Below are 72,089 nucleotides of genomic sequence, written 5' to 3'. Positions count from 1 at the left end.
GAAAAGCTAATCATCTGTGAATATTCTGTTAAAGCTCAGCTGAGAAGTGGTTAACTCCAGATGTTAATTACTACCCCACACCTGAGATATGGACATGTGGTAGCTGCCCATATATGTAATTTCTGGTCTGCTCTGATGCATAGCAAAATAGCATCCAGTAAAACCCTCACTCTTTGTTCCTTTTCTGGCTTATGGATGGTCTGTCTGAATGCATCTCTACATGACGTGGGAATCCACTGATGAACATAAGGCATCATTTGAATTCAGGCTAAACAAATCACAATTGTCTTGAGGAAGATCTGCTACAGACTTTGAGGGATTCTAAAATATTGCAATCATGACAACCACCTCATTATTATATCCATGGCTATCAATCTTTCTACAATGTATGTTACATTAACATCAACCTTTAAAGAAATCCAAAGTACTAACTCTTAAAATTAGGAAACTAAGTTCATTCCTAGAACTCTGTGATAGTTTAACAGTGAGCCTGATGTGTCATGTCAACTGACGTAGTCATATTGGCAAACAGTGCCTGAGAACTGCTGGTTTCAAGCTGGAGACTGACAAACGAATAGCTTTTCTTTCTGAAGAGAGCCAGGTGCATGGAGTTAGATGTAAAGGGATTAGGTATTGCCTTGAAGCTAAGCTGTTTCATCCTCTCTTTGATAGTAATAAATGGAAAAAATTCACGAGTCATACAGAAGTACTCAGACTCCAAAGATGACACCTGCCACAGCCTGTCTGCCGCCTTTTTTTTTTTTTTTGGAAGTTTTTGTCTTTTTTTATGGTATTAGTAATTTCCATAACCTTGTCACTACTTTCATCTACCAGAGTTATTTTAACTCAGATTTAGAATAAATTCTTCAGATATTTCACAGCAGTTGATACGTCTTTAATGGTACAGTTAAGGTTCCCATGTTAACACTAATCCTTTTCCACTTGTACATCTGGCACTACAGAGAAAGCATGAGTGCTTAGCTAAGTAATTTTCCTACCTGTAAGAATTCAGGCACAACTATGCACAGCCAGCTGCTTGTATTTGCCAGGTCAGTTGCACACATTAATGACCTTGCAGTTGCAATTTAGTTGTAGGAACAGCTAAAACTTACATGTTAGATATAAAGATATTATTCAATAGTATAGTGGTAATGATTTGTAGTAATTTTAGCACAGTTATTAACATAGCAAAACAAGCATTGTGTAGCTGTACTGAACTTTCTTGTAGTAAGATGCTGTGTACATTCAATACAAGGTTGTTTTCAAGAGAAGCGAAAGATAAAGTGATTCTACACAAAGACTATTAGTATATAATTGGAGATTATGATATTCCATATGTAGTCAAAAGTACCTATTTGTTTACTAGAGTTCAATGCATAAAAAGTAACTACTGATGATGGTGATTGACAGAGCAGGGACAAAAAGAAGAGGAACTATCGGGGAGCATACTAACACACAGCCAGGTCAACTGTAGATCAACTCATGTTCCTAAAGCATGATACGCTGTAGGGAGGACAAGAATGCATACACTTGCACATATTTTAAAGTCATTTCTCCAAATTTTTTCAAGTTGTAGATGAAATACTTTGCTACTGCTCATAATTTCTGAAAAGCAATGAATCTAAGTCAAAGCTGATGAAGTAAATCTGTTCATTCTCTTTTATAATACAAGAGCAAAGAAACCCGAAAGACAACATGTATGAAGTTAAAACAGAATATTTTGTAAAACACTTATTTAATACATTGAACTCTCCACCACAAGATAATAATTATGTGTTAGGAACAGACAGAAAAAGTGAAAATCTAATGAAGCTACTGTATTTTAATATTTTGTCTAGTGTAACATTTTCATAGATGTAATCAATTATAGTATTGCCATATAGAAAAGATGTTATGACAAAATGATAAAAGGAAGTGAAAGCAGAATAATACTATATATTCCCTTATTCAAACTGCACTGTTATCACAACTCTTATACAAAACAAATCATGCATCATAACTTAAATTCTGATGGCTTCAGCTTTTAGCATGCATCTTAGTCAAGATCTCCCCCTTCTTTCATCCTTATTCCTTTTTTCTAAGGCAAATGTGTACGGCTGTTTTGTTTGTTTGTTTGTTCGTTTGGTTCTGCTGTCTATACTAGTCTGTTGAAGATTTATTAACACAGAATGGATAAGAGAAGGTGGTGTATTTGACAGGCAAAGTTAATATTGTGGTGCATGATCTGTAATACACAACTGTTCTAATACCAAAATAGTATTTTCTTCAAACATTGCTTAAATTGGAGGAAACGGTATCATAGTGATTAAATATTTTGTCCATCAACATCTCCATATGAACTTCTTCCTTTTGTTTTATGAAAATACGTAGTTCCTTATGAAGAAGGTTAAGAGCATATATGCATATGCCCAGCCCTCATGCAGCAGATTGGCACAGCCCAAGCACCACTGGACAAGAGAATATGCCTTACAGGCTTTACTGTAAAGCATCTCCTTTGCCCATGAGGTGTGTATAGAAAACTGTAGTAGAAAACTTCAAAATGTAGTAGTACTGTAGTAGTACTTTAAAATGACCTAAAGGTAAAGTGAAGTCAAATTCACAATCATCAAAATAAATAACTAAATCCCATATATTAAAGGCAGGAATTTTCTAGCATTGATACTTGTAAAGAGGTGTCAGGCAATGTTAAAAGGTAATTTCAGCCTTAGTCTAACTGAAAATCATTTCTTTGATTTTATTTATTTATTTATTTTAAAGGATGCCCCCATTGCAGAATCTGTTTCAACTTTACTTCAGTATTTGATGTTGGCCATTGTCAGTAACTTTAAAATAACAGATAAATAGACCATTAATTTGGCTTAGGACAGTAATTCGTATGAAAGGCTAGCTACTTTTGTAGCTCTATCCTCTAAGATTAGTGAAGATGTGATTATCAGGTTCTAAATAGATGCTCGCTATGAAACTTGTCTTTTCTATGTTTAGTATAAAGTAAAGGGAATACATATAATGGTACAACTACTGATAGACCAACACAGTACAGGACATAGCTACTTCTGCATTTCCAAAGTAACTAGGTCTTATTCTTAAAACAGAACTACATGTGTAGCTCACAGTATAGGAATATGCTATGGAAAAGCACTATGTTATTTTATCTTATACATTGTTTCAACTTCTAACAAGAAGTTGAAATTAAAATACTTGTTATTAGTTTGCACTGAGAATACAGAAAAGACCGGTAGTATAAAACATATTATGATGTTTTTTAGAGATGGCAATAATGAAAACATTGCTAAGGCAATGCCATTCGCCAACTACTGATGAGACTCAGGAGAAATTCCTTAACAGATGTTTCCTACATCAAAAAGATACTTTGTCTTCTCTGATTATGATGATCTTGAGAATTCATGATTTGATTCAATGATCAACACCTCTTCAGTAGTCCCATAAAAAACAAATTCTTGCAATAGATTTTCCTTCCACACAGCAGCTGGTAAAATATATTTAAGGCCTTGAGTCCATTATGGTGAAGTTGTATTACAGCATTCTTGTGTTCATGACACAATTAGGGTTGTGTCAGCACATCAGTCATACACTGATGAATGCACATCCTATTTTCTTTACCATTTTATAAGCTACTATCCTCACACTGACCAGTGACTACCATACTACAAGCTGACCTGACAACTGACATACTGAAATTAGAAAATTAGAAACTGCTGTGTTCTAAGATGATTTATTACTATTTACTGCAAACTTACTTCAACAAGCTTCCTTTGACAGCTGTTATTCATTATTTTCAGATGCCCTCCAACCTGCGATGCACTGAGTACTACTCCTAGATAACTTTTTTTTTCTTTTCTTCAAGTTTTGTCATTAAACATTATTGAGGTGTCTTTCCAGAAGAGATATTGAGCTCATTCTAGAATAAGAAGTCATCACCAAAAGTGAGAGCATCAGCGGCTTATACCTATGACTGCAAGTAGCTCCATCAGAGCAAAAAAATAATAACAGTTTGAGATACTCAGTAAGCCTGGAAATATGGACGGTCAAATGAACATTGCTTTAACACAATATCCAGCATCTACTAATTTTACATTTTTAAATTTATTTTTAGGAATCTTCAAATCTAGGATCATACTAATAACCGTACCTATAACATACATTTCTTCCCAACAATAGTTGCTAAGCTCACAAAATATACATTGCACATATAACAGCAATGAAGTACATCCATTTAAAAAAAAAAAACAAACAACAAAACCTCGAAACAGCAGCAAACACTGAAAATAAATTCTTGCCATTGAAATGTAACGAATCCCTTGATTTTTCAGACTATTAAGAGATTTTGAGAGTTATATTGTATCTTTTTGTCAAAAAGTTTTGTCAAAAGTATCCCTTCTATTTTCACTGATTTTCATAAAGAAAATACTACAGCTCAATTTAAGTTTTCCCCTATATTTCAATTTCTTGGGCCAGGACAAAGGTCTTCTCTTAAAAAAAAACACGTATCTTTATAATAACTATCTGTAACTGAGTTAATCTTTTTCAGTTTTAATACGTTAAGTTAGAAGTAACTGCTATTGAAATTTATGAATCTTTTTTGGCATATAACTGACATAAGAAAAACAACCCTTTGATTCTCAATAAATACTTCTAAATAGCAAGTCATCCCATTTGGACTGGATCACAAGAGATAGCGAGTCACTGAATAACTGGGTAAGTCCAACAACATGTTTTTTTGTAATTATAGTGTTCATCCTGAACAACACTGAAATTGAACATCTGAACTCAGCTTAGCAGCTTAAAACATACACTTCAAAAATATCACCTTGCCTACTTCTTGCACATAAATCATGGAATACCACCTTGCCTTTGCAGCCCTTACCTTCTCAACTGCTAAAAATTGCTGGCATCATTAACTCACTTCATATTATGCTATTTCTCTTTCTGTCCAACCTGTCAGCTCCTCATTTTCTCCTGCATCCCCCCGTTTGACAGATGCACTTCTAGTAATACTTTTCTGTTTCTTGACTTATTCAGATTCTACTATATTGCCAGCTTCCTCCTGAGAGCGCTGCTGTATCATGAGCCTGCTTCCTGTGCTTGTAAGTAGAACTACAGTAGACTTCCAAGCACCACAAGAACTGCAATATTGTGTCCTACAGATACAATACTTATTTCAAACTTAATCTTTGCTGTGCACATTTACTCCTGATTTATAAAAACTTGTCCAAGGGAAAAGCATACAGCCCACATTATTGTGATGTGGGCACAGGCACACAAGCAGGGAACACACTCTCTATATATACAGCTTATACACATTATTATACACAAACTACATCCACAAATTCTGAAAAATCAAGCAGATTTGTTTTGTATTGTTTGATTTTATGTACCTGATTTTTAGAGCTGCTGATCATAACTACTCTTTTGTGTACCTTACATGGTCTTGTATAAAAATTGACACATAGCAAAGCAAATAAGTTTTGTTTTCCTTTTAAAAATCAAATTTAAAAGGGAAATTAAACAATAGGAGTGATTGCAGCATGGACAGACTGATATGGAACCCATTTCATGGAATTGTTGATACAACATTAATTCAGGAAGGAATTAAAGGGGAATTAATTCCCTTCAAAGAAACATGAACTCTAGCAAATCTTATAATCAAACAAGTTTGGTGATGAAGCAAGAAAACAAAACATACAGCTTCTCATACCTTATCCTCTTATCCCTGCTAAAAACAAGGAAACCCTATCTTGTGCAACTGGTTACTTCTCTCAAGGTGATGAGTGTTTACTTGAAAAGCAGTGTTTAAAGGTACTGGTGATACAAATGGACACACAGTCACAATCTGCAAAATGGTTCAGATGTGGCTGCAGGCAAAGAAAAACTGGTTTTCCCCATATTCATCTTACTTTCTTCATTCCAGTCTTTGCTTTTAGTCTGCCTTTTCTTCTAGTCCAGCTAGGACCTTAGAATTATTTTTGTGTAATATCTGCCAGTTTAATTAATGGCCTGCTTACTCCCTCTTCCAGATCATTAATGAAGATGTTAAATAAGACCAGGCCTAACACTAATCCCATGGTGCCTTGGCAGACACCTCTCCACACAACATAATTCATCATACCTTTTGTTTGGAGGAGAGTGTTTGGAAGATATAGCTGATGTAAAAGGAGGCTGCCCACCTGCTTCACTGTGTTAACCACAGGGAGCACATTACACCAATTACTAAAAAACTTCACTGACTTTATTTGCTTCTTGTTGCAAGTCAGAAAATGAAGAGTGTTGACAAGGTTTAAAAGAAGATCTCTAAACCTTTAGGTTCCTGACACCTGAGACAGTCAAGCAATCAGCTCACTATAAATGGTCTGGATGAAAATACACAGAACCAGATCCCTACTTTCTGAAAAGATGCACTGCTGAATTACCTGAGATGCAAACTCTGAGTTAAAAAGACTCAAAAATTTCAACTTCTAGAAGAGAGCAAGCTATTTTTCTTAAAGTGCTCCCAAACCAGCATATTAGACTGAAAGTGATGTATGAGAAGTCAGCATCCTCTACATCTTTAAGGGCAAGACCTATTTAGCAGTAGCTGAATTACTTTGGACAGAGACTTCTACAGATGGAGGATTCTCAAGATCTCCCCCCCTCCTCAGTTAATGACACAGGTAATGTTGTTCTTACCTATATGGTATAATTGACTTTTTTTCATTAGTGGTTTGCAACTTTTCCTATAATCTTCTGTCATAGCTTGTTGGTGTAGTTTTCCTTTCTGGTAAATCAGCCTCCAGATGGACAAAGCAATATCTGGGGAAAAAAAAAAAGTATAAAATAAGATATTTAGTCTATTTATGTAAATATTCTATAAAATCTCTTGTGAGCCACAGTGGAACCTTCCCACAATTACAAAAAGAGTATTTTCAAGAGAGAATCTGCTCAACCCCAGAACTACTACAGCATGTTATTTTTGGGGCAACTTCTTACTATGTACTTTCATGATTCAGATATTATGTTGTTTGTAGATACAAATGTCATGAATCCTCATCCAGTGTGCTTCTGAAGTACAATTATAGGCCTTCTTCGGTTTATTTTATGTAGTTCTGTATTTTTTTTTCTCACCAGATTCTATTTAGTAACAAACGCTAATCTTTTCCTAGTTATTCAAGTGTCAAAAGCCTTTTACAGTGCTGACCCTGTTATTCACTGTTTTATGTAGTTTCTCTTTTCCTTAGATCTGACTTGCAGTCATGCTACTAGAACAGGCACAGTTCACTACTACTTTCTCAACAATCCTCCTTAGCCTGTGATGGGCCACACTCTACTAATAAAAAATTCTAACCATTTATGAAGCCTGCATGAGGGAACTCAAAACAAAGGTTGAAATACAGTAAAGAGAGTTCAAAATATCCAAAAGCAAAAAGAATATACCATTTCTAATATTGCAGTATTGCCAACCCTTAAATTGAGGAAAACAATATATATATATCCAAAAGCAGGGTTTTGGTTTTGTTGTTTTTGAAATTTCTAGTACTTCTGTCAAATGTCTTCCCTATCAGCTTCTATTAGGTTACACAATGCCAAGCTGCCTTGCTGCTAGAGCAACATTCTCTCCACAAATCATGAGGAACTTTATTGCACAGAAGCTCACCTCTTACTACCATAGCAGTTAAAACAGCAACTCTTTATTAATAGTCCTCTGCCAACACTTCTTAAAAATAGCATTTCAATACAAAAAAAAGGGGGGGGGGGGGAAGGGGGAAGGGAGGAGCTGCAGCATGTACAAAGCAGAGTTTGAAATTCAGCTAAGTAACATGAAGTATCTCACATAAAATTCAGAAACAGCTAGAGCAATCTGTCTGATAAGCAGTATGGATCTCAGACTCATAGAAATGCACAGATTAGAAGAGACCTCTAGTATTCAGCTAGTACAATCTCCTGCCCAAAGCAATGCCAAATTCAAAGTGAGATCTGGTTCCCCAGGAATATTCTCTAATGATGGATATTTTGTATATACCCTGGAAAAGTTGCTTCTGTGCTTGGATCTTCTTTCTGAATTTCTGTTTTTCTTATATTCAGTCAAAAGTTCCCTTGCTGTGTGTGCTGCATGGCCTCTTCTCCTTTTGCTGTGTACCTCTCAGGAGAGCCTTATACTTAAGGATAAGGATACTTAAGAGTATCCTTAATAACTTCCCCTTTCGTTAAGAAGGCGAAGACAGCAATTGGAGAAGCGTAGAAAGCCTTACGCGTCCCTTCTGCTAAGCAAACCTTTCTCTCTCAGACACAGTTCACCATGTGTTCCAGCCCCCTGAACAAACTGATGGAGCCAGATACGGTTTCTCGTGTGCCACCGAAAAGAGAAATAACCGTTTTGCTCGACCTGCTGGCTGCCTGTATCCCTCCCAAGGCAGCAGTGGATGCAGTTAGCTGCCATGGCCACAAGGGTGCACTGCTGACTCATTTTCTACGTGACCAACAGCCCTGCTGAGGATCCCGTCCTGCAGAGCTGCTCCTCCCAGCTGCTGGCCTGACTTTGAAAAAAGAGGCTTCTGCATCAGGCTCCACGTGTCTGTTTCCGAGTTTCCTCGAGTCTACAAAATACAGAGCAAAAACTCACCCCACCCATACTCTCTGAACACCCAGCAAGTCATCTGGTGTTTGAGTGATGTTTGTTTTCTTTCCTTCTGCATCCTACCACATCTTACCCCTCTGGGGTGGGGGACACAGAACTCTTGGCTGGTCCTTCTCCCCTTTCCAGAGCCTGGAACAAAATGAAAACCTCAGCTGTGGTGCTGATAGGCTGCTTTCCAGACAGAAGCAAAAACCTCTTTTTGCTTTCCACATGGAAAGACAGAAAATCATATAGAGCTAAAGCTTTTTGTCCTATTTCAAAACCATCCCTAGCTTTTACCAGACTTAGTAAGGTCTATCCTCTCCTGTTACCCTTGACAAGAATAGTTCAAGAATAAAGTAGTGACTGTGAGCTTTTGGGGCCATGGTTTGTATGGATGGCTTCGTCATGAATCCTGACACCGCTTTTGGACACAATGAAGTAAGTATTTTAGAAAATGAAAGTAGAAATAAAGTTCCCAGGAAAGGACATTCACATTACTTTCATGAGCCAGTGTGAGTTCTGTTATTGTATTCTTACCTAATCGCTGACAGGGGTGCAAGTAAAGGTAATAAATAAATATATGTATGGAAGGCATCCAGTTTTGTTTTATTTATAGGCATTGTTTGAGAAGCTATGCATCATGTCAGAGATTTAAAAGGATTATTGATAGAGAAGAGTAAAACCTTTCTTCCAATGCAACAGCTGTTCTGAGAAATTTCCATAATAACAGTTGCTTTTAATTATATAAAGAACTGCAAAGCCTTTTTAGCTTCATATCAGTAAGGCAGCTTTGATTCAAAAGTTGCTAAAAAGATAATCCTCAGCCTTTTTCTTTTTCTTTTTTTTTTTTTTTTTTTTTTTTTCTGATGAGGACAGTTTGTGAATAGCAATGATTTTAATCCCAATGTCATATATATATATATATATATATATATATATATATATAATTTTTTTTTTTGAAGGAAGGAAAGAACAGTGTGGTCTTTTTCCCCCTGAATTTGAACTGAAAAATTAGTAATAACACTTGGAAAACGTTCGCACAAGAGTCCTTCAAGAAATGCTACTGATGCCTAAACAAATAGAGTTAAAACAAAAATATCCAAAATACTGCACAGGTATAAGAAAAAGAAATTGTCCTAGAGAATCTAGTCCAACACTATTTATAAGGATTAAAAAAACAAACAACAACAACAAAAAAACCTCTATATCTACAATTGGCGTGTTTTGTTAAAGAAGGATATCTTGTTAGTAATTTTGAAGGCCCTGAAAAGTCAGTGAAAATTACACTTCTTTATCTTCCACTCTTCCTGCCTCTCTCTGTGATTGAATACTGGCTTCTGACTGCTTAATGCTTATTCATTCCTCATTTTCTGGGCAGATCACTAGTTTGTGAAGATAATTAGAGACCCCTGCTATTCCTTCTAAGCCTTGAATCTTGAGGCTAATTAAAATGGAGTGCTGCATGTAGATAGGCAGCTGATAAAGGCTTGCAGCAAGGTACAAGGAATTATACTGTTTGTGTAACAGAGAAGTAAAACCAAGGTGCATGTGCTAGGTCAGTTTTTGCTATGGCCCTCATTGCACTTTGCACTGCAAATCTCACTTAGTTCTGTTATTAGAGCTTCACGGACTTTATAATAATATCTAAGTTTTTAAACAAATATTATTCTAATGTTTTTCAGGATAGCATTAAAGTACAACATCTAAACCTGAAGTAAAGATGGCAAGTTCTTCAACCCATGATCACTTTCTTCTACCTCATCTTTCTTTGAGGTGTTACTCTTAAAAGTAACCCACAGTAAAAGAATACACCTCAGAGTACTGTATGTATAAATACAATGCAGAAAGGCTGTAAAGGATGTTTCTGCCTCTCTCCAGGTACCAATTTTCTCCTTTTTGTCTGTTTTAGCATGTAGATAGCCTAGGGCTATTGCTGGACACTTTCTAAAATATCTTCAAGGTTTTACCCTTTGAATAAACTACTGCAAGTTTTAAATATTCTCTTTTCTCCTCCAGACAAACAAGTAAATTTTACTTCATTTGGGAGGAGACAATATGCATTAACAAAACAAACAAACAAACAACTCCTGGCACTGAACTGTGTCTCAAGATGCAGTAGCTACAGTGCTGTTCTTAAACTGCTCGGTAAGTTGTCTGTACTTATTCCATGAATATCCAGCTTCAGTAAGATCTGCTTACACCCTGAGGCAGTTCCACAGTGCTGTCAAACTTCTCCAAACATTTCTCCAAATGAAGGTAAACTATGACTATAGATTAGATTACGCTATTGTGAATGGGCAGAGGCACTTATGCTGGTGGACCTGGCTACCTTAAAGCAAGCAGAGGATTTAATAAGGAATGGAATGAGATATTCCATTTTCAAACAAACATATAAAATATTTTTTTTCATGCTTTGGAATTTCTAAACATTTAATTTGTGAATTTAGGATGTGTCTTACTCAATTCTTCTCCAATATTTCTGTCATTTAATAGCTGAAAAAGGTGTTTTGCCCCTTTGGACAAAGAAACATTTAGGAAAGAAACTGGACGTTGCTTGGTATGGTTATAGAACTTTGAAATGTCATAACTCATATGTACTACACAGAACATTTCTGAAGGAATCCATATATTTTCTGATCTTTCTTGTCCTCCAAAAAAAAATGTAATACTTAGTCTGTAATAGTTTGATCTCTGAGGTCTGATACCTAGACATAACGTGTCCAAAACTAGGCCTTCCTGCATTCAACTTTGATGAAACCTAACCCTGCAGATAGATACCTGTGTTCCTGGGAAGCTATGTTTCTGCTGTGGCCAATTTTCTCCCTTAGGACATGCTCAAGCATCAAGACTTGAAGACACCAGTTTCTTTATATATCATGTGTGGATGGAATTGACTAGGTAATCTCTACATGTCTTACTTTTGGAGTCTGCTCCAAGAGATGTAGTTTCTTATGTTTACCAGGCCAACTCTTGAACAGAAATGTAACAAGAATTGTTGTGGGCTCTGCAGCTCTCCTGCTGGCTTAAAATACTTGCACAAGAAACAGTATACCTAGGTTCAAAGCACTCAATCTGAAGTGGAGCAGCATATGGATCGTTGGTCTCCTGCCACCAAAGGAACTGCCACTATCACTGGGTTACTAGGCACTTCGATTGAGAAAGAAAGAGGAATCTCTTTAGTAGTAAAACATTTCCCTTCAATAAATATATATATAAATATATATATATATATATATATATATAAAGATGTAGATGAATACTGAATACTTAATAACATAATAACTACATCATTAAGACTCAGATTCACTCCCAACATGACAAAATTATATTCATACTCTCATAAGCTCCTGTTAGAGTTAACGGTAAGATCACAGCCTAAGATGAGAATATCCTTCCAGAGACAGTTATATTACAAATATGAAGTCTGAGGCTGCTACGTTCCGCAGTCAGATGCTGAAAATTAGGCTTGATAATGCCAGGCTAATCTAAATGACCTTGGTTCCTGTCATTGCTCTGGTTAAAGACTAAGTATGTTATGCAAAATAAAAGCACTTTGACAAGAGAGACGAAGTTAGCTGCAGAACATTGTATATCCTATTTCCTGCATACTTTCTCAGGAGTTTGAAACTCTAGGAACATTTTTTCTCTAATTCCCAGGGAAGGATGTGCCAATAAGTTATCCAAGTATCAACAGATTGCTGCAACGGCTTAGATAAAGCTGCCACGATCTGTTTTTTGTTTTTGTTTTTTAATTTTGCTATGCTTAGGTATCTAACTAAAGGGAATGGTTCACTGATATGAACCCAGAGGGCTCATAGGCACCTAGCCAACTTCATGGCACTTCCAGACAGTTCCCAGCTCAGCAAACATGTGAATCATATTCTTAGACACAGCTCTTCTTACACTGCATAAGGAAAATAGGTGACTGCTTAAAGTAACGCAGCAGGGTGTACAATAGCAGGAACTTATTCCCAGGGCATTATTCCCTGTGTGGCTAATAGAGAGAAAGATGCTATGAGGCCTCTGCTCTCAACCACCGTCTGGTGAGGTGCCTACCTTTTGCCATTGATCAAATGGACCATAGTCCATAGTCGATGGACCTCTATGACTACTGAATTTTAGGCAGAGTGAATAGCTTGCCTCTCTGCTTGTTAGTCTAAGCCTTTCTTATGGGTGTAACCCTTTGGTCTACACAGAAGAAAAATTCAGTTTTAAGTTAGATTAGTTCGGCTTTTTCTTTCCTTTTTTTTTTTTTTTTTTTCTCCCCAGCAAAAAATAAAAGTTTCATACAGTACAAAGGTGTCTGAGGAAATATGAATGATTTTTGGTGTTTGAAATCAATACCGAGCTAATTTTCTATTCCTGGCTAAAAATAACAAAATTACTTTGCTGAAAACTAATGCGTCAAACTAGCCAAGATTTTCAAGGATTATTATTTGTTTATCTCTAGGGAAATCAAGAATTGATGCAGAGAGAAGATATTTTTACTAAGTGACTTGCAACAGTCATTTATTCATAATGCTCTAGTAAGCTCTAGTCAAGAAAATCTTTGTACTGTTGTGACAATATCAATATATATTTTTTTACATAGACAACTGTACAAATAATTTGCATCCTCTATCTGTCCAACTCATGTCCTGTTTTGGCTACCTGAAGTGCCAAGTGCCTGAAGTGAAGTTATTAAACTTATAAATAAGAAATTGACTTTCTTGTTTAGTATATGAATTGGTACACTAAGAAGATGGTTCTGCGTCCAACTTTCAGCTGGTGTAAATTAGGATGGTACTGTTAAGAATCAACTGTCTCTCTTACTTCCAATCCATTAATCAAAAGTATTTTCAACACATACTCCATGTTCAGTAAGAATAGTACATAAGCTGTAAGTAGCATTTTATTGTGACTGCAATAATGCAGAAAAATCCCATGCTAAAACTCTCACTCACAACTTAGTTAATCATGTTATTTTGATATTTTTACTGCAATTTCCAAAGTTCCTCTTTTAGTTTACAAGAACTGGAGCTTTAAAAAACTAAGTTACGATAACATTTTCTATAATGGAAAGTAAGGACTTTACAAAAACAAAAGGATCCCACCAATCAAGGCATTATTTATTTTGAGATAACTAACAAAAAATAATTTAATTATGCCTCTTTATCAACACTGTGTGACTTTCAAAATTTTCTGGCAGGCCAGGAATCCATAACCAGAACTCATTCCCTTAACAGCACAACTATTTGGATTAATTGTATTAAAAAACTTAATTTAGATGGATTTGGGAATGTTTTTACAAGGTTTAGGAAGAATTTCATTAGGATTACATGATCAGTAACTTTCAGTGTACTTAACTGTTTGCATTAACTCTCTAGGCAACCATGAAAGAGGTCAGTCATCCGCTGCTTATTAATTCTTATCCAAGATTTTGTCACCATAAAGGGAATGTCTTTGTAGTTCATTGTATACTTCAACCAGCCAGAATTAAAAAACTGTGCCTTAATGAGAATCTCAGTGCTGACATGGTTCTTCTGACTGTTGGATCTGTTGGATTTAGAAGAGCAGGGTGCACTTGTCTTCTGCATATTTCTGTTGTCTTGTGTATTCCATTCAGAGAAATTGAACATTAGTATGTGGCTTAACATGACATTTCAGTTAAGTTAGTCTGGTTTTGCCACATGATAATATTTCTTGCCAACATTTTTTTTTTTTTTTTTCAAAGCTCTGTTAATTGCAAACTTAACAAATGTATTTAAACTGTGTGCTAGTGTTTAGTGTTCTAAGGACAACACATTAATCCAAGGGAGAAAATGCACATAAAACAAAGAGTTTGAGCAATTAGATGTTGGTAGCTCTACTCTTGCAAATTGACCACATCGGTTTTATGTCGAATGTCCTCAGCCATGAACTGGTACAACAAAGCATGGAATCAGGGCTTTTGTGCGAGTTCTAGAAAATGGAAACAAACAAATAAAAAGGATGTGTACGCTTTTCATAATTCTGGGAAACCTGAAATTTTAAAAATAAACATACTTTTGATTTGATTGTCTAATGAGATCATAACTGCAGTACTGTGCCAACTATGTCAGTAACAATATGAGTGTCCGGTTGTGAGCACACTGTTCTACTGTATGCTAATATCTGAATGTAAATATTGCAAATGCACAAACAAATCAAGAAATGTCACCCGAGAATGCCCCTGGGAAACTTAAAAGAGGCAGCTCTGCACACAACTATAATAACAGGGGATAAATTTATAAGCGTATGTAGTTTACTCAATTTCTGTTGCAAAAATAGATTTTACCTTTCACCGCAGGTGACTTGCTGTTATTTGCTACATCTATTATCATAGTACAATAGAATGATTTCATTGATGGAACAGCAGACAGGAAGTATAAAATGGTCAAATATTAAACTTATACTCTCATGGGATTTATATGCTTGTTTGTTCTTGAAATTTGCACATTTAATTTCTTGTTGGAGATATTATTTCTCATGGCCATTGGATTTTTCAAAGTCAAAATAAAGTGTAAACAACTGTTGATGAAATTACCTGCCAAAAAATGTTATATTCTAGCAAAGAACCCTGACATAAATTAAACAAAAGCTTTTATTTTGTATGCAATCCATCAGCCTCCTTTTAAAACTTGACAAAATACGTTCCCCATAGTCTGAATATTTTGGAACTGCAAAGCTGAAACTGAATGGCAGCAATTGAGATTTCCTGTCTCAAGGAACTACTGTTATAAAGGCAGCTAAGATTATTCTGCCTAGAACTTTGTAAAACAGAAGCGTTTATGTATTTCTCTCTTGACTGCACTACTACATCATTTTAAAAAAAACTGTGTCAGCAATAATTTTCTTCAATTACTGTTGCTCTTTCAGCTGCTGTTATTGAGGTACTTGCACTTCACACTGTGGGACAAAACCAATGCTCAGCATTTAACATTTGTCTGAAACCATGAAACTGTCAGACTGGTATCTCCTCCTGTGCTGTTACTGCTCCTCTTTGTTTCAAATGCATTCTGAAATGCTTTTCTTAAAGTAAAGAAACTCCCAAATGTTTATCAACCATCACCAAACACTTTAACATAAAGCTCACCAACATTTTGTACAAAACTTGAGTTCAACTTTTTGTGAATTAAAGTGCATGCAATAGTTGAGTTACTGTAGAATCTCTAGTTAAAATTCTCTTGTGTACGTGAGTGGAAAAAGGGATAGAGAACCTTATTAAATGGTTAGTGTCAGAACTGCAGATGCACCTGCAAAATTAGATGTGGAATTGAAAACCTAACCTAACACGTTGCACCAGCCATCCACTGAAAAATATCCAGTTATAAACTCCCTTATCACAAAACATATTATATTTGATAACCAAATAACAGGAACTGTTAGTATATTTTTAAGGTGCTTAAATGTGACTACAGAAACCAGAGTTACTCAGTGATTTCTAGCTGCCTTGGAAGAACAGTAAGGCAGGACTCAAGGGCATGGAACGGGATTACATATAGTAGCATTTTCTAACTTTACTAGCACATCTGAAACCATACTTTTATTTCAGTGAACATAGTAACTTTAACCTCATTTAGTCACATCCTTCCAGGGGAGAAGAAAAACAAACAAACAAAAAAACCTTATCCTCTTAGGAATTAGACACATTTTATTCAAAGCCTGTGCCTTGATAACAAATTGGATGTGGACTGTTTATATAAGAAATCATAGTCACTGAAAAACAAATGTGAGTGTGCCTCATGAGGCACACTCATGAGGGGTGTGCCTCATGTTAGGAGGTGGCACCTAACAGCCTACCTTCTGGCACAAGTCCCCGCAGAATTTCCTAAAGCTTGTGGAGTTTATTACATCCATGCTTACGATTTCTTACAAACGCAGCAGAGAAAAGAACATTTTCTATGTGTAAACAGACACGGGCTGGCTGCAAATCCTATTAAATATTGACTCTCTTAGGGCCGAAATTAACTTCCAGTTGTGCACTGAGTCTTACGGTAAGATGTACTTGCAGGGCAGTGGCAGACAATAAAAGGAAGCCAGTGACAACTAACTGGGTATTCAAAGCCACTACAAGTTCACGCTTAAGAGCAAAACAAATAAGAGATACCGTGTTTTCTCTGAAGGCTCTCACGACACAAAGCCTTTCGTTTAACGTTCTTAGGGCGTTTTGCTCCCATCTGGGGTCGTGATAACAGGGACTATCTCTTTTACTCTCGCCGAGGGGCTGGGACCGCTCGGTGGTAACGGCCCGGCCCAGCCCAGCAGCACCGCCCCCGAGCTGAGCGGGAGATTCGAAGGGAAGAGGCGGCGGCAGCGGGGCGTTCGGCGGCCATGGTGGAGGGCCCGTGTCTCGCCCTGTTCGCACAGCGGCTGCGGGCCCGCGTGCGCCGCGGCCAGGCCGTGCGCGGGGCGCGGGGCGGCGCTGCGCCAGCCGGGGCGGTGAGGGCCGGGTTTGGGTTTGGGTTTGGGTTTGGGAGTCCTCTGGGAGGCCGCGATCAAGCTCAGGAGCGGGGTGTGCAGAGGTTGAACGGCTGTGTGTGTGGTGTTAAGGGATTTACTTGCATGTCAATAACCATTTGGGTTTTTAGCATCATGTTAATTAGACCAGCTATTCAAATAAATAAAGGCTGTGGTATCTGCTTTCAGTACAGGCTGTGTAATTTCTCCACTGGTTTTTATCTTTTTTGCTGGCAGCATAAACTAATGCAACAGTATAAAACTCTGCTGGGGCTTTGTGAGACTTTCTGGTAGCAAGCTCATATCAATGAGCAGGTCTAGCTAGTGAGCTGTGACAATCCTGTGTCTGGTTTTGATTATGGAGGCGGTCAGGTGTTTTGGTTTTCATCTATTTATTTATTTATTTTCTCAGCTGAGTGAAATTGTGTCACTCAAGTCCTAGGTAAGTGTACTAGATATCCCCAGACAAAAAGTTAGGGACTGCCCCTCCAACACCCTTTGCGGTGTAAAAAAATTTATTAAGGATTAAGGCTGAATAAAATAATACTTAAATGAACGTAAGAAAGAATGTGGTTCAAGATACATCTGTTTAAGATATGCCATCAACAGATTGGGCCTGATAGCTTTGTATCCCTCAGGACTAAGCTTTTTAAAATTAGGGAGTTACTCTTACACTTTCATAGGAAAATTTAATGGCTTTCATTGTTTATAACTTAGTACAGCAGAAGTCAGCTCAGGGTTGACTTTATTCATCAGCAAATGACCATCACAAAGCTCTTGTGCATTTCAGATCTCAAAAGCAGCTGTTAACCGTAGCCTAAGACTAGACCACTGCTGAGGACTGTAGTATTTAAGAGCATCCACACTACAATGAGCATAAGGGCTTGCCTGATAATGAAGTGGCATGAATTTAACTTAGAATATTTTGAAAATCAGGTTTATTTTCCATTCCTGTCACTTCTTAGTCTGGTTTAGTTGAAACAAACCTGAGTGCTTAAATCCAAAAGAAACCTTGTTGCATACGGACTTCCTTTATTACTTTTATTGGAAGGAGTGAACAGTTTATGCAAGAAGGAAATTTTTGCTTTCTTATTTTTATACTGGGCAAAGTAAATGACACTGGTGTTATGCAAAAAATACTTTTATTTTTTCTCAATCACTTAATAACTGAAAAAACCCTCTGAATATAATTTCAGGGTAATAACAAAGTGGGGGATGATTTTGAAAGTAGCTTTGAAATTTCACTAATCAGTTCAAGCCTTGCTGATTTGCTGGAGTTGCTTTCATATATGCTTATGCTGCAATTAAGCATTGTTACTGAAGCTTTGGTACTTGCATCTGTCCCTTGCAGTTAGGGCTGCAATGACCATGGGTATACTGTTTGCAGGTTTCATGGGGGGCTGAAAGGGACCTTTCAGAGACCTCGAGCCGCTACTCAGAGGGACCCTGACACATTGAGAAAAATGGGCTGGCAGGAACTTGTGAAGTTCAGCATTTGTAGGACTTGCAAATTCCTCCACCTGAAACAGAATAATGCTGTGCAATGGCAGGGGCATGGGTGCTGCTCAGGTGGAAAATGGCTCAGTGGGGTTACTACTGTGCCCTTCTGGGGAAGGGAAGAGGGCCAGCTACCAGCTGGACTGTGTTAACAGTGTAGCCAGGCAGCTGAGGAGGGTGATTCTGTACCTCTGCTCAGCATCTCTGAAGTTGCATCTGGATTACTGTGTCCAGTTTTCAACTCCCCAGTACGAAAAAATGGTAATGTACTAGAGATAGGCCTAGCAGGCTGAAACGTGATGCGTTAGGAGAGGCTGATGGAACTGGGTCTTTATTGCTCTCTTTGGCTGTTTGTAAAGGAAGGTGTGGAGGCAGAGCTAGGCCATTGTCGGAAGTGGATGATAGGATGAGAGGCAACCGATACAGGCTACAACAGGAGAAATCCTGATTAGATGTTATGAAAACTTTTCTACCATGACAGTAGCCAAGCCCTGGAACAAGAGCCCGGAGAGAAGAGAAACCCCATCCCCAGAGATGCTCAGAAGTTGACTGAACCAGGCCCAGGACTGCCTGATCCAAGTCAGTCCTGCTTTGGGCAGGTGATTTGGACCAGATAACCTGTAGAGGTCTCTTATTATAATTGTAATGAAGCTTCATGTGCTATGCAAGAAAAGATCATTGCTTCAATCACACAATTGTCATCTTCTCTTCTAGTAGTGTCCTGCTTGTTGTTCATCATCTGAGATTAGACTTTCAGCTGTTAGGAAGAGAGAAGCATCTCTGTGGGCTCAGTGGAGGTTATTCTGTAATATGCAATGTGAAACTCTGAAAGCATATAAGTAGCATGGCTAGAAATTCTGGCAAGAGGTATTTGGAGAAGGATGGAGCCTTGCAAATGGCAGAAAGTTGGTACTGACAATTGTTTAATGTTCAAACTATACCCATTAGTTTATATCAGCTGGAAACTCTATTTTTGAATTCATGACTCGAAGGAAAAGGTATTAATTTAATTTAATTTAAAAAATATTAAAAAAAAAAAAAAGAAAAGAACGAGCTAAGTTACAGCCTTAGTAATAGTGACTGTATGCTTCCTTGGTAGACACTCTCATTGGTTTTGATAGACATGGTTAAGGAGAAAAAGGTTGATGTTGTCTAAATTGGAAAACTAGTTCATATAGCTACTTGCTGAATGCATACTGATGCTGGTATCAAAGTATTATAAATTCTGTTTTAATCTTTATGCATATGTACTCATTTTCAGACTGCCGTGAGTGAGGAGAGAGCCTCTGTTCATAATTTCCTAACTGGACATATTTACAGGGGTGTGGAAACATTGGGAAAGGAACTTTTTATGTATTTTGATCAGAAAGCTTTGAGGTAAGAGGCAAGAAAAATGTTTTCTATGTATTTGAACTGTTCGTTTTCATGTTTTTGTTGTTGTTATTGTTCATGCTATTGTCAGTTCCAGATATTTGGAAGTTAGTGTTATTAGTGTTGTTTAAAGACCTCCAGGGATGGTGACTCAGCCACTTCCCTGGGCAGCCCATTCCAATGCCTAACAACCCTTTCGGTAAAGAAGTTTTTCCTAATATCCAACCTGAACCTCCCCTGGCGCAACTTTAGCCCATTCCCCTCGTCCTGTCACCAGGCATGTGGGAGAATAGACCAACCCCCATCTCGCTACAGCCTCCTTTAAGGTACCTGTAGAGAGCGATAAGGTCACCCCTGAGCCTCCTCTTCTCCAGACTGAACAATCCCAGCTCCCTCAGCCGCTCCTCGTAAGACTTGTTCTCCAGACCCCTCACCAGCCCTGTTGCCCTTCTCTGGACTCTCTCGAGCACCTCAATGTCCTTCTTGTAGCGAGGGGCCCAAATGTTTCAGATAATTTACTGCTTTATTCTTAGTCTAAGATTGCATGTAGAGGTATCTGAAAAGGACAATTGTTCCTTGAAATGCTTTGTTTCAATTAGGAAACGTAATTCTATTTTTTCTAAATCTTTAAATAAGAAAACAGTCTTTTCTGCATTCAATGTAGTCATTGTCACCTAGTGACTGTTCTTGAACAAAAGTGCTGAGTCATGATTTTTCTTCATTTAAAACTGATAAGTAGTATCAACCTTAAATCACCTTAAAATTCTGTGATATAATGCTTTGCTAGTGACACTGCTGTTATAGAAGAGAGATGGAACTGAAAATGCTTGGCTGCTGGTACAACAGTTTACAGTGATTGCACACTGGATAAAGGCAGTGACGTTAGAAGTTACCAGGGATGATGTGTAGACAAACCTTTGGTGGCAGGGGGCTGCTGTTAATCAGGTATAGTGCTATATGCCTATTTCTTTTAGTGTTAGAGGAATGCAACTTAGGGACTTGCATGTATATAAGCAAAGTAAACATGTGGCTTTAATAGTAATTAATACTAAATGCTTTAGCAACTAACGCTAAAAAAGTGCAATGAAAGAAAAAAGTGATAAAAGTTGTATACCGTAGAACAAAACCAGAAGCCCCAAATCTGATATGCGATCCTGTGAAAAGTCTCTAGGAACAAAAGAGAAGTCTACAAACCATGAAAGTAGCCCAAACTCCATAGCTGTTTATATAGGAGTCTTTAATCTCTTAATAAAACTGTTGGCATAGTAGTTACCACAGTATATCAAAAGACTCTTCACTCAAAGTTAGTTCTTAAGGATATTATATATAGGTAGGTCCTCACGATTTAAGAAACGGCTGTTGTTGTATACATGGCTTCTTACTGCAATTTTAAGATGTCTATATTTCCTAGTTTTTAATTAAAACAGTGTTGGGAGGCATGGGGGGTAGGATGTAATGAAAGGGGAAATATAGGGATTTACCAAAGATGCCTGAAAGTTCAGTGCAAAAGGTTGGGATATCTCCTGGGAATTGACCTGGGCATCACCTAGCTAAATGTTAATGCAGAGAAACAAAACATCCCCAATATTTTTGTTTGAGAGATATATACCAGTGGTCTTTCCCTGGTCAACTTCCAGTAATGTAGTTTAGAAAAGAGGTTTAATATGTGAACAGACGTTTTAATAAAATACCTAAAATGCCTCAAACTTTCTGTTAACAAAAAGATACTACAAAAAAGGCTGGTCTGGGTTTCAGGAGTGGTATTTGTTTTTTAAATCGTAACTTAAAGTAAGATTAGAGATGATTGTACTAAAGATGACAGTTGACATGAATCACTAGCATAGCGTCACCCTTTCTTGTGGAACAGCAAGTTTCTAGTCTTACAAGCGCTTACCAGTGCTTATGACTGTATTACATGTATTACAAATTAATTGCATAAGCAAAGGAGTAAATTATCAAAAAGTGTTTTTTATTGTACAAACTGAATTACAGTATAAGGGGGAAAAAAGGCTATTACTCTAAGAAATGTAAGCAAGCATTTTGCATAAGTTATCTTCAAAGAGAAAGAAAAAGTGGCTAAGTTCTAGTATGGAAAATATGATCTTCTAGCCCTCAAAGTTATTAAATAATTATTAAGCTTCCTTGTCAATGCAGTAATATACCATACTTTGTGAAAAAACAGAATCATAAAATGGTTGGGGTTGGAAGGGACCTTAAACATCATCTAATTCCAACCCCCCTGCCATGAGCAGGGGCATATCCTTTGATTCTCTTTTGATAATAAATTTAAGTTTCATCAATTCATCATTTAAATTAACTCTAGAATTGTATTAAGAAATCTTTTTAGTTGCATTGATTATTTGATTGGAAATGTTGTAAAAGTTATGTACAGGAAAGGTGTCCTCTACATGGGAGACAGAAATTGCCTGTTATCTGGTAGTTAAGATGTTTGTTCTGTTGTTTTAAAAATGTATGTTGAGCATCTGAAACCAAGTAGTTGAGGGGAGTTAGAGGAAGGCTTCAGAAATTGCATCTAAGATTGTCTGTCAGGATTGTTCTGGGAGAGGAAGTAAGGAATAGGCCTTCAGAGGATGTATTCTTCGTTAAAGTAAACTCAAATATAGGACACTATTGTCATGGGGGTTACCGCTACGCAGATTGTGTGTCTGTACAGTTTCTCAACATAATAAAACCAGTTTTTCTCATCTGCTGAGATTTCCTGTGAAAACGTGGTAGTGATGCTGAAACATTTGTCAGACAAACCTAGGTAGCATATCTTGTGAAAGGTGGGGCCATGAAAGGTAATTAACTCATATAGTGCTGTTGGGTTTTCTCAAGTGGGGAATGGCTGTCTGGTGGAAGAAGGTAACTTGGTCATGAAATTGTTTTATACAGTTTGGCTACTGCTTGCCTGACTTGCAGATGAGGCTGCTTCTGAGTTATTGCCACGTTAATGGGTAGCAATTAGTCAATGAGGGAAGTCCAGGATGCTTGCAATCCACAGTGGGCAACTATTTAGGAGTACAAATAATGACTGAGGAGAAATCGGTATTTCTACTTTTTGATGCCCATTTAAACAAGGTCATCAAATCTCTGAAGAAAGTCATGTCAAGTTTTTAGGAAAAAGTAGATTTTTTTTTTCTAACTTTGCCTTGAAAGTCACTTAAAAAAGAAATAAATCAAAGCTAAAAAAAATTGTGATACTAGTGAGTTGTGCTGGAGAGGCCTGCATGAATTGCAAGGTTTGCTAAGGAAATGAAAATTATGTGAGAGAGTTTGTACTGGGCTTAGTTTCTGTAGTGTGCTATTAACATATATTTGGAGTCATAACTGATTTGGAAAAGCTTCTGAAAATTGATAATGTATCTATATTTTTGTATAACTGAAAACAGAAGAAAATGTTCGTAGGAAAGGGATCATAATTACTGACCACAAATCCCTGAAAGGAAAGACATCCACTCTCTTGACTGGGAATTACATCTTGGCACATGGAATGTGATAATGTGAATTGTCAGTGTTCTTCTTACATTCCCTTGTAATATATTGACTGTGTTGCTATTCAACTCTTTTTAGGGAAAAAATGGTTTAAGCCTTATGATATTGTGTAACACTAATTCTAAAAACTTACCTTCTTACTTTAAAACAACAGTGTTTTTTTTTTTTTTTGCTACTAGCTGTCATTTAATAATAGATCTTAAGTTTAACTAGTGTTTTTTCCTATTAGTAATTCTTTTGCCCGATTTCAGCATATCAAAGATAATGAAACACAGAGTAAAATCTTGTAAATTTCTTAATGTAAATGTGTAGCAATGATCATGAATTATTTTTCTGGTCATGAACTGACAGGTCACTATAGCAGCTAACAGTACTGACTTTTTAACATTTCTTTTAAGCAAAGTTTGGTTAATGGAACCACCAGCTATTAAGGTGAATGCTGTTTTTTTAAAAGGAACTTTCTGTAAATTTTAGTTTATTCCCATTTGGTAGCAGGATGCAAGAGTTTGGTTTAATCTTTTTTTGACTAGTTAATCTTGTGTAGTACTGTTCATGGCACTTCAGAACGGGAAGTGGCTAACAAACAAAACCAGCCGAAATATGTATATTAACTGATTTCCAAGAAGAGAGCTCTGGACACAGGTTTTTGAAAACCAAAGGAAATTAATGAATAGATACTATGAGGATGTTACATAAAGAATTGGCTTTAGACTATGCTTACTGAAATATTTCCTTAACCTGACTGTAAGAACTTAAAATGCCCATCCTTCCTGATGTGTGACAAGGAGACATTAAAAGGACATATGCTCTGATGTTCAGTTTGTTTTGTCATATGAGTAGTTTCATCTGTTAAATCTTTTTTGTAGCTACAAAATATTGCACCTTTTATGATATACAGCGTCTAATCTAAGAAGTAGAGACAGGACGTGAATGTACCAGGTAAATTTGTAATAAATGAAATTTATGGGATTACAGTCAAACTTGTCCTTTGCTCAAGTATACTAGTTCCCAGCAGAAAATAGTATAAAATGTAAGACTTCTTAAAGCATTAGTGATCTGTAAAAGAAGTCCTTGAAAGTGTCTGTTCCACTCCTTTGCCATCTGTGCATTTTTCAGTTTGCTTATTAATTTTTAATTGACCTGCAGTCTTTGCCTTGGTTGTAGGTTAAAAAAATTAAAATTAAAAGAAAAAATCAGAAAACAGCATATGGCAGATGTTAATTGCATTGTTTATGGCATTATTGGAAGTAGGTTCAATATAATGTAGTGTCGGCAGAGAAAGGACTGAAATCTTTGCTTTCACACCGGATGACTTCTGCATGATTTAGCAGTATATTGTCCGAAGCAGTCTTATTTCTTTCAGTTTCCCTGAGGACTTAAGAACCTATGGAAAGCTAGCATGTTGGATGGAAAAAAAATGCTAAGTGCAATACATCAGAAAAGTGTGTTAACAATCACTTTTGATTTTTGCATAATGAATTATGAAGACCACTTGAAAACTGCTATGTTTTGGAGTGTTTCTAATTTAGGGATGGGACAGTTCTTCTCTGGAGACTGAACACTATGCAAACAAACAATTTGTTGCCATGTTACTCTTAATGACCAGAATTTATGTACATGCTTACTGACTTTGTTAGGTCAGAATAGTTCATAAATTAAATAAATAAATAGACTAGTCTAATGCTTGGAAACATTTTTAAGATTAAATACCCATAAGAGCTCTCTTTCTTTCCAAGGATTCACTTTGGTATGAATGGTTCCATGCGCATTAATCCTGATGGAAGCAAAGACAGAAATGGTGCATTACCAGTTTTGGAGATACAGCTTACTGAAGATACTATTTGTTTTCTTGGGGTGACAACAGAATATAGGTAAAGTGAAAACTAACTCATTTAAAAAACAAACAAACAAACAAAAAAACCCGCACAGCTTGGTTTAAATGTATAACATTCTTTTAAGAATGTAGTAGAAAAATCACACAATGTTAAGTGTTTGGATGAATGCTGTCACAGATACACAGAAATAAATTAAAACATTCTAAACACACCATGTTTATTTTTATGGAAATCTAAATTTGTTGGTTTTGTACCAGAGTTTACATACAGTTAAAGTAGTTCAATACCATGGCCTCATTAGGTAGTCTTGAGACTGAGAATGAAACTTGGATTTAATTCAGTCCTCTTATCTGAATGCTGAACCCCATCACTCCTTCAATTTCCACTTAAGTCTAACTTTCTTAGTAAGAATAAGGACCTGTGACAATTACTGGTTTCAAACTTTTATGGTCCAAGGGTTGTGTTTTATTTTTTTCTTCTTGAAAGTAAGTTGATATAGTTTTACTAATTAACATGATGTAGATGCATTTGTCCATCAGCACGTACTTTCTGCTGCTACTAAAAATAACATAGCAAGCTTGATTTTTAAAGCATTTAGACTCCTGGGTGAAAAGGGACATGTAAATTCAAGTAATATATATACATATATATATATATATATATATATAAAACTTGAATTATATATTATAATTATAATATATAATTATATATTGAATTATATATATATATATATATATATATATATATATATGTAAATTTAATATTATGAAACTTATAAGCCTTTGCCACTGTTTGTTCTTCAGTTTGATTGTATTTAACCTGATAAAATCAGGGTTTAAGGAATTATATCTTTAATTGTCATGTTGAAACTATTGAACCCATGTAGCCATACAGTTCATTATGTTTGATGTCCAAACACATGATTCCAATGTTGGAAGTAGTTTTAAAGCAAGGACCTTACAACTAGTTTCTGAGCTAATATGAAGAAAATAGGAATGATTTCTTGTATATCGCTTGCAAGTTCTGTGCATGTATCATTGAGCTGCTTTGTGAGGGAGGGTTTAATATCATTTCTGTGCCTCTTCCTGTGACTGGTATTTTCACATTTTGTGTTATCTGTGTATACTATTCTATTATACTTTCATATGTTGTTTTAAAAACTGTACTGATATGTTAGCATACAACTAAAATAAATGAATATATATATATATATATATATATATAAAAGTTTATTTTTCTCTTCCAGAAATGCAGCAGAGAGTGAGCAGAAAGTGAGAATGATGGAAAGCTTGGATGTCTGCTCTCCAAAGTTTAGCTTCTTAAGAGCAGAAAGTGAGATTAAGCAGCAGAAAACCCGCATGTTGTGTGATGTGTTACTGGATCAAACAGTATTACCTGGAGTGGGAAATATCATAAAAAATGAAGCACTATTTGACAGTGGTCTTCATCCAGCTGTTAAAGTAGGTGGACTGTACCAAGATTGTTCTTAATGACACCCAAGTGTTAGGAATGTAAATACACATTTATATAATGTTTTGTCATCTTCCTCTGTTTTCTCACCTATCATTTCTTAAGTTATTCCAAGGCACTGAAATTCCAGTTTTATCATTATAACTGGAGATACTTGTCATGTCTTTCCTTCGAACCTGTTGCAGTTGCTCCTGTCTCCTAAGTTGGACATACTTGTTGAGGCCATGCCTTCAGTCCTACAGCTTGAAACTTCTTTTCTAGGGAGTTCATTTAACTTTCAAATCCTGACCTTGTCTGGCATCATGTTGTGCTGCCTTTCAATTGACAGCCCATAAATAAAGTGAAGAATGCTCAGGTTTACTTTGCTCGGTTACTACTCAAAATAGTATGTGATATAGTTGTTTGTCTCCTCCACTTACTTTACTGCTAGCTGGCATAGTGTGCTTTTCTGCCATTGTTTACCATACTTTTTTGGTAAAAATCCTCAAACATGCATGTTGAAAACAAGTCTGATGTTAGCAAAACAGACTGAGATTATATAGAATGTAAAGGAAAGCAGGTGAAAATAGTGAGAGTTTTGTTATATGTAATATTTCCGAAAGTTCTTCATAGGATCAGTCTGGATTTTATTCTTTCCTAGAGCTGTATGATGACATCCATGGATATGATGACTATCCATTTGAAGTGAGTGGATATTCATCTAGGTCTGAGGAGGCTCATTGGTGCATTCTCAGCTGTTTATAAGTTCTGATATTTAAGTATTCCTATAAATATGAGTCTTGGGTCTTGATTTCTCAAATCAAGATGTTACTCAAAAATTGCATAGATTCTACATTTGATTCATCTGAATTAAAATTTTATGTCAATAGGAGCTGCAGCTTACTTGTGTACCCAATAATCAAAGTAAGAATAACAAGATGGGAATCTCACTTTTGTTGTTGAACGTATTAATTAAAACAAGAAATGAACCATGGAACTGTCCTCCTTAACCTTATTGATGCTTGGTTTCTGTGGAATATGAATGCAAGTTCTACTGAAACTATGGAGGCATCTGTTAATTAAGTTTCTCTAGCGTATCTTGTTTCCAACCCGTTTTTAATGACATCTGGAAGGTTATCTAGTCCAGTGTCTGTCTTAAAGCATGACCAACTTCTGAGGTAAATCAGATTGCTTAGGGTCTTATCCAGAAGAGTTTAAAAGTAAAAATAGAAATGCATCAGGTGACATTTCAAAGACCCTCTGGGCAAACTGTTTCAGTGCTTAATTCATCCCTAGATACTAATCAAAGTGCATTAGTATGTATCTGCAATTTGAGATGGCACAGGAAATTAAAATATGACTTAAAATTGGAGTTCATAACAGAAATGTGGTTGATACATCTCTTTAACTGTGATGCCTCTGTCTCCAGCGTTCTTCCTGAAGATCTCTCACAAGGAAGAGTTTCTGATGATAGGTAGGTTTTATAAAATCCACAGGGAAATTAAAAGGTAATTAAGAGTGTTTAACTCCATATGATTCCTGTGATCAGGAACTATTAGGTCAATAAAAGATCAACCACTGAAATTTTTAGTCAATGTTTTGCATGGTTGAGGCAAAGTACATTGTTTGCTATTCACAGAATGAGTTTATATAGTGTAGAATGTGACTAATATTTTACTGATTTTTTTTTAATGTATATATATATGCAAATTATATAAATTATGTATATATAAAATACGAAGTCAAAGAACTCATCATAATAGGATGCAATGCAATTCCACATCAACTGAAGGTGTTTGGAGTGCCTGGTGTTATACATCTTTCTACTGTTGTCACTTAACAATATTGTGAAAATCATGCATGTCTTATTTACAGGTTTGCCAACTGACAGATGAGCAGATACATCACTTGGTGAAAATGACACGTGACTTTACTCTGCTTTTTTATAAGGTATGGACACCCATTCCTGAGAAACCTCCAAAACTTGACTCCAGCATGTCAACTGTATTTGATCCTCTAGTGGAAACTAAAAAGATGCAACAAGACAAGTGTTTCAGTGAATAGGAGTCTTGTTTTAAATGTTCTTTTAATTGCAGATTGTCAAATGATGAAAGGTAGAGTCTCTAGACTGTAAGAATGTGCAGAATGTTGGCCCAGTTGCAGCAAGAAGACATACGTGTTGCCAGAGGGCCAGTTCAGCACAGTTTTGCTTTACATGGGCTGTAACGTTACTCTGAGCGTGTCAGAATTCATGCAGGTTAAGCATATGCTTATAAGGTGAGATAAGGTCACTCTTCAAACTGGGAGCTAGAGGTCATCCCAGGGAAGTATGAAGATAATTCAGTTTATGCAGCTTTTATGAAACTTGAAAGTATATCTATTTGAGTAAATAGGTTGTGAATTCTAACTTTTTTTTTTCCTCTAACTGAAGCAACCTTTTTGGCTGCTGAAGTGAAATAAACTCAAGGTTTTCCCTACTGCCATAACTCTTCAACAGGATTTCATTTCTTCCCCTGTAAACCCTATAATTTCTGGTTGCTCTTTATCTTTCCAAAAGAGAAAGAGAGAAGTGGACCTAATTCTTGCATGTATTTTTTTTGTTTCTTTTTGTTTCTTTTTTTTTTCTTTAAGCTGCATGCAGAGAAATGAACAACAACTGTGTAATGATTGTTTCTCATATTTTTCATGAAAGGCAAGGAGCTAGTGTTGGCAGAAACTTGTTTTTTTTGGTAGGCTACGAGGAAAGCACTTAACATCTTAACATCTAATACAGTCTTTCACAGAGGTTAAAAATGTAGTTTGTTTAATAGCCTACCTAAATTTCTGCTTTCCCCCAACACACTGAAGAGTAGTGTTTAGTCTGTTGGCTAGGGAAATCTTTTCATTTTCCATTCTTGACTGGTAAAGAGATAAGCAAACAGGTTGGCATCTACTTATAATACTAGAAGACTTGAATGTGTCACAGGATTTTAGACTGACAATAAACAAACAATTTGAACTTCTTGTAGCTCAGTTAACCTATCTTGTAATTTCATAACCTGTACCTACTACTATTCACCAGTCAAGTGCTTTTAAAGGATGAGATAATCCCCCAAAGCCTCTTAAAGATAAAAGCATAATGAAAACAGGTTAATAAGAATAGCAGTGCTTGATCATTTTTTGTATAATGTTCTTATACTGTAATTGTTGTAGTAATCATACCATGTTATTATATGTAGTGTTAACACCTTACAGGTAAAAAGATCTTGGGATCTTGTTTTTGTAATAAGCTGTTGCTTATGCCTATTTTTCAAATAACAAATGGGATGAAACTACTAATAAGAAACTAACGTAAATGTTAAGGAGAAATCTACAAAAAAGCAAACTGCTTGTGAATATTCATGCCATACATCCGTAATTCCTTCTGATTGAATTACTGGATTGCATAGTCAAAAGCAGAAGCAGTTCTCGTTCACTGAGGCTGATCAGTATGGGTACAGCAGAAGCAAATATGCTGTGCTCAGACATCTGTATTTTGAGGAAACTCCAAGAGTCTTTGTCTTATGGAGGGAGAGATACTGAACCCTGCCAGAGCTGGGCTGGTGTTGTTAGTCCAGCTGTGGTTGTGTTTGAGCTGTGCTTGAGAATGTGCAGTTGTGGTGCAAAAACTCATGTGGCTCTGCAGAGCCGGCTGCAGCTCTGCTGGGCTGCTGTTTTTTTTTTATTGTTGTTGTTTGTTTTTCTGCCAGTTTTAGCAGGAATATGTCTATGCTTACTCCACATGAATTGTCTCCTCAAAATGTGCCTGCTCGTCAGCCCTCTGGGAGCTCATTAGGTCATTGCCCTTTGGTCTTGTACTATACTGACTTTAATATGACTTTCTGCCAGATTCAGAGGCACTTGCCATAGTACCAAGCAGCTTTTCACCAGCGGTTTTGGTCACCAGTGTGACCAGCGCCAAGATGAAGCTGAGCACCTTTACTGGGCTCAAGCCGATTCCTGCAGAATCTCTGGAATACTTCTGCGTTGCACAGTTCTTCAGGTCAATCTGCCTTCCCAAAATCTAGATTGTAGTATCAACAGGACTGAGTTGGCTCTGTGGTAGGGATATTTTTGTTTCTTTTGTTTTTGTTTTTCTGTGCTGCATTGATTGGAGCTCATGAGCTCTCCAAAAACACTCCCACAGGTGCCTGGTCAAAGAAGACTGGTGCTGAGTCAGATTTAGCTGATCCATCTGAATTCAAGGGAACCCTAGCATATAACTGCCTATGCCATGCTACTATATTTTTTGTGATTTTTTTTTTCTGTCTATTATTCCAACATGTGGAAAATTCCAGATCCTGTTATGCCAGATTTAATGTCAATTATTTCCATAAAAGATGAGATACAGGCAATCGCTGTTATGAGCTTGCCTTCAATATTTTTGTTCAGTCATTAAGCGATTGGTTTACATAGGTGCTTTTTTATTATTATTTTAGTTTCAGATGAACTGTAGAAAGGCTGACATAATTTATGTTGGGTCTGTAACTTGGGTTTTAAATGTTCCATTTTCAGTGCCGCAAAACTGGATCTCCACTCTACAAACACTACAAAGTATACAGGTGCCGAAGTTGCGGTCAGTGCAATGGGAAAATCACTGTGTGTCGTTTAGGAGAGAACAACAGGATGACTTACTTCTGCTCTCGATGTCAAAAGGCTGATCCCCAGCTTGTCAATGTTAGGTATGAGGTAACTTTATAACACTTAAGCATTGATGCCTCAAAGTGCTGTTATGGTAACAGTGGATAGCAAATAAAATGGATGCATGCAAACCAATGTCCATTTTATATCTAAATTCACTTGTGTTTATGAAAGAAAAATGTTTTGGCCACTGTTATTTTTAAATGGTTAAATCCTTGATTAGAATACTTCTTTCAAAAGCCCCTTCTCTTATGAACTAGCTGGTGCTCTAATCAAATATGGAGATCATAAAAACAACTCAGAGTACTCAGAATTACTCACTGCTTCTGGAGAAATTGCCCCCTGTTATTGCTGTTATAATAGGCTTGGATATTTACACATAAAAGAGTTGAATGGCTTAAGGAAGGTAGGAATTTTTGTGTCCCTTCCTTTTCATAGGAAGGCCTCTTCAGTCCAGGAATATCTAGACAACTGTGCATCAATGCAGTTTTTTTTCTGGCTGTAGAGTTACACTGAGGAAAACTAAAAAAGTAAATTCAGAGTGCAGCAAATACTGTAGAGCGTAGGACTTTTCTTCCTCCTTATCAGTTTTGGAAAGCTTTTACTACAGGTTTGCCAGAGAGACTTTCAGCTCCACATAAATTGTGCTAGCAGCAGCCTTCTTCCTTTTATTTTAGAACAGCACAAAATGTATTTGATGTCACGGAGGGGCAAAAGGTAAAAGTTTCAAAAGCACCTTGATTGAAGACTCTTCCACACCTAAGTTGTTCTTGAAAATGTTCATCTGAGGCCTCAGAATCTTGCCTGATCTCTGATGAGAGGCACTGATCTCTGATGAGAGGCACTACTTCAGTTTAAAAACTGTCTTCATTAGTGTGTGTGTGTGTGTATGTATATATTTAGATAAGATTTACAGAACACACAAAACTCTCTCTCTGCCACCCCCACTCTCAGTCTTCTTTCAAGATTCAGATGGTTGATGGGATTTTGCTTAGAACTTAAAAATCATCTCTCAGTACAGATCAAACATTCAAAATTCCAGCTTGGAAGATAAATATTTCACATGCTGATAACCCCAATCTGCTGTCTTTTCTGAAAGTTTTAATGAGAAATCTTTTTGCAGAATGGTAGGAAGGTGGCAATGTTCCATTGAGTCAGATAACTAGAAAATGATGCAGGGGAAAAAATATCTTTTTCTCTCCATATTAGAACAAGTAGGGGTTTTCTGAAAACAAACAAACCATGGTGTACTTCAATCATAGATGTGGTAATGGTAGCTGTAAAATGAAAGATGTTTCTAATGCTGTCCTCATCCTAATGGTCAGATCACTGTTCTACTGCTCTGTTTTCTATTATGCAGTAACTATTACCACATAAAAGTACATTTAGCTTTCAGGTGGCTTATCTGCCATTCCAAGCTTTTCACCTTTGAAGGCTAAAAGGAGGCCCTGAGATCAAACTGACTTGCTACAGTTCATAAACAGTAGAATTTAACTCAGTTGTTCCTGGGTCAAGTCCAGTAGCTTTATGATTTTGCTCAACTGAGAAAAATGAAGAAAGCACCCATTATAAGCTACTTCATCAAATTCAAATGTACCTTGAATATTTAAAATACACTGTTTTCCTATATTTCATTAAACCCAAAAAGGAGGAATGAGAATTATACTGCAAAAAAAGACATACTGAATATATTCAGTCTGGTAATGCATTTTTGATAGCTGAGTAGTAGAAATGATTTAATTATGTAAAATATCCAGTTTTAATACTTCCAGTTCAGCTGTTTTGTTATCTAGCCCCCCAGTATTTTGCTGAATGGTACTGTGTCTATTCTAACTTGACAGCACAGTATCTCTGGTATGTTAACAGTTTTTATTAGCCTCCATATCTTTCCTGTTGTGGAAGAACTGTGTTAGATAGCAGATATCTATACCGTTGAGCAAAACATACCATAGAAATCTGGCCTGTTAAGGAGAGTGATGATTACAGAATAAATGGTAAGTCTAAGGAATGTCACAATTCACATAAATGTTACTGAACTGATAAGCTCATGTTATATTTAACATGCTAACAACGTTTGAATAGTATGACAAAATTAGTCCTTGGTAGCATGCAGTGACTGTGAAAGAGTAACTATGACTCTAAATAAATGTACCAACAGAGGGGTTTACAGGAAATTTACAGGAAAATAACTACAGATCAAGTTTATAGAAGTATTTGCAGTACAACTTTAGCTCATCAATTAAAGCAAGGATGTTTGTGAACTCTGATGAGAAGAAAAGAGCACAAAAAAGACAGAAAATTCTTAAATTTGAACAGGCTCCTAAGTGTTTAAAAAAGTAAATCACAAAATGGTGTCACAAAAGAAAGACTTTCTAACTTTAAGGTTTTCAATTTTGTTGACTGTTAACAATAACAAAGTGCCCTAACGGGTGCCATTTAAGCAAGAGCCAAAATGTTTGTTAGATAGTGTGGCTGTCTGTAGTTCAGCTTCTGAACAGTTCTCATTCAGTAACGTATTTGTTAGTAAGCATTCTGTACAAGGGATGGTGGGAGTGTACTGAAACAGTTGTCCTTTTTTGCCAAATTCTTGCTGCCCTACTTGAAAATGGTAAGGAATTTGAGAGAGGCTGGACATTGTGCTGTAGTGTATCAGTTCATTACTAACCTTCTGTCCATATCAGATTGAATATTTTTATTTGTATTACTTCTACAGCATTGGAAAGATTTGCCCTTTAGGTAAAGAAAAAATCAAACACTTATCATGACATGCTGTCCAAGCTATGATAGGCAGGTATAACACTGTACTACTCATTCTCTAGCCCCATGCTTTCCTGCACATAGTGGTGTTAGGTAATTTGTAGAGGAAACGTCACAAAGGACTAACATCATTCTTCTGTTTCACAGCAAACTGCCAGCTAGAAATAGCCTAATTGGCTGGGCGTATGGCAGGGGGTCATGTTCTAATGAACACGTAGCTCAGAAATGTGAAGAAGAGTGGACGTGTATGTGCTGTACCCTAATAAACAAGCCTTCTGCTGAAGTTTGTGATGCCTGTTTGACTTCAAGGCCTGAAGGTATTGAAAGGTTGTCTGGAGCCTGTACTGGGGAGTGGGGAGAAAGGAGGGTTGTGGGTTTGGTGCAGATTTTCGAACTACAGAACAGTAGAAGTGCCTTGGTGTGAATTGTATTTGTGTAACTTGAGCTAACTTAAAGTCAGATTTGGCAAAAATCTTACACAGAAAATCATGGAAACTGTCTTGTCTTCAACCCTGAAAGCGTCTTGCCTTCCAGCTTTGTATGCAGGTGGCGATTCTATAGACAAGCCTCCAGGGTAATCCTTTGTTATTGCTGGGGCAAGGAGTGAGACAAAATACCACGCTTTAAACTCTTATTAAAATCATTAGAAGTTGGCAGTAGATGTCTGACAGAGAAATCATCAGGGGGCAGAAAAGTAATTATCATTCTTCCATGTGAACAAAAACAGTAGGGGATTATATATGTTGGTACCCTTTCCAAAGGAATGTTTGGGTTCTCAGGGGCTATTTTTTTTTTCCTCTGAGTACAGAGTAAAGATGATTCTGGGCTTAACTGCATTTATTGTTTATACCATGGAGCTTTAGTGCTACTCTCTAGACCTGTGGGTGAGCAGAAGCAGCTGTGAATGAGACCTAGAAAGGGACATGAGGATGGAATGAGTAACATGCCAACTTCTGTCCAGATTTCTATATGGGAATTTAGGTACTAAGAAGGGATAAGAGGGGTAACGGACAGACTTTCCACCTGTTTTCTGTCTGAAGAGGAGCTCTGTATTCTTTCACTTCAAGTATGTGCTATTACTGCAAGTAGGTCTGAATTTTGAAGATCTGTTGGATTTAGTGTAATACAGTTACAACAATTCCTTTTTTATTATTTATTTAGTAACTTATTTTTGCATTGCAGGAGTGGTATTTGAGACTTTTTAACATAGTTTTTCTTACCTCTCTTTTCAGACGTTGAGATTTTTCTACCTTTAATTTTTTTGGCTTTTCTGTTGTTTCTAAAATTAGTTATTGTCAGTAGAAATGTCTGAATTTGAGGACAGAATTTGTGGTATGTAAAGTTTGCTGTTGGCTGTCCAGCCAAAATAATTCATTCTGTTGACAAAGATAACTATTTACCATTACATCTCAATTTCTTTGATCCTTTTCTAAGTACAAGGCCAAACTCCTTTCTTAAACAGTCTGATTCACTGAAACCAATATGTTTCATTGTGTGCAGCAGTGGCAAAATAAAAAACATCTGGGGACAGGTAGTATTCACAGTAAATTCTAGGGATTATTACTTTGTTTCTGAATGAGAATGCCTTTGGTACTAGAGAGTGTGCCACCGTGTATACCTTATCTACCCATTTTTCTTCTGGTTAATTCCCTCTTGTTTGCGTGGATGGAGGGAAGACGTACAGAGATGCTCCCTGGAGATGGTAGAAAAGAAAGTAGTCTATTCTTGAACACTGTGGCTTCACAGTTACTTAAAAAAGATTCCACACAGGAACTCCATGTTTTTCTTTTCACCCTTTTTGAGGAAAGATTACAGTAATATATTAATCCTAGTTTGTTTGATGATGATTGCCCATGGTGCAGGCTTCTGATTCAATGAAGAAACTTACTGTTCAGGTCAGGAAACAAATGCAAAATATATGTCTGAACTTCTTGCTTCTGAAGCCTCTTACAATGAGGGATCAAGAAGTTTGAATCTGCATTGTGTTTGGAAAGGATAGGAACTGTGAAAGCAGTAGAAAACCAAACAAATTAATATTCCTTTTATCTCAATTGTAAAACAACACTTAAAAAGGGATGATGTATTGATGTTAGAGCTACCATACTCTGCAATCTCCCACTGGAATTATATGGGTTTATTTTGAAAAATCTAAATATTTTAATTGCAGTTTCTGTGCTAAATTCCACTTTGTATAGTTAATTGTCTCATAGCTTTCATGTACAGATTACTCTTCACTTCTGATCCTATTCAGACAATAGCAATGTTATCTTGAAGCGTATGTTGTACATGACTCCAAAAGTACATGAGCTTTTGTATTGAAAGAAATTTGGTTCTACAGCTAATCTATGACAGGTTTTGAGATCTTTCAAGATGGCATAGTAAATTTACTCTTTCATTCCCCATATGAGTTATAAGTACAGGTAATAAATACAATTTATTATTCTACACAGATGGCTTATAACTAGTAACTTATTTTTCTCTAGTCCTAAAGAGACAGAACGCTGGAGATTCTGCAGCCTTTAACATAAACCTCATGAAGTACCCTTGTAATGAATTTGGAAAACCAAGCACAGAAATAAAGATCAATAGGAGAGCTGCATTTGGAACTACAACTCTTGTCTTAACAGATCTTGGTAACAAAGTAGTTTTGAAAAATGATAACCAAATATCTGATGGATGCTCTGAGTGTGCTGGTCCAAAAAGCAATTGTGATCAGATCCACAATAATGTCTACCAGTCAGGAAGAAGCATGGACAAACACAGCTCAACAAATGTAACTGCTGTGGCTTCACCTTCCTATCAGGAACCATTCTCTCTGAAACCCATAAAGAAAAAGCAGAAAACTCATCATGTACCTTCTGTTCACCAATATGACGTAGCAAGTGGGTAGGTATTCTAAAATGTGAACAAGTCTTTTTATAATCCCATAAACTATCTCTATCCCTGAAGATGAATGGAACATTGTGTTGTAAGGTTCACACACTGTGGTCTTTGGATTTCTGCCAGAGGTAACTTACTCATGAGTAACTAAAACTACTATGATTTCAAAAGCACTGAAAGACCTAGGCTGTTGTTGAAGTCCTGGTTTTGGCATCTGGCCAGTACTGCTGTTAATTAAAGAGTTCATAGTTCAGATATTCCCATGGAACAAAATAGTTTAGCTCTAATAGGTAAACTAGTACAGTTCTATCCAAGGAGTTGTGCAGTCGCTGCTTGCCTTAGCACTGTAGTTGCTGTTTGTTTGGAGAGGTCTTGAAGTCCTTGTGAAAGATGACAAATATGTAAACTGATATCCCTTTCTAAAGTACTTATTAGACAGCTGATTATCCTTTCCGTCTTGATTGTTAACTTGTTTCCCGTGTCTAAAGACAAGAATCTTTTTGCTTTCATTATTTGCAAAAACAATTATACCCAGTATGTTTGTTAATTGCAACCTAAAATGAAACGGGTCTATGATGGAAAGGAAGACTACTAAAATGTGTAAGCTATCTAAAAGTTAAGTTAGAGGCACTGAAGATGAATTTGCTATCTCATTTAAAATGTGTGAATTCTCATACCATAAGGAAAGTAAGTGAATGATATATTCTAACTAAAGCTATTTGTCAGCTAGCAATTTTCAACGTTTTTCCATGATACAAGCTTCTGTTCAAGGTAGCTTGATGAACCTCCCATCTCTTTTTTTTTAATGTTCCTCCCCATCCTATATATATAATTACTTCAACGCTTCACCCATCCCAAAATTTTAGCTACACAGCCCTATTCAGGCACATTCTCACATTTCTCTTAACTAGGGAACCCATTAGGATTGTCAAGGAAAACTTGGGCAGACATACACAGCTGCAATGGGAGTAAAAGGTAGATGTCACTTGTGGTTGTAAATAATGCAGGGTGAATGTGAAAGATATTCATGTTATGCTACAAAATTATTGGTCATGTGTCTGTTCTGAAATACAGAAGTTATTTCTTGCATTGTTGAGGCACCAGTTTTGAAACAGGATCTTGCTAGCTAGCAAAGTTAGGGTGTATGAATATATGTTCTCCTTGCTGCCTCAGTAGAGGACTAGAGAGGATGTAGGTGAGATAAATGAGAATAAGAGGGAGTGCAAAGAAGAAATTAGACATCATCAATCACAATAACAGGTGATAACTAGTTCCTACCAGTCACCAACTTAAACATTAAAAAAAAATTATACTGGAAAATGGTTTTTTAAGGGGTGGGGATCCATGTTTTAATGAGGTATTAGACAAAAACTTTGATGTTCACAGGACTGTAGTCTTCCAGACATAGCGAACATACAATTTCTAAGTTGAAGCTTAACAAGAATGAAAAGAATTAATTAGTTGTTTGTTTTCCCTGTGATTTCATCACTGCTTTTCTGCTCCATAAATATATTAGACACATTTATGGAGTATAATCTTCTTTTTCATGTTACCATTTTTAAATAAAGCCTTGTATATTGCATTCAGATAATCTCTATCTCAATCGTGATGAAGGAAGAAACTTGATCCCATTCAGAGAACAGTATTCCACCCCCTCAGCAGGATTACTTCCTGTCAGAATATGATTTGGAGCACGGAAGTAACTTTTTAGTAAAGAGGGTAGGAAAATTCTGCATTATTCACAAGTTATATTGTAATCTGTCATTACAGCAAACCTCAAGTTAATACAACAGATGATAATTGTATGATAAGGATGGGCTATCCTCATTGCAGTAAACACAGCCGCCTCTGCAGCCTCAAAGTTGTGAGAAAGGATGGAGAAAACAAAGGCAGGCAGTTTTACACCTGTCCTCTACCCATGGAAACTCGGTGTGACTATTTTCAAGTAAGTATAAGACTTCAGGACCTGTATTCTATTAAGTAAGCTTGCTCACTGTTTTTTGCTTAATTCAAACACTTGTTCATGCAGCCAGCTCAACCTAATAATTCGTACTTGCGAACAGATATGATCCATTGAAAGCTTGAGGTCGTTGTAAATAGTTCTGCACACTGAATTGAAACTAAGAGCATAATCATAGTTTTATTTCAATTACTCCTCTTACAGCTGTGGAGGTACCTGTTTGTGCAAATATTCTTAATCTGCTTCAATGTGATGTGAGACAGATTCATAGTAGAAATGGTGGTACTCGTAAAACTCATTTAGTTCAGTATCTTGCTTGAAGTAAGACTGATGCAAACTCTAGATCTGGACATCAGCCATGTCTCTGTCTAGCCAAAATCTTGAAAGCCTCTATAGATACACATGCTATATTCTGTCTGGACAACTGTTTCCACCATTGCACAGTCATAGCTTCAAGTGGTAGCCACAGCTCCTTGCTGTGAATGTGTGTAACTGGATGGTAGAATCATAGAATGGTTTGGGTTGGAAGGGACCTTAAAGATCACCCAGTTCTGACCCCCCTGCCATGGGCAGGGATGCCTCCCATTAGAGCAGGTTGCTCAAAGCCCCATCCAGCCTGGCCTTGAACACTTCCAGGGATGGGGCATCCACAGCTTCTCTGGGCAACTTTTTCCAGTGCCTCACTACCCTCAAAGTAAAGAATGTTCTCCTTATATCTAAATTAAAACTACCCTCTTTTGTTTTAAAGCCATTGCCCCTTGTCCTGTCACTACACTCCCTGACAAGGAGTCCCTTCTCCAGCTTTTCTGTAGGCCCCCTTTAGGTACTGGAAGGATGCTATAAAGTCTCCCCCAAGCCTTCTCTTCTCCAGGCTGAACAACACCAACTCCCTCAGCCTGTCTTCATAGGAGAGGTGCTCCAGCCCCTTGATCATCCTCGTGTTCCTCCTCTGGACTTGTTCTAATACTTCCATGTCCTTGTGCTGGGGGTCCCAGAGCTGAATGCAGTACTCCACATGGGGTCTCACAAGAGACCTGCCAACAGGTAGATAACAGATGAATTCAAGGCAGTAATGACTATCATGCCGTAATTTGAAGAAAACTCTGCATTAACATTAAGTAAACTTAGAAAGCTTGTTACAATATTTAACAGCAGTTAAAATGCATGCAATTACACTTAATATTGAAAAAAAAAACACAAAAAAACTAAAATCACTGATCACAGAAGAGATCAAACTATATTAAGTACCAGGAGTTTTTGCTAAGGCCTCCCCTGTAGATCTCTCTCCATTGCTAATTTTAAAATACAAAACTCACAGCCATTCCATACACTATAACTGTGTCTAAAAACTGTTTCTTTTTGCAGTGGGCAGACCTGCATTTTCCCCTTTGTAACCATGGCAAGCGCTGTGTTGTGAAGACAGTGCTGAAGATTGGTCCCAATAATGGAAAGAACTTTTTTGTTTGCCCTTTTGGGAAGGAAAAACAATGCAGCTTTTTCCAGTGGGCAAAAAATGAGTCAGCTATGCAGGTTATTCCTTGATGCTGATGTTTTAGTTACCAGTTCCTCAGGATGTCTTAAGTGTGTACAGCTTTCCTAACCATTTCTGTTTTGTTGTTAGTTTTGTTTGGTTTTCCCTGTTCATGGGTTAATTACTAAAAACAGCTCCCATAACAGCATGTAACAGTTAAAAAAAAAAAAAAAAAACAGATTGGGAAAGAGCAATTGTAAACAGTTAATTTTAAAATTTAAATAAAATTAAACACTGCTTGTATGTTACATACTATTTTGGAATAAATATCTTGCAATATATTGTGACATACTGTGTTATATTTCCAGTCAAATAATTGAACTGTTCTCTTCTTTCATACAAATGTCACTGCATTGTCAGCACTGCGAACTTCCAAGTGTATGGAATGGGTAACTTAAAATAAATTCATATTTTAAATTGGTAAATTTTTTATAAATGTAAACGTGTATTTAATAAGTCAATAAAATTTACTACTTTAATACAGTTTCATGCTTCACTTCCTCAGAGCTCAAAATGAAACAGCAACTGACTGTACACTTCAAATTTTACTGTAGTTGAACTTGACCTTGCTGGATGTGGAAAACAGACAAAAACTGCCCCACAATTAGTAATATGACTCCACAGATTTCTTACTTACACATTTTGCCATAACATTTGATTCTGGCTGCTATTATTTTTTTTTTCCCTAATCCATATAAAATGTGTAATAAAGCCATATCCCTTAGGTGGTTAAAACTCATTTTACAGTTGCTTATCTTACCACTCCTTGATGAAGTAAGGGGAACAGTAAACAATATACTAAATTGTGAAATAAAGTGGAAACAATTCTTCAGTTCTTTGGAGCGTGGCTGTAGATAGCAAGGAAAATAAAACTATAATGAAGATATAGCCATAGCCTCATCCATTATTGTTTCCTTTGAAAAACAGTTGTCATTTTCTGGAAAGTAGTCTGAGATGGAACAAATCTAAAAATTTCTTGTAAATGGTCCACCAGTCTATGTAAATACTTCAGAATTCATTGCATAATTTGACAACTGATTGCTTTTTTTCCTTTTTTTGGGGAGGGGGAAGGAGAGCATAAGGGAAGAAGGTACTGACTTAGAAGCACCTTAAAGAGTATTCAGTTTTCTTAAATTGGACTGAAGTTCCACAACTTTCTTAAATCTTCAGTGTCACGATGCAAGTGAAACCAGTTAATTTGTGTCTTAGCCAACAAATTCAGAGGCAGGTTTCTTCTTCCCCTCTTAGGTAGCCTGTTACACATTTCAAATATTAAATCTTATGTGAAGGTAATCTTTCTAATCAGACAGTAGAAAGTATAATCCTTATGTTGTTTGATGCATTATTTGCATGTCTTTCATGAAGCCTGTTATTTAAAGTGGGGTACAGAACTCTACCTGAGAACAAAACAAGCTACTTCACATGGTGAAGACTGAATTATTGCTGTCTTTGTATATGATACTTGTTTTTACAATGGTATGTCACTATTAGCTTAGCTTATACATCTAAATCTTTAAAATTGTTATCTAACCAGTTGCTCATTTGTACAAATCATTACTGTGATAATGTCTGGTAATTTTTACATGCATTTGGATGTCTTTAGTTGTTCAGCTAAACATGAAAAATCAAAATGAAATACAACCCTTTTTGATCAGTTGCCTTTAACAAATGTTAAGATCTCACTGAAACAGAGATTTAAAATGGCTTTTTCTGACTTTGACACTTCAAAGATTAAAAACAAAAACAAACAAAAACCCTTAAAGCCCGACTGTTATCTTACCAGCCAGACAAGAAGTGAATGAGTAACTGTTTACATATAGCACATACAAGCTTTAAAGGATTAACTACTTTTATTAGCTAATGCAGTTACTTTTCTTTCTATGTTATTATATTTCTAGAATATATGTGAAAATAAATGAACGCATAAGCAATATGAAAATTTAACTTGGACAATGGAGCAGTGATATATAAATTGCATTTACCCTTTCAAGATGTAAAATCTGAATCCTTTAATGAAATGAATAGTTTGTCCTGATTAAACTAAGGACTAAACTAAGGAAAAGTGTTTATAACAAAATATTTTGTCCTGATCATTGGCTCATCTATTTAACAAGTCATTTCTCCTGACGTTTGAATAATTTAAATGTATGAGAAATAATCTACGTTATTAAAGCAGTAAAAATTTCAACTTGAATTTTATTTAAAATAACTGACTTTCTGCATTCTCTCTGATTGATGATACCACTTCTGGCCAAAGAGTAGTCTCACAAAATGGATATTTAGCTCAGAAAAAGACCTTGAGACATAATCTAGCAGATAAAGTGCAAAATGTTTGAGAAGAATTCTGAAACTTAAAAAAATAAACTTAAGAAGTTTAAACAGGAAATAAGGCAGGAGCCATACAGAAGACAGGGCTATTAAGTGCATAATGAAAGTTCTATTTACTCTGTAAACAAAAGAGTGAAAGATCCAGACCTGTGTAAGGTTGTCAATATTTGGATTGCACTGAGTAGCTTTACCTTTATGTTTATTATATAAACATTTAAAATTTTAAATTTAGAAATTAATATACAATTTTTGGACTATGTCTTCCCTAAACCTCATGAAGGTAGGGTATACTAGTGTCAATGGGAGCTTAACTGTTCTTTTACATAGGTAATGCTAACATGCTTTTCATTAAACAACATGAAGACTACAAATTATTTAATTATAATCTCATATCTCTCCTATAAATAAGAAAACATATCAGAATAGACACCCCCTCAACCTCCTATAAAGGATCTGCAACCAAGGGGTCAAAACAGTAAGCAGGTCTTGAAAGGATCTCTTTGTGTTTGCTCAAGATAAAAGTCTTGATTTTGCTGTTTGTCCTAGTAGTTTACAAATGTGTGGGGTGTCCCCCCCACCTCCGATTTATCTATTGCAGTGCAAATGATGGAACACAGTTATTTCAGATTCTTATATTGCTTACCCATTTTAATGGCTTGTGTTGCATACAAGAAGCTGTGAAGGGAAAAAAAAATAACAAAGCCTTAGTTAGAAGGAACTGTCTATCCTAAATGTTTTTTTATTATTTCTTTCCTCATGAAATTCACTATAAATGGTTTTAAAATGTCATTCTTAGATGCCTTGGGGTTCTGAGAGTGTTGTTACTTTAACCTCCTGTATCTGTACACAGCCAGGAAATGGGGTCTGTTACAAGTGGCTCCATCAGGACCGACTGGCTCACGTAAGATTCTTTGGCTTGATGCATTCTGAAAAAGAAGGGTTTAGTGAAAAGACCTCTATAGTGAAACACTCTACAGTGAAAAGAAGTCTTCTAGTAAAGCTAGCTTCTAAATACTCTTACAGTTTTTAGAGAGCTTTCTTAGACATTAGCATTACAAAGTGTGATAGCATGACTTGTAACTGAAACCAGTGTTTAACCCTGTGCAGAAAACACTTTTTCTGGTTTTGTATACAACAATGCCATCCTCATAAAGCTTTTTGAACACAGCTGAGATGCTATGTAAAACAGTTTTTAAAGGATCACATCAAGGTCACGCAAGATGTGAAGTAAAAATTTTAAACCTAGAAAGCGCTAATGTCATACCCAGTTTCTGCTTTATGGTAGCACGTTAGTTACTATTACTGTTTAAATTTAGGAAGAGTAAGTCTTTCACTTTCAAAGTAATATTTATTTTCCAATTGTGAAATTCTGGTTAGAATCAAGAGATATTATGCCCATTTTCAGTCCTTTATATCCTTAGTTAAACTACTTTTATTACCAGCTATTTGTTAAAGGCATGCATTTTTCTTAATCTGTTCATGCACAACTACCATTTGATGGTAATATGAATTCAGCAAATAGACCGAAGGCTGGACCAAAGGCCTTATCTTACTAATTCACTAAGAAGAAAGTTTACACCCAAAACATGCACTCAAATTTTGAGACATGACTACGTCACAGTTGTAACTACAGAGCTTTACTATTATTCATGTACAGATTTATTTCTGCATCCACCTTACTCTGGCAAATGCAGTGCTGGTTCTCACTTATTTTTCTGGAATGGAAAACAAATAAGTGGTTTAGCTTGGTGGGGGAAGGGAATATTCAAAGAAGTGGAAGATGCCATCCTTTTATCTGCTGAATATGAGTATGAATGTTCATCATTAGTGGCTAAGTATCTTTCACATGGAATCAAAAGGTTTCACAGAGTCTTTCATGGACTTCACAGCAACTGCAGGCTCTCTTTCTCTCTAAAGAGAATCCCATTGCTAGATTTTAAAACCATTAAACTCTTTCCTATAAAAGCACTATGCGATTTTATTTGCTGTCAGCTACATTTGTATTGATGTTTGCTGATGACAGCCTAAATTCAGCATCTACTATGTTAACGTCCTGCATGTATTTCTTTTTACTCCTTTAATTTTTGAACGGTTGTTTATTATGTCCAATTTTCACTTAAATATTCAAAACATACATACAAAATCCATTTAGAAAAGGCTGGAAATATGCCATACTTTATATTGAGCTCAGATTAAACTAGGTTTAACCTCAGTTTATGAGGTAAATCCAACTCCACACTTCACTGGATTAAAAATTGGCCTTTACATAAATTTTGCTGACAGATCTATGCTCCTGTCTGACTCTAGTCACCTCCAAAAATACTCAAAGTGGACCTTACCACAGCAGCTTGAGCCTCATCTTAAGGTAAGAACTCATTTGTATTCCATCAGTTTGTATTTTATGCAGAGCAAATGCAGATTTTTGAAGAAAACTACATATACATCCTGCACTAGGCCACAACTTGGGTAGAAGCCATGCCCATATTGCAACCATAGGATCCAGGAACACAGTCAGTTTGGAGGAATAGTAATTTTTCCCTGCAAACAACAACAAAATCCATTTCTATATATTGCATTTTTAACAAAATCCAATTCCCCTTAAAGGAATATATTCACAGGTCTTTAGACCTAGAAGGAATTACAGTGACCATCCAGCCTACCCTTCTGCAGAAACCAGGTAGATCTATTATGCTCTTTTAAACAGCTTAAGCAGTTTTATGTCTACTAATTTTCCTCCACATGCACTGAACCTAGAAATTCTTTGTGGCTGTTTCCTTCAAATATAACCTCTCTCTCTGGTTCGGGAAATACTTGATCATAATGATAGTGACAGCAATAATTTGACATGAAAAAAGAAAAAAAAAATCAGTTTGTTAGAGGCCACAAGACTAGTGTGGAAAAGGAGAAAGAACACTTGAAACAGGGAAAACTTAGAAATGTGCTCTGAGCTTTATCCAGAAAACAAAATACAGCACCACAGAGGATAAACAGCTTTAGTACCCCTAACCTAACTAGGTAGCATTTGTAAGGTGCTTCAGCTAAGTGGCTAGAAGCTAAATTGTAGAAGGGAATATTGGTCTAAAATAATATTATTTCAAACCTTTCAAACCTAATGCAAAGAACTAGAGAAAAAACAATGTATAAACTCTGATGAAATCATTTAGACTATATTTCTCAGGGTACAAACACTTCTATATCAGCAAAAAAACTAATGTTTCAATCAAAAAGAAACAAATGGGATTAAAATTTATGCACAATTTAATAATGTTCTAGAACTTCAGGATAATATACAAATGAAAGTTTTGAAGTGTCTTTAGAAAAACACTCAAGTTACAAAGTATAAATGAAATGTTAAATTTAAATTTCAAATTTAATTCTGAATCACATCTTAAGAGCCAGTTTAAAGTATAAAATGCAAGCTCAGCATTGCAGAGTCTGTGGAAGTAAAAAAAAAAACAACAAACAACAATTTAGCAGAAGTTCCACTCTGAAGGCAAAGATTGTGTGTTGTACTTCTTAAGGATAGTACTTCTACATGAAGTCGTCTTGATGGTAGCAGTGTAATTTGTTTTGACTGTAACTGAGAAATGGCATTTAAGCAAATACTGGGCTTAGTAGATGAACAGCATAAAAGTAAAAAAGGCCTTCACTAATGAAAAATACAAACATGATTAAAATCCATTTGTGCAAAGAAAAATTAGAAAAAAATGCACTTTATCATTTTTCGTTACATTATCATATAGATAGAATATGTAGTTTACCCTTTGCTTTCTCTGGTAGCTCATGTTATTTGTACTGTATTTGCCACTTCTCAGCTCCTTTCCAAAACTCACTCACTACTTAGTACCGCAATACTTCTCATCTTCCCCTAGAAAGATGTCTGATGTCTCACGTTACACTTCATCTCATCTTCACTAGAAAAATAGGATGTGCTTACTTTTATTCAGTCTAAAATAGTACAATAAGACAAGGTTTTACAAATACAAAATAACCTTCATATAAAAGCAGATTTTCAGCAAATGCTCTTCTTAAAAAGATAACTGAATCTAAGTAGACCAGAATAGAAATATTTATAGTTACAGCCACTTGAAAGTTGTGTTTTAACAAAAAATGATTTATTTATTTATTTTTTAATTAAAAAGGTGAAGAATTTTCATAAATTCCTCAGGAAAACTTTAAGTAGGTTAATCCAGTGTCAGATACTAAGGGTAGCAGCAACAAAAAAATACAGGCAATTCACAATAATAAGAGGTTTCAGAAAATTACTTTAGAAACTTACAAAACAAAACTTTTGTATCTTTGTCAAAGATATGATACTACTGACAAGGGATTAGAAGTCAAAAGAAGTACATAATAACACCAAAAAGGTTTTCCTCTTAAAGAAAACAATGATAATAATGGAATGTATTAGAATAGAACTATGTATAATGTATGAATGTATCAAGCATGTAACCCTGATGTTGGCTACTAAAGGAGCTTGGATTCCCACAGGGACCAATACTGACAAAGTAATGACTCCCACTGCAGAGCTGGGCTGTAAAGCTTTACTTCAAGCCTTGCTTGTTCCTACACAGCAAAGCAGAAAGAACCACAAGCATAAAAAAATCGTATACTCTTGCCACAAAACCATTCAGGTATACAAATACTACAGCTATTTATATTTTGTTAATTACTACTTGTTTTAATAAACTAGGACAGTAATTATAAATGACACAAACACAGCATTGGGATAATATATTAGTATTTACACAACTCTAAGTAATTATGGGATGAAACAGAAGGTGGAATTCAGGCAGGGGAAAAAATAAAACAAAAATCCCTGAAACCATAGTGCAAACACAAAAGGAGACATTGAAAAGGAGCAGTTAGATTACTAACTGTAAACTCAAAACTTTATTTAGCAAATCCCAGCTCTATGTGATGCTAGTTCAAATGTAACATATTAGGTACCACTGCAACTCAAAATGAATAACTGTTTTTTTTCCTCATTGTTCTACACAATGTAGTTTGGGGTTTTACCTAATGTACATTTATTTCAAATTCAGTTTAAAGCCTCTGATTGCACAAGGGGGATTAACTTTATTTTTGATTTATTATTATAATCAATATATGAAGCGCATGAAGAAATTCAAACACTTGAATTGTTACTTAAATCTCCAGAGGCCAGCTAAAGCCTGTCTTATATATTTCTTTTCACCTGTATCTATTGTAAAGTCTCTTCAAAATAATGCAGTATGCAGGAGTGACAGCTCTGATGGTGATAAATACTGGAAAAGGCAATTCCTGAGATAGCACCATTAATCAAGCCACACTCAGCCATTCTGTCAAAAATACTAGTCATGTTAATTGCAAGGCTTCAGGTGACAATCAGCTACCAGGCTCTGCTGATTGAGATGAATCTTTTAATGATAGCTTAGGTGATTATCTTCAATCTATATTTACAGATTGCTTAGGCTGCTTGATTGAAGAAATTACTGATGAAAAATTCACTGAGGTTGACATTGTTTCCTAGGAACAAGAATGATACTGGGCAGCAAACAAAACACACACCCCAGTCTCTCAGCTTCCGCTCCTATGGCAGTACTGCAGGCTCAGCTACCAACCTGCAGCAGACCACACACCTGCTCATGACTGATGATTGATGCACAGCCCATTCATGCTAGCTGTTAAGTGTCGAAAGAGCATGCCTACATCAACTTTGAAAGTGAAAGTTACATCCAACTTACTCCTGAAGTATTTAAAATCAACTGTACTTAGAATTTCTTGGAAACTCTCTCTGGGATTCCCATTCGCTCTCCATCCCTTTCCTTTTCAGAAAAATACATTGAGGATTGAGGAATCTACATTCTTTCTGCCTCATTCCACATTTACAGTCCAAATAAATAGACTACCATTATAGTCTATTTGATGTTCAATGTGCAGAAAATTCAGCATTAAATATCAGATTTGTTCTCACTCTTCTACTCAAAACCCACAAGACCTGCAGATTTTTTATTTTTATTTTTTAAAAGCAGCTGTTCTTAACAGGAAATTTTATCTTGCTTTATTACTTTAGCTTTCTTTATTGATAGTGCCTAAGTTAGAGAATACTGTCTGAAAATACTGTTTCCTAGCTGTTGCAAATACTAAAAACCTTGTGCACTGGAAGTAGACTGTGAGATAAATGGGAATGACCTGCAAATGTCCTTTATGCCCATTCACAACCATTTTTTGCCATAACCGTTTTATGATAATTTCTTTACGGGCCTGCCAACCGCTCCTAATTATCTTCTCTGGCACAGGAACAATTCAATATATATATATATATATATAGAGAGAGAGAGAGAGAGTATAACAGTTTCTTTTTGAACTGATAAGAGGCAAAAAATACACTTTTTCCAGAATTTTTGAAGGCTCCTAAAATAATGCCTAAGACTATCAAGATTAAAAATATATATATTTTCTTTTGCAGTCTGAATAAAACAGCTCCCACTTATCCCCTGTAGTAAGAATTAATGAATCCAGCTCTTCTTACAGTTATAAAGAAACTATCATGAAACACATCTCATGTGCTATGCCATACGATTAGCATACACAGCAATTACAGACTGCCACCTTAAAAATCACACTGTACTTTTCTCTTCAGGCTGTGACACTGATTTTACAGGTAGCTTACGCTGAAGCTTACCTGAGAAAGATATAAGCTACCTGGTAGCTCTGAATGCAGGTCCCAGTAACCCTCTGAGGTACCCTAAACATTCTTGGATCTACGAAAGATTAACTATTCAGATTACAATGGGGTTAAATTGTTCTCCCATGAATAGGCTGCTAGCATTAGCAGAACTTCATTAAAAGCATTCACATTTGTCAACAGTGTAAAAGGATGAGATTTGTGGTGTTCTCCACACAACAGGTGATAGCAGCCCTAAAACTGCATGACTGCATAGAGGTAACAGTTCTGCCTAGTGTGACAGTCAGTCTCACATATGCTTTGAGAGTAGTATCTACTCAATTGCATTTCATACTTATGAGCAAGGAACACCTACATGATCATTCAGTGGTGCTTCACAAGTCTTTACAACATCCTTGGAAACAGACACTTAGGAAATTTAATAGATGGAAACTTAAGGAATCCCAGTGATAAAAAGATTCTTGATGTTAGAAATCTATGTTCTTTACTCACCAAAAAGTTGCCTTTAATATCCTGGTGTTGGTGAACTGCTCAGGAACTGAGCCTATTTTCTGAGCTCAGCTGATATTCAAAGAAAGCTTGCCAAACGCTTGGTACCATGTACTGCCTATTACTGGCATAGGAATGGATGTATATCCCAAGATGTATATCTTCATGAAATCTTACTTCTGCCTTTCCAGAGAAGCAGATCTTCATCTGAGATCTTCCTCAGCACTTCAAGTTTCTTGCTGAAACTGTTCCACCTTGTATAAATGAATTACTGCTTTTTATACGAGAATAAGGAGGAAAATGTTATTGTAGAGCACTGAGGCCAAAGAATCAGGCAAGTTACTACTTGAAGATAGATTTTCATGTTTCACATACAACGGCATTATGATTAGAACAAGCACGTGCAACAAACTCACTCTAGCCATATGCTGAGCAGCATTTATTATACTTGAATGCTCTTAGAACAACTGTTGGATCCGGCCCTCAGGTCAAAAGGGTAAGAGAATGAACAGAGCTTGAGGGCCTAATGAATTCCTAGGACTAGGAGTTACTTGGTTTATGCACTCCAGCAAGAGAAACACATACAGATGTCAGAGGCCTACAAAGTTAGAAAGCAGCACCTGAGATGAAGTACTGACATCCTCATAGAGCTTGAAGTGTTGCACCCAGGTGCTTAAATCCCTTTTGAACCTACCAAAGAAAGGACAACTTTTCTTTTTCAAAGGATGGAGCATTCAAATCTTTGCATACTGAGACTAAAGGCTTTTGTGGTTTTGTATTGTTCAGTGATTTCTTTACTCACTGCCACTTATGTAAGATTGTCTAATATTTGACCACGTTGCCTCAACTTCTAGTGTGCATTTGAAGTTCTTGCACATGTTAAGTCTGGAAAAATCATAGCTACAAAGTAGAGCATAATGCTTAAATAGGACATTGATTGACATACTATAAATATTTAAGACTGATCAAAGGTACATCAATGGCAAGTAGAAACTACAGTTGGAATATTTATCTGACATTCGTACTTACAGTGACACATTACATTGTTGTTGTTGTACGACTTTATGCAAGATCAAATTTCTTAACTCTGAGAGACTTGATTTTTCAAATTAAGTTAGAGTTGTAAATCTATTGCTGAACACAATTGGAGATTGTATCTTAGCTCAGCTAAGCACATTGGCACTTGCCTCCTGCCTAAACCTCTTTGTGATTCACTAACCAGACATCCCTGTGACAGAACCCTGAGAGACCAATACAGCAGTCAACCCAAAACACAGTAGCTTAACACAAAGCACATCTCACAGTGACTTTCAATTAGTCAGTCAAGAATTCATGGTGCTCTCATTTTCACAAAAGCACTGTAGTAACCTCAGCTGCTCTGAAGTATGACATCTGTAGTTGTACAACCTCCTCATGGGAAATTCAAATTCCTATTTTAACCAAGAGAAGGCCCTCAGAAAATAAATATTGGAGACTGCGATTTACCATCCTGAAGACGGGAAACTTATGTTAAAGAATTAACTATTTACAAGACAGAAGAGAATATGAGAAACATGACAATAGCCTGTTAATGATATTCTCCCAGAAGTAGTGGAAATCCTGAACACAAATCCCGATTTCTCACTTCTCCTGCTGAATTTTACTGGGTAGAAATGGTTAGGATGGGCATCTAGCTTGAGGGCTGATGTATGAAATCTACTGTGAGATAGGCACCTTACTTCAGTCTGCAGGAAAGTTTTGAAGTCTGCTTTTGCCAATTTAAGTATGTGCTGTCACCAGCTGGGTACCTTCCTGCATTCCTCAGTCCCCTGCTGTGTACTCCTGCAGTCTACCTTGTGTTGATATTAGCAGCTGGGTGGTGGTCTGGTAAAACAAAACAGTTTCCTTAACCACACCCTGAGAAAAAGAAAAAAAAAAAAAAAGGGTTAGTTTTCAGCCAGACCAGAAGGCTGATCCCTTTTGTGGACCTGCATAATCACCAAAACCAACTGCATAACTGGACAAGAGAATGCACTTTGGAGAATGCAGTTAGTACCATCCCTCCAGGTGCAGCAAAATCTTTACCCAACTGAAACCACACTCCAGAGATGGACAAAGCTAAAAACATAACCTTCTCTTCAGCACTTTATTAGCTAATCATTCTCTGTTCAGTGTCTTTTGATGGATTTTATTGCTGCCACTGTGGCTACGTGCCTAGAAGCACAGGAAGAAATGAGGATGGTATTCTGTACACACCTGAGGGCTTTGATACATGCTCCTCCAGCAAACAGCTACAGTCAAATTGCCCTGGAGCTGTTTGCTACTGCACTTTGATCTGAAGTTACGAACCTTACAGCAGAACCAACGGAACAGGATGCAGGCATCTGCTATTGTCAGCACGAAGTGCAGAGAGAGGTCAGAGAAGTTAGACTGCTGGATCTGGCATGAAGACATTAGGGTGTGCATGCACTCTAGTCTGCCACTCCTGGTACAGGAACAGTAATCTTCAGAAAAGAGATACAGAGGACAGGTAGGAGGATAACCCCACAGAAGGCTGTTTGTTAACATCCTGAAACCCATGCAGCTGTGATATCACCAGCCTGAAGTCCCATTTTGTGGAGCTGTCACTTTCACTAAACAGCAACTGAAGTTCTCAAAATTTTTGCGAAGAAGCAAGATCATAGGGCTTCTCATGTTGACAGGTTCATAACGGCAAAAGATTGAATTTAAGCAGTTTATTAATACTGCTGCTACTCCAATGTTTTCTACTTCATACCATACAAATTAAGCCTTCAGTAACAACCAAATTAACAAAACACACTTGACTGTATATGAATTAGACTGTTTATAATACTTTTTACATTCACTCACCCTTTTAATCTACAATGCTTTAATCTATTACTGTAAAAACTTCAGAAAAAATCTTACATAAAGATTGATTACACAACAAAAGTAGAAAACTATTCCATGTTGCTCCTCAATGCTCAGAAAGAGCGATGTAGAACAAAATATTAATTTATGCAAAGTTTCAGGTGCTTTACACTTTTCTATGTATCAGTCTGCCAACCAAACCTCCATCCTCACTGATGATCTACTACAACTTGCCTTGGAATTTTTCCTCATAATGATGAGCATCCAGGAGCAGTTTTAAACTAGCAACACAACCATTTTTATTTTCAAATAGCCTGTCACATTGTACTCAGTAAATAACCACATATACCATAAAGCATCGACTTGTGAACAATAAGTATTCATGACCTAGCTAAAGTATAACCTGAAATCTGTAGTATTGCGATAGTGCAATCTATTGCGATACTGCTTCTCAATTTTAAGAGCTCCTCCCTCAATAATTTAGCAACAAATAAAATTCCAGCTGAAGTGTACTTTGGAGTCTGCCTGGAACGTATACAGCAGTGTTACAAAAGAGATCATCACTTCTGAACAATCAAAAGCCCTAATATTTACAACACAACTGTTTTTGCAAAACTTTACTTGTGAAGAAGCATAATCAAAAACTTATCTTTCAAAGATTTTTTCCCTATCCTATTAGGAAAACATAAATGAATACAAACACTAGCAAGAGAAAAACCCTCAACTACTGGCACACTTTGAAGTTGCTATCGTTTTTATTTCATATACCACTACCTGTCACTGCAAATATATCAGTTAATCACAACAAAAGATTGTATTGTACCAGCAGGTGTATTTACCTCTGCTGATTCCAACTGTCTAGGGAAAACAAAAGAACACAAAAACACAGCAAATATTGTTAAATGCACAAACATCTATAAATGTTTGCTGCTCGACTCAGCAGCTCAAAGAATAACAACACAAGTCATACATAAAATCTGGAGATTCTGCCACATCTCCGTGGTCATTTCAGTAATGTTGTTTCCCTGTAAACTTAACGGAATTTATGTGGAGGAATGAACAGGCCCCCTAGTGAGAACATTTGTAGTTCATTGCTTACTGTATAACGCATCGCTTCTACACTACAGCTAGAGTAAACTTAACTTTTTCACTGATGTTCCCCCCTGCCACAGACTACAGTTATTTGTAGTGAAATCCTGCACCTATTGTTTCAAAAGGAGGATAAACAAGGTTGCTAAACAGTCACCACAGTCATTCAGTAGCAAAAGCCAAACAACTGCTAATAGGAAAATTTCTCAGTTAAAAAGCAATCAGCACCACTGTAGTTTCTTCCCCTTGAAGAGATAAAAGATTCACTCCAATTTATATAATATTATTTGTAGTTTTTATTTCAAAGTCCAACCTTGATGTCTTTGAAAATCTGTGTAACTCCCTATTGAGGCAGTTCCAGATGAAAGGAAGCATTTAAATGGCAATCTACAGTGAAATGACAAGTTTTCTTCAATAAAGGCATACAAAACATTGTCAGAGTTTATATAGAGTTTTTTATTAATGAAAAATTCAGTGCCATGGAAAAACATGTCACAGTTAGATTTACGAGCCAGACCGTATAGCTAAGAAATTCTTTATTTGTCTACATTAAATAATTCTGTAGGAAATTTTAGAAACAGAAATTAGTTAGAGGCAAAGGTACTTAGCAGGATTCAAAAAAAAACAAAAACAAAAACCTTTACAGAGAGGATGCATTCAACTGTACCAACCTGCAAATCTCATATTCTGTGTATTTTTTTCCTGTATTTTGTAGTAAGTCAGAAGTGTAAAAAAAAACCTCTGATTTCATGTGTTTTTATTTAAGACTTTATTTTTTGCTACCACAGCAGAAACTGTCAGAGTTTTTGCCTACTTTTGTCAAGTGTTTGCATATATAAAACCTTTCTTAAAAAAGGAAAAATCATGCATCTAATAAGTGTAAGAGAACAGCACTACTATTAAAAACTTTAAAAAAAATAATCATAGAATATCCAAGTTGGAAGGGATTGTCCATTAACATCAGAACAGTACATTGATAATTTAAATATATTGTCAAATTAACAACATATTTAAATAATTCACACAAACTGCTTCATTTAGAACAAATTCAGCATGACAAAAACAACCTACATTATTAAACCATGTGAGTTAATATGTACATCTCATGGAGACGAATAATTTTATTCTCAGCTGTAGATGACCTGACGAATAATTTTATTCTCAGCTGTAGATGACCTGACTCTACAGTAGGTTAGAATTCTAACTTAGTGACTTCAAATACATTTTTATAGAGCACTCATCTTTTAGCATGTGCAGCCATAACCTTTAGCTGTATATGCTAGCTAGCATACAGTGGCATAAGCACACTAGAAGGATGTTCCAAAGCACTCTTGCAAATGAATCCTTCTGGATTCAACTGCAGTAGTCTGAGACATTATCACTCAGCTGCCAGGACTTAACCTCCTGTGTTCACAATCTACAACACTATCTTCAAAGTAGCAATCACTGAAATTTTATTGATCTGTTTGTATTTGACTGCCTCAATTTACAAGTACAGATGCTGTTCCATTCAATCCATCTGAAGATACAGCAGCCATAGCAGAAGGGTTGTAGGTATGACAGGTAGAAAACACCATAACACTTCAGATATACACTGTAAGAGCTCCTTTGAGAAAAGCTTGGTGTGGCCTACCTACAGCAAACACTATGCTAGGAGAGAGAGGAGCCAAAAATCCAGTAACAAAAGTGAATCCTCCAAATAAATGACCTTGTTGATGAAGTTCAACAGCAGGCCGTTGAAGATTACTATTGTCATTTGAATGTTGTGTGTTTTTTTTCTAGCTCTTACACAGACCAACTTGGAACATAAGGCAACAATCATTCTAAGACACGGTACACAAGCATCCAAACAATCTTACTCATATAAGATACAGTAAAGCGTGCTTTTATTACCCAAAGATTTTATTCAAGTAGACAAAGAATAATTAAAGTGTTTATGACAAGGTGTAAACATTTTGCCTTTTTTCCCCCTCTTTAATTTTTCCTACCAATGTCAAGTTTAGTAAAGATTCAGACAACTGATCAGCAAGCCACCACGTTAAGAAAAGTTCAGACAGACCATTAAACATCTATAAAACAATCCTCAAGATGCTGAAGTACTATAATAAACGAAGCCTGTTATCTCCAGACATAGAAGGAAAGTGACAAACGCAGCTTTGTTAGCTATGGATAACTGTCACGCTTTAAGTAAGCAACTGCACCTTTTCAGTGATAATATACTATAGGAAAGGGCAAGCACACGGCACATCCATGACAAGCAAATCACTGTGATTAAGATTTGTAATTTATTTTACACTACAGGAAATCTAACTTCCCATTACAGTAAACATAATACTCCTTGAAAGCTTGTACTAAAATAACAGGGATGTATGTGGGGATGTGACTCCATCCAAAGGCATTCTCAGCTATTGTGACACAAGTTCTCTCTTGCTTGTCAATCTCTTAATTAAGAGTTTGAAATGTTTTCTGCTACTCTTCAATACCCTTTCCTTACGTGCTAGCATTTGCATGTAATTTTCTTTTCAAGAGAAAAGAAAACCAGGACTAAATCTTAAAAAGACATACATTCTCAAAATAAGTCTCCCTTGCAGAATCACAGAATAGCTTGGGTTGGAAGGGACCTTAGAGATCACCCAGTTTCAACCCCCTACCATAGGCAGTGATGCCACCCACCAGATCAGGTTGCCCAGCGCCTCATCCAACGTGGTCTTGAACACCTCCAGGGATGGGCCATCCATAACTTCTCTGGGCAACCTATTCCAGTGCTTCACTGCGCTCTGAGTGAAGAATTTCCTCCTAACCTCTAATCTAAATCTTCCCTCTTAGTTTTAAACCATTCCCCTTTGTCCTGTCATTGTCTGACAGGAAAAAGTTGCTCTCCATCATTTTTTATGTCCCATTTAAATATTGAAAATCTGGAATTACGTCACCCCTGAACCTTCTCTTCTGCAGGCTGAACAGCCACAGCTCTCAGCCCTTCTTCGTAGGAGGAGTGCTCCAGCCCTCTGATAAACTTTACAGCCCTCCTCTGGATCCACTCTAACAGCCCCACATCCTTCTTGTGCTGGGGGCCCCAGACCTGGATGCAGCACTCCAGGTGGGGCCTCACCAGGACAGAGCAGAGGTGGACAGTCACCTTCCTCACCCTGCTGGCCACTCCTCTGTTGATGTAGCCCAGGATGCAGTTGGCCTTCTGGGCTGCAAGTGCGCACTGCTGGCTCATGTTGAGCTTTTCATCCACCAGAACCCCCAAGTCCTTCTCTGCAGGGCTGCTCTCAGCGAGATCTTCTCCCAATCTGTACTATGTCTGGGATTGCCCTGACCCAGCTGCAGCACCTTGCACCCAGACTTGTAGAGGCAGAGTCCTTCCTCCCTCCTGCCCTTTATTCCAGATTTCTGCCAAATACTTGCTTTTAAATGGCAAAGTGAAGGTCCAGTTCAATAGCTATTATCCATACCCCTTGATTATTTAGCTCTTAAGAAAACAGACAGACTAGAAGAGCTGTTAGACAAAGTTCTACTACCCCAAAAGAGCAGGTGAAACTTGGCATTACTCCGAAGTATTACTTGATAACTTTTAGTGGTATTCAGATCCCCAGTTTGTTGAGCTTGCAAAAGTTTAAGAATTGAGTTGGGATGTTAGGTAATGTGCACTACATTCCTGACTTATTGATATGCCTCACTACAGAGGCCACTTTTCATCCATTTCACTTAGACATCAATTTTTAAACAGACAAATCCCTTACGTTAACTGTGAAAGTATCAGCACTAATTTTGCAACTATATCCACTTTCCTGATACACTGCAGAGTCCATTTTCAAAAACCTTGCCCTAGATTAAAGTACCTGTTTACAATAATTTAGAATCAATTTACAAAGTAATTAGGATAGAAAGCTACAGATTAAGCTTAGCAGCACTACACAGAGCTATAATAAAGCAGAACACAATAAAAACAGTGAAGTAATATCTTCAACATCAACATATCTTTGTACTTGTTCATATTATTATGGAACAGTGAAAAGAAACAAATTTTAAAAGTAACACCTGCAGAACCTTAGCACTCTCCCCCTCTAAGTTTAGATGTCAATAAGGCAAAAGAAATTAAATGCAATCTACTACTTGCTCAGCTGCCTGACTTAGCAAAGGGCTATAAACCATGAAGTGAAACTGAGTGAATCCTGGAATTTTATTACATGCAGCACCTAGGAAAGAAAGAAAAAAAAAGTGTAACTTGCTACATTTAGGATTAGTGCGCTTTATCACCTAAAGATGCAGTTACTACTGCTACCATGTTGTAATTATTTTAGAATCTGTTTAACCCAAGACATCTTGAAAGCATTTATTTTTAAAGTAAAAATACAGTGCTACTGACTACTGTATAACTCTAAACAGTACCATAAATTAGGAAAATCTCTCTATTTCAATCCTGATAAACTTAATGAGTTCCTCCAACTCTAATCTCTTAAAACATAGAGCTATGCAAAATAAAAGATCAAAAAACGGCAATAAGCCGTCTAACTAAATAAGCTATGTTGATTAGCAAATTGTATTTGCTAGTGATCTGAGAGTTTGCAAATGAGATGCCTGGCACAATGACTGATCATGAACTGCTTTGAAGCTATACTTACCAGACACATTCTCCCTGCCTTATGCCGTATCTCAGGGAAGCATAAGCATTTGTACTTAAAAAAAACTTCCAAGTTAATCATACACAATCCAGGAGAACACGTAAAGGTAGTAAAAAACAAAAGTATTTACAAAGGTTTACATAAATTTTGTGGAAGTCTAAGATGTTCAAATGCAGAGGAAAAATTAAAATATCTTAATTCCACACTATGACAGTTGCCCTGATAACCACCATTTGATATTATGAATCGCCATACTGTTGTACTGAATAAATAATTAAAGACTGGTGCTTTGAAGTCCACCTTCATGTTTTATTTCTGTGACCTAGCTAGCTAGGGTCAACAAAATTGGCCTGTTGAGCAAAATACATACCATAACTTCCGGTTGTATTGGCACATATAACAGCACCAAAGAACTCTGGAGCATACTTCTGGATTCTGGAAATAACTTTCTGACAGGCTACTGTTGGGTCCATTCCCATCCTCATATACTCTACAGCTTGATAGCTAAAAGCAAACAAACAAAAACAGACACATTCCCACACCCAGTCAGCCATACTTAGGTTACATATTGCATTGAGATCAAGATTTCTTTGAGTAATGGAAACACAATACACAACCTTTAGCCAAACTTCATATTGGAAATTATTATTCAATTCTACCTAAAATGTAATTAGAAGCAGCACTAAAAGGGACTGCAAGATGTCACCTATGTCATCAACAATTCTAAGGCAATAGAGTAACTCTGATCATTTGCAGAAGAGGCTAAACCACACATCAGTTAAACAACTGCAAAGAAGCAGCTGGAGAGTCACTGGCTTTGTTACTGAATGACTAAGTTTGACATTAGAATTTGTTACTAGTTTTCATGAAGACATATATCAAAGTACTTTTTTAACTTATTATATTTTAAGGAAATTGACCTCCAAAATTACACTCCTACTATTGATTCTAGCAAGCATTAAAAATATATATATTTCAGAAAAAAATACAAGTTTCAGAAAAACTCAAAGTTAACAAAATTTGTTTCATAAATATAAACATATGTTTTGATCATGACTTTAAGCCACTTTAAAAAATTTTGCAAGATGTTTTTTAAAAAAATCTTACTCTAAATACAAAAGAACCAAAATGACTTTACAGTATCATTAGAAAAACAACATGTGCAATGTTTGAGATAGATCACTTGCATTTCCAAAATATCCTTGGAAGGAAAACCAAACAAACAAGCAACCTTTTGTCGTCGTTTACTTTTAGAAACAGAAGATTAAAAGACAATGCATAATTTAGTTAAAAGCAAACAATGTTTTGTTTTGATGAAAGATACATAAAGACCTCAACTTGTTACACTAACACTCATCTACAGATAGCATTAACTACAATGTTATCAAAGTGACTCAGAAGAGAACTTTCCTTGCATTTTCTGACACCCTATTACCCTTGATTTTTCATACTGATCAGTTATATGTAGATAATTTGAACCTTTCTATCTGAATATAAAGCTGTATTTCATAGGGTCATCTTCTCCAGTAATCAAAAACTGAGCTAAGATGTTACTACACCAAAAAAGGTGGTCAGAAAACATTAGCAATTTTGCCCTTTAATTGACAGTTCCCAGACTTCTGGCAGGTCAATTTATTTTTTTGAGAATGCTCCTTTTTTTTTTTTTCCACTTGAGAATATCTAAATAGTATAGAATTAAGAATGTCTGATCTACAAGTAACCTGTGATCAACCATCTAGTCTAAATTGTTTTGTAGAACCAGCTGGTGCAAACAAAACGCATTACAACCAAATCCTTCAGGCTGCTAAACAGCAATGTAAGTTTCTACCAATTAACTTCATAGTGGAACCCAACTCGCTACTATTGCCAGTACCCAATTCCTCAGAACAATTCACGAAGTTGTCAGTTGCCTTTTATTTCAGGACTGGTCTGCAATAGCTTCACACTCATTAAGGATTGTAACTTTTATATATACACATCTGCTAGCAGGCATTCATAACTACCAGAATTTTAGAAGAAGTACTTGAGTAATCTGAAGACCACTACTTTAGATTCCTTCAAGCATCAGTGCTCGTTATGTACAGCACAGACTTCCATAAAGCATTTCTTTTGAGACTGACCTACAAGAATGACAGTCAAGACTCAGTGATGAAACCAGACACATTTTACAGTTTATGCAACCGCAATGACAGCACTAAAACATCTCTTTCAGTTTCAAATTAGATACCAATTACATTAAGATTGTTACAGTGACTCTTCTGTTAAAGAGCATGCACATTGGTAATATACTCATTATTGCTGTCTGTTTGCTCTCAGCTTGGCAGTATTAATGGGATCTCTCATTAAGGTATTTAAGCAGTCACTTCTTTTAAGACAGGTTGTAATGATTACTTGATTTTGCTACTGTTCTTTTCCCTTCTATTCCTTCCTCTCCCACTTCAACCACCAGGAAGTCAGATCGTCTTTCAATCAATTACTTCATTTGCTGAGTTCAATTTTGCTAGAGAAAGATAGCAAAGTCTGCACTAAGGACAAACCTGGGTAAGAAGCGCATCATGATGTCACCATCCCCAGTGGCTGCAGCTCCTCCAGCTGTACTATCAGCATAGGATCCTGCTCCTGGTATTGGAGAGTCTCCTACACGGCTGTAGTGAACAATGAAGAAAAAAGTAATTCTATGGAAGAAAACTGAAAACCATAGAAAACTTTATTTACTAATGCCAGTGAGATTGCATTAATATAATAGCTCTTGGCCCAATATCAGCAAGTTTTTACAACTTGGGCACACTTCTAACTTTGTCAGCCTTACCACCTCCAGCTGGGTTAGTGCTAAACCCACAGAAGAACAGAACAGGTAAAAAGGTCACTCTACAGTAATCAGAAGTGGTCTGTGATAACCTGACTGATGTAAGGCTTAATCCCACCTTCATTGTGCATCTCTTTGTTATTATACTGGCTATAGCTAGGGCAGTAAGGTTTAGCCAGTGGGCAACAGTAAGCAGATGGGGACATTATTGTGTTCAGTAACTCTTGCTAAATCCAGAAATTGTCTGGATTAGTTGACAGACAAGATTCCTAACTGCAGAGAAAAACAAACAAACAAAAAAAAAAATCAAAGACAAAATATAGGCCTGGGGCTCTGATTCTATGTACACTTCTTTGGAGACTGTGCACCTTTCCAAAATGCTCACTTGTCTCTGGTGCCTTGCCTTATAATTTACTTCACAAATGTGCCATTTTTTTTTTGTCCGTCTGTACATTGAATTAAGCCAGCTGAAAAGCAACCATTCTCGCAAATAAACCCAAATCATCCTACAACTACATCAGTTTCTTAGTATCAGATTTATGGCAGCCCAGAAATAACCAAGGCCATTTTGTGATCCTCACCCTCTAAGATACACTGCTTAACATTTACATAAGCTTAACATAGGAAATGAAACAGAAAAAAAGCCTTTTTTTTTGTAAAACCAGATACTAACCCTGGAATTTTGTGGACTCCACCATTAGTAGATGTCCCAGAAGCAACGGTTCCGTTCCCACCAATTACAACCATACCTAAAATTTTCAACAGGGATGAAACATGCTCAGAAACACTTCTGACAAAATTGTTAAATTGGCACTATGGTTTTCATTAAACAGAACCATGATATCCAGACTATTTAAATTGCTGATATGCTGAAAAACAGAAAAATCATACTCTTAAAGAAGTTCTTTGTAAAAACAAATTTGGAATCTTTTTGGATGTACTACAGGAGGCCAAAAGGAATCTAAATCAGTGACTGACACACCGTTCAGACCTGCACATTAGTGCTGTCCAAGCAGCCACTGCCTCTTAATATACGCCTAGGTTACTTAGTAGAGAACCAGGATGCAGTGTCACCATATTGTGCACCAGTACCATCAGAACAAAGTTTGGGAATTCTATAAATAGTATTTGATTTGGGGCAGGGGGTGGGGAGGGTGAGTAGAAATCAAGTCAGAAAATGAAGAGTTTGGCAGTTTGTTTGTTTGGCAGAAGTGAAATACAGCCTACCAAAGAAACCAGAATTACACAACAGGTAGTCAAATGTGCGGACTAGCCTATTCCTTGCTAATTTTGTACTGATGTGGAAGTCATTGCCTCATATTACAGTAGCTTACATTGATACTTCGAACATGATTTCAGGTCCACTGCTTTTCCATGAGGTGAGACTTCACCTCTTTAAGAGAGGGCAAAAATTGTTGTTGGCATCAGCTTCAGTACAAAGCGAGAGCCAAGAAGCAGAATTCTAACAGTTGAATTCTGGTTCTGTTTTCACAAGGCCACTATCTCTTTCTCACAGAAAAGTTCTCTGATCAGTGAAATGGGAAAGTATAGAGGCACTGAGTCTATGGCCACCATTATCATCTACAAGAAGACTGGAAGGGCATCAGTTCCTAACAACTTCATAAACGCATCCTGAATGAAGACTCTTCTCAAAATGTCAATGAGACATTTCATATAGAAAGCAAACAATGGGGTGAGAGAGCTTGAAGTACAAATATAAGCGCCAACATTTACTACAAAACAGCTTAGGACTACTTAATGATATATCATGTCCTGAACTGTATTTATCAGACTCCCCTCTCAACCTGACACTCCACAATTTTAGAGCTTTTGACAACATGTTAAAGACTATACCAGTAAATAAAGCTACCTACCAGCTTCAGAATTTGGTAGGTTGCCTGACTTTCAGAGAACATTGATTTGTTGTGAGTAGGGTGGACTGGAAGTAAACAAAGATTCCCCCATGAAGTGACTTGTTAACTCTTGGTGTTGCAAATACTGTCAGGCAGAGAGTTCTGAATTGCTGAGGAAAATCCAGCTTAAAACAAAAAGTCTAAGTTTCAAGACTGCAAAGTATAAAGCTTTGAAAGATATGAACATATAACTGTTCCAGTCTCCATTCTACTCCCTTAACAGTTGCCGTCTTTGTCAGGCCTGCTTGTTAATCAGCTTAGCAATTAAAAGTCCTCAGTCAGTAAGCTCTTAGAAGTCTTTGGGACTACTACTGATAACCTGTTTTAACAATAGCAGTTCCTGTAGAAATGCATTGATTTAGCCAAAAGCCAGAATAGAACAAAAATGAAAGTAAGCCTTATTTTGTAAGTTTAAGGACAATTTGACAAACACTGCTTTTGGCAACAGGACTATTTACTCACTTCTTCCACCTCTGGCAAAGCCTTTTAAATTGGTCTGACAGCTACATAGGAGACTTGACCTAAGTTAACTATAATCAGAATAAAAATAGTTATTTTTAACCTCGATTAGTTTTCTAAGCATCTATATCTGCACAGCCAATTGTGCCAAGGTAGCTGAGGGAGTAGTAGTAAGGCAACAAACAAGTAGCTGAGGTCAAAAGATGAAGCAAGTGACCATGCAGCAAGTGCAGTGGGAAAAAACTCCTACTTTTAGGCACTTGATCCTAACACATAAGTTACACAATCTTGAAATTACTATAAACAAGAACAAAATATTATTAAATAAGTTTTTGATATCAAATACTGTTTTCAACTCAAAATGACTTGATAGAGGAATGAGAAAAAGATAGGTTTAGAATTACCAAAAGTTGTTACCAATAGTATCATGATTATGAACGCTTCTTTGTGAGATGGTCCATTTTTCGCAAGTAACCTTTTCAAGTCGTTTATATGGTCCACATGATTTTGAAGAATCTGGTACCACATTCTGTAATTATATGGATGAATAATATGTTTTGCTTCATTACAGATAAACCTGTAAGTGTTACACTCAATACCTATGAACTACTACATAAGTATCACATGCCCAATACTTAAATTATAATACCAATATCCTACAAATATTTTGTTTAAAGAACATAGATTGACTTCTGGCATTACATGGTGAGAAGGTTTTCCTAATGCAGTTATGTTCATCAAATTAAAGATTCTCTTTTGCTTAACAGACTGATCAGAAGTGTTCGTTCTTCAGCAAAATGGAGAAAATTTTCAAGCTTAAAAAAGGGTGAATTGAGTCTGCTTTAATAATGTCAAGTCAAGATAATCACAGAATCACAGAATCGTCTAGGTTGGAAGAGACCTCCAAGATCATCTAGTCCAACCTCTGTCCTAACACTAACAAGACCTCCACTAAACCATATCACTAAGGACTACATCTAAACGTCTTTTAAAGACCTCCAGGGATGGCGACTCAGCCACTTCCCTGGGCAGCCCATTCCAATGCCTAACAACCCTTTCAGTAAAGAAGTTCTTCCTAATATCCAAACTAAACCTCCCCTGGCGCAACTTTAGCCCATTCCCCCTCGTCCTGTCACCAGGCACGTGGGAGAATAGACCAACCCCCACCCCTCTACAGCCTCCTTTAAGGTACCTATAGAGAGCGATGAGGTCTCCCCTGAGCCTCCTCTTCTCCAGGCTAAACAACCCCAGCTCCCTCAGCCGCTCCTCGTAAGACTTGTTCTCCAGACCCCACACCAGCCTCGTTGCCCTTCTCTGGACTCTCTCGAGCACCTCCATGTCCTTCTTGTAGCAAGGGGCCCAAAACTGAACACAGTACTCGAGGTGCGGCCTCACCAGAGCCGAGTACAGGGGGACAATCACCTCCCTAGACCTGCTGGCCACACTGCTGCTTATACAAGCCAGGATGCTGTTGGCCTTCTTGGCCACCAGAGCACACTGCTGTCAACATACGTCAACATACTTTCCCCAGCTGAAAAGGAGGACATATATTGAATTAAAGTGGCTCAGCAATACAGCATTTTATATGCAAGAAACAATGGAGACAATGTACAAACATGCAAACCCGCAACACTTATACCAAAACCAAACCCACCACAACAGGCAAGTTTACACGGATAACTGAACTAATCCTATGTGTTCACAGTTCTACTTAAAGCCACTCTAACTATTTAAGGACATTAATTACTACTGCAAAAATCCATTTCAGAAATTTATACTTGCATCAAAAAATACACTCACTGCTTTGTTTAATCTGAGAAATTCTGCCCAAATTTAGACCTAAAAAAAATCCCATACCAAAACACTATTGCAGAATGTTCAAAACCAGTAAGATTTAAGAAGCAAGAGCTAATCACATACTCTTCCTGAGTCTACCACGTTTGTTCTGCACATTAGGCAGAATAATTGCAACACTTCCTCACTTGCAAAGCAAAACTTCAATATAAGCTGAAAAAGACACAGCATTGCATCAATGGCTTTCTAAACCTCCCCCCTTCACCACAACCATTGCACTGCATTGCACTGTACCTTCCAGTAGTTTGGCTGACAGCTTCGATTAAGCCACTTTGAATACATCATAAGAGATTTTGGGGTAGTTAAATCTTCATATGGAAACCCCATGCGTACAGCAAACAGGGAGGCTTTAAAAACAACAGCGAAAACAAAACCATTATTTTATTCGTGTTTTTATATATTTTATGATAATGCATCCATGTAATGTTATCTACAATTCAAGAAATTCTACGTCCTCTTTGGGAATGAGAAGTATTTCTTTGGAGAACGATACCAGCCATTATAGTGAGGTATTAATGCAATAACAAATTCTCCCTTCAATGGTGAAGATCAAATTTCCTCAATTCACTACAGCTATGTTAACAGGTATAAGTTTCAGCACTGAAAGAGAAAAATTCAACTTTGAAAAAAAAAAAAATCAACTGGACCCAAATAATCTGGAACATGAGTAGCCTGAGCTGTGTGTGTGAAAGAAATACTCAAATGAAAACAGATACTGTATTTACTTAAAAAGCTAGTCTTTTATGAAATATGAGCAATAGACAGTGGCACAATATTTGCTACTAAAACACTGATATGTGCAGAAATCCACTGAGCAGCTTAAAATGTATTACACTTCTTCCTTGCAGCTTTAAAATTGACTGCTCTCTTGTTTTGAAAATTAATACAAGGAGTAACAAGGGAGCAAAACAAATACCAAGGCAGGTAATGGAACAACGTTGCAATTCTTTTTTTAAGAAAAAAAAAAAAGCTGTTACAATTAGGGAAAGGATATGAAAACAAAAGATCAACTGTTCTCTCATCTTTTATTTGTAGATACCTTTGATGTCACTTAGTAACAGATACGGTTGCTAGATTCAGATACTTCAACAATTTATATTACCAATCCTTGACAGACAAATAACATCACTTCAACACAGATCTGAACAGGCTTCTCCAGTCCAAACATTAAGAAAAGCCTTCAATTATTTCTGGACAGCTTTTTTGTGTTTTTCCTAAAAACAGACACAATTAAAGTCGCTGCACTCAGAGTGAAGGTAAACTGACATCTTCAATGAAGCATACTAATGTTCCCATTCCTGAAAAAGCAGATTTTTTTGAGATAAAATTGTGAGAGGATTACTGGCAAACATGCGCAACCACAACTTTGGAAGCCTTGTTTATATTCCAGGAAGCAGAGCTGTTCATTTTTACTCTCTGAACTTTTTTTACTTGGATATCGGTCTAAGTATTGCTAGGACAAAAAGGGAAAAGGTCAGACACAATGTGATTACGAAACTTTCTCATCTACTGGGGACAGACCTGCAAATTTCTCAGCAGATGAAAATCAAAATATCCCTCCCGCCCTGTAATTATTCTGCACTGAATGCAACTCACCAGACTTGGTTTTATGTCAGTATACATTTCAAAAATTATTAATGGTGAGTCAACTAACCTAACTTGTACACCTCCCTGAAACGTACATCTCTTTTGAAATTAGTATTATTCTAACAGCAACAGATTACATTGTAAAAGCTCAATCATTCCTCAAGTTTGCTATTGCTTTTTTATGGCACCTACGAGAACAGCTCCAATGTGATTTTTCACATCAAAGTCTTCATTAATATTTTAAGAACTGTGAAATACAGTAATTGTGCTTAATATATACTAAAACAGTAATACATAATTGTAGCATCTTAATTCTGTCATTCTTTAGACAAAGTTACTCCATGCTTTTAAATGAAATATTTGCATTTAACAGCTTCAGCTTCTATAGTATCTTGCATCAAATAATTTTTAATATCTGTTACCAGTGTTATTATCAAAGCCTTGGAATTACAAGTTTATATTTGCAGTTAAATTGGTGGAAAGACCGCAAGACTATATTTATCTTTTCATGTGGAAATAATGGAATAAAACCTAATTCATACACATATAATAATATAGTAAACACTTCTGATTTATTTGACTAGATTCACTTGATTGTCAGGGAACCCCTCCACCCATATTACCACTGTTAATGAATGACAGATTTAGTTAAAGCAAAAGAGTCTAAGACTTGGAAATAGTAAAAAGAATACAATTACCTGACTCTCCCACTAATAATGTATGCTTAGTGTGCTCAATGACCTTTCGCGCTACACCAATTGCATTTTTGACTCGTCTGAGATCTGCAACTGCCCCAACTTCCATAGTGTTCCTGGAAACAAGAAATATTTAGAACTTGTTAGAAAATACAAGAATATTTGCACAACATTTATTAGACAAAATCTGTTCTCATCTAAGTTTGAAAGTCTGCTGCTTTAACGTACTGCTTTAATTGTTTATGCCATAGGCAGGTGCCATCACACTAGTATGGAAAAATGTTATACATATACTGTTTCCTTGCACAGGTTGGGCATGTTGCTCAAGTAACAATAACTCTATCCAGAATAATATTTTTGAGCAATTACCTTGCTACATAAGCTCTTAACATGAACTACTTGCAATTATTTTTAAGCAGACAGCTTTAAATAGCAAATAAAGTACAGAAGACAATTGCTACAGAAATGAAATATTTTATGGAACACATCTAAAGGGAAAGCTTACAATGCTACAAACACTGTGCTCTGCAGCTGCTGTATCTAGAGCTGAATTACTGCACTACATGTGAAAAGTCAATAATAAACATATTTAGTTACTCTTCCACCACTTAAGTAAGCATGGTTCCTAGTTCCACAAGTATTAACAAATAACTTGTCCATAGTCAGCCTTAAGCCAACAAGATCTCTGTAACAAATTTGACATTAAAGTATGCTAAAAATTACAGGGATCATTCTTTTCTCCACACAGTCTTCTTACCCATCCATAATCATTGCGTCCAGTGTTGTTTCTCCACTTTCATCTGGGCTTCCTCCATATCCCACACTCCCATCACATTGGTCAATCTCACACTGACCACAACCTTTCTCAACTGCATCCAGCTCAGAACCACCCAACTGTAATACTCGCCACGCTGTAATCAACACAAATAATTAAAAGTCACCAGTGAAAACAGACTCCATTACCACTTTAAGAACATTGATGATGCACTATAAGCTGATTAAAAAAAAAAAACACGTTATTTATAGGTGAAATAAAGTCAAAACATGAGCATATTCAAAAGAATGTAAAGAATTACTTTTCTAAGTACTGTTTTCCTTGCATACTTAATCAGTGTTTCTGCATGAGAAATTAAGTTTTTTTTTTTCCTGACTAGGAAAGTATTATTTACTAACAAAGAAAACAACATTTATATATTAAATAACCTCCTCCTCCCAGAACCAACAGGTACTTTAACACTGTCTATTAAAAGCCTTTTGTGGGCGTAAGAAGGTAAAGCAGGCTAAGTAAAACTTTTCTCTCAAAAGAAAAAAGAAAAAAAAAAGTTGTAACAAGCAGCCCTCAAAAGATTCCCGTAAGAGTACTAAGTGTCCAGCTGCAGAATAGAAAGATCTAAAACTGAGAGATCTTAAAGATCTAAACCTACATCCGTAACTTCATAAGAATAAAAAGAAACTGAAAAAAGTACGTAAGAAATATTCTGCTCAGTCCTTAGTCTTCTGTTCCTTACCATCTAGCTCATTGTGTAGTTTTGTGAGACATTACAGATGTGCCAAATGTACATGACTTAACCAAACCGGGCCTGAAGGCTTTACACACGTGAAATATTTCACAAGGTTGGACCCGAGGCAAGATTTTCCTAGATGTCTGAGCTTGCTGCCGTTGACAGCTGCAATCCTGCCTCCTCCTCCTTGTGCTGGCACTGGTGCTCTGCCATCTGCCAGACCCAGCAGAGGGACGCAGATCCACTCCTTTTGGCAGAGTTGGACTATTACCCTGTCTCAGCCATCTCAAGAAGCCCCGTCTTCACCAACACTGCATGCAATTCCTATTACAATTATTACCATAAGCAGTCTTAACATGTTCTTTCAAAACCTGCAGCACAAAGGCCTTGCAGTTTTCAAGACAGTATTTCAGCTGTGACCTATACACGCCTCTACAGGTAACCCACTTCACTAGCAAGATTTCCCTAATGAGTTATTTACAACCCAACTATGCTAAAATAACCTATAAGCCTTTTTAAATCACTATCCACAACTAATTTACACTGGCAGCATTGCCATAGGTAAACCCGCTTTGACCGTTAATAACGCATCACAAAACAACAACGAGCTCTGAAAAATATAATATTCAGAACCACCTAAATCTTGGGGGCGGGGGGGGAACGAATCTCAGAAGGACACCATTAACAACAAATCACTATTGCTAACCACCACAGGTGCATAAATCACCATATCAGCGACGTTTTTAATCTAGCTTTTCCACAGCTTGCTCTCCCTTTCTGTTTTTTTTGATTTTTCTATTACACTTTTTCCCAACCTTGACCAAAACACCGCTCGCTGGCAGAGTCTCAGGGCTCAGCGGCGGAGGCACTCAAAGCCCCGCTGCTCTGCCCCTTCCCCCGGGCCCCGCGACGCCAGGCCCAGGGCCGAGCCCCCCCGAGAGGGTGACATTTTACAGCTTCCCTTCCGGATCGCTCTCACCCCTGACGGGAAAGAGAAGGAACCGGGCCCCTCAGCCATTTAATGGCCGCATGCTTACAGCTCACCCCGCGTTTTTTTGATTTAAAGCACCCGAAGCCCCCCTGGAGCCCCGCCAGCCCCTCAGCGTGGAGGGAGCAGCAGGGGCAGCACCCAGCAGCCGCCACTACCCCGCACAGCGCAGCGCTGCCCCCCGCCGGGGCACCTGTCTCTGTGGCCTTCCTAAACGCCCAGGTGTTGATGACTACAGGCAGGGCAGCGGTGGTGCCCGCCCCACACGAGCCCGCCAGCTGCAGCACAACGAGCAGTAGCTCCGCCACCACCGCCCGCCGCCCGCCCCCGTCGCCTCCCGCTGCCGCCGCCATGGCTTCGCTCCGCCCCATGGGCGCTGCAGGGACGCTACGGAGGAGGGAGACGAGGCGGTGCATGCGCCTGCCGCAGTGGGGGGAGGTGGCTGCCGGCTTGTGGAGGTTCCCTAAGATGGCTGGGCATGCCATCGGCACCTCGGGAGTGTGTTTGCGGCAAGGAAGAGCCGCAGGTATCATCCAGAAGGGACCGCGGCTGGCCCGGCGGCGGCCGGGCTGTGGGGCGGTGTGCTGGTGGGCTCAAGAGATTGAGATAAAGCGTGTTCCTCATCCAGCATTTGAATAAAATGCAATCTCTGTGTGTGATCAGAGGTCCACATGCATCTCTTTTACATGCCTTCTTGTTAACTTGTATACTTTTTGTCAAAAGCATCTTGTGGCACAGAGGATTTTCTGTGGATCTACTGTGGCAAATAGTTCATGGAATAGTTTATAATCACAGAATCATAGAATGGCTTGGGTTGGAAGGGACCTCAAAGATTAATTACTTCTAACTCCCCTGCCATAGGCAGGTACGCCACCCACTAGATCAGGTTGTCCAGGGCGCCATCCAGCCTGGCCTTGAACACCTCCAGAGATGGGGCATCCACAAACTCTCTGGGCAATCTGTTCCACTGCCTCACTGCTCTCTGTGTGAAGAATTTCCTCCTAACCTCTAATCTAAATCTCCCCTCTTTTAGTTTAAAACCATTCCCCCTCATCCTGTCGTTATCTGATTGAGCAAAGAGTTGCTCTCCATTTTTATAAGTCCCCTTCAAGTACTGAAAGGTTGCAATGAGGTCATTCTGGAGACATACCTTCTGTAGACTGAACAGCGCCAGCTTTCTCAGCCTTTCTATGTAGGAGAGGTGCACCAGCCCCTTGATCATCTTTGTGGCACTCCTCTGGACCCAGTTCAACATCCTTCTTGTGCTGGGGGCTCCAGACCTGGATGGAGTACTACAAGTGGAGCCTCACAAGGGCAGCTTTACAGAAAGTCTTGCATTACAGACACCCTAAATCAGTCATGTTGCCATAGTGGTCTGACAGACCTCAGCTCCGCAGGCCCACCTGCTGTTGGTGGGATGCACCGGTTTGTGTGCAAGGGCTGATGACATTCAGGCAGTTGCTTATCACCAGCCAGCTGTTATTTCTGAGCAATGCTAAAAAAAAAAAAAAAAAAAAAAAAAAAAAAAAAAAAAAAAAAAAGAAGAAAAAAAAAGGTAGTTTCTGTTTCTAGCAGAAGAAGTAGATATAAAATAGACTACTTTACTGCTTTTTAATTTTTCAGGTCAGTGCCATTAGTCCTTTGCAACATCTGATAGGCCAAACTCATTTACACTTTACCAGCAATGTATCTGGTCTTGTATTTGTAGTAAGAAGATACTTGGACCTTG

General features: G+C 37.0%; 2 protein-coding genes across 4 annotated transcripts; one reads left to right on the top strand and one right to left on the bottom strand.

The window, feature by feature from the left end:
* Positions 1-16,894: 16,894 nt before the first annotated feature.
* Positions 16,895-40,976, top strand: NEIL3 (nei like DNA glycosylase 3). 2 transcript variants are annotated; one of them, XM_040556339.1, is made up of 10 exons: positions 16,895-17,050; positions 19,827-19,942; positions 25,168-25,302; positions 26,513-26,726; positions 28,591-28,665; positions 31,249-31,415; positions 34,279-34,448; positions 36,615-37,017; positions 38,782-38,956; positions 40,337-40,976. In XM_040556339.1, exons 1-10 carry the CDS (start codon positions 16,943-16,945, stop codon positions 40,511-40,513), a joined length of 1,740 nt encoding a protein of 579 aa, XP_040412273.1. In that variant the 5' UTR covers positions 16,895-16,942; the 3' UTR covers positions 40,514-40,976. The 2 variants fall into 2 exon arrangements, with proteins under 2 accessions (XP_040412273.1, XP_040412274.1); XM_040556340.1 differs by lacking the exon at positions 16,895-17,050 and adding an exon at positions 20,724-20,881 and having other exon boundaries at positions 19,858-19,942.
* Positions 40,977-54,363: 13,387 nt separating this feature from the next.
* AGA (aspartylglucosaminidase) lies at positions 54,364-70,782 on the bottom strand. 2 transcript variants are annotated; one of them, XR_005819474.1, is made up of 10 exons: positions 70,554-70,782; positions 68,628-68,781; positions 67,874-67,986; positions 65,823-65,935; positions 64,152-64,263; positions 62,036-62,111; positions 61,094-61,201; positions 58,927-59,060; positions 55,105-58,130; positions 54,364-55,070 (listed from the first exon to the last, which is right to left on the bottom strand). XR_005819474.1 is itself a non-coding variant. In XM_040555789.1 (9 exons), the coding sequence occupies exons 1-9, from the start codon at positions 70,774-70,776 to the stop codon at positions 58,030-58,032; spliced, it is 1,134 nt and encodes a 377-aa protein (XP_040411723.1). In that variant the 5' UTR covers positions 70,777-70,782; the 3' UTR covers positions 54,364-58,029. The 2 variants fall into 2 exon arrangements, 1 of the variants encoding a protein (XP_040411723.1); XM_040555789.1 differs by having other exon boundaries at positions 54,364-58,130.
* Between the last annotated feature and the right edge of the window lie 1,307 nt (positions 70,783-72,089).

The sequence above is a fragment of the Cygnus olor genome, chromosome 4, assembly GCF_009769625.2.
Source record: "Cygnus olor isolate bCygOlo1 chromosome 4, bCygOlo1.pri.v2, whole genome shotgun sequence".
NCBI lineage: Eukaryota > Metazoa > Chordata > Aves > Anseriformes > Anatidae > Cygnus > Cygnus olor.
Note: the sequence above shows the minus strand (reverse complement) of the source record. Positions and strands in the feature narration are given on the sequence as shown.

Excerpts from the sequence above, each read along its gene's own strand:
- NEIL3 (XM_040556339.1), top strand. The coding sequence starts at position 16,943 with ATGGTGGAGGGCCCGTGTCTCGCCCTGTTCGCACAGCGGCTGCGGGCC. Across the intron at positions 17,051-19,826 it reads GCGCTGCGCCAGCCGGGGCG|ACTGCCGTGAGTGAGGAGAG; the intron begins GTGAGGGCCGGG and ends ACTCATTTTCAG. Across the intron at positions 25,303-26,512 it reads GGGGTGACAACAGAATATAG|AAATGCAGCAGAGAGTGAGC; the intron begins GTAAAGTGAAAA and ends TTTCTCTTCCAG.
- AGA (XM_040555789.1), bottom strand. The coding sequence starts at position 70,776 with ATGCACCGCCTCGTCTCCCTCCTCCGTAGCGTCCCTGCAGCGCCCATG. Across the intron at positions 62,112-64,151 it reads TCATAATCATGATACTATTG|GTATGGTTGTAATTGGTGGG; the intron begins GTAACAACTTTT and ends TGAAAATTTTAG. Across the intron at positions 59,061-61,093 it reads ATGATGCGCTTCTTACCCAG|CTATCAAGCTGTAGAGTATA; the intron begins GTTTGTCCTTAG and ends GTTTGCTTTTAG.